This window comes from Xiphophorus couchianus, chromosome 19 (assembly GCF_001444195.1).
Source record: "Xiphophorus couchianus chromosome 19, X_couchianus-1.0, whole genome shotgun sequence".
Classification (NCBI taxonomy): Eukaryota; Metazoa; Chordata; class Actinopteri; order Cyprinodontiformes; family Poeciliidae; genus Xiphophorus; species Xiphophorus couchianus.
This window is the reverse complement of record NC_040246.1, coordinates 21,255,462-21,308,836: the sequence shown is the minus strand read 5'-3', so window position 1 is coordinate 21,308,836 and position 53,375 is coordinate 21,255,462. Positions and strand designations below refer to the sequence as shown.

The 53,375-nt window shown below is 36.6% G+C and overlaps 2 protein-coding genes and 1 pseudogene across 7 annotated transcripts in view; 1 reads left to right on the top strand and 2 right to left on the bottom strand.

Annotated features, from left to right (window-relative positions):
* tonsl (tonsoku-like, DNA repair protein) overlaps positions 1–6,686 on the top strand; it is an 18,021-nt gene extending 11,335 nt beyond the window's left edge. The window contains exons 20-29 of one of the 2 annotated variants that reach the window (XM_028001409.1): positions 180–388; positions 816–922; positions 1,009–1,165; positions 2,002–2,080; positions 2,165–2,472; positions 2,699–2,870; positions 4,048–4,223; positions 4,300–4,373; positions 5,693–5,826; positions 6,344–6,686. In XM_028001409.1, the coding sequence (XP_027857210.1) occupies positions 180–388; positions 816–922; positions 1,009–1,165; positions 2,002–2,080; positions 2,165–2,472; positions 2,699–2,870; positions 4,048–4,223; positions 4,300–4,373; positions 5,693–5,826; positions 6,344–6,537 (1,610 nt within the window). In that variant the 3' untranslated portion in view covers positions 6,538–6,686. The remainder of the gene's footprint in view (positions 1–179; positions 389–815; positions 923–1,008; positions 1,166–2,001; positions 2,081–2,164; positions 2,473–2,698; positions 2,871–4,047; positions 4,224–4,299; positions 4,374–5,692; positions 5,827–6,343) is intronic. The other variant, XM_028001410.1, reaches the window with a different exon arrangement.
* Positions 6,687–7,677: 991 nt separating this feature from the next.
* On the bottom strand, positions 7,678–12,180 carry LOC114134703 (prosaposin-like; annotated as a pseudogene).
* A 6,093-nt stretch (positions 12,181–18,273) lies between these two features.
* Positions 18,274–52,497, bottom strand: stac (SH3 and cysteine rich domain). Of its 5 annotated transcripts, XM_028001445.1 has the most exons (13): positions 52,072–52,497; positions 48,589–48,621; positions 44,203–44,536; positions 39,559–39,692; positions 34,014–34,095; positions 33,410–33,516; positions 30,173–30,254; positions 30,008–30,075; positions 26,455–26,552; positions 22,745–22,796; positions 22,256–22,393; positions 21,521–21,612; positions 18,274–20,468 (listed from the first exon to the last, which is right to left on the bottom strand). In XM_028001445.1, exons 1-12 carry the CDS (start codon positions 52,183–52,185, stop codon positions 21,556–21,558), a joined length of 1,299 nt encoding a protein of 432 aa, XP_027857246.1. In that variant the 5' UTR covers positions 52,186–52,497; the 3' UTR covers positions 18,274–20,468; positions 21,521–21,555. The 5 variants fall into 5 exon arrangements, with proteins under 5 accessions (XP_027857246.1, XP_027857244.1, XP_027857245.1 ...); XM_028001443.1 differs by lacking the exon at positions 21,521–21,612 and having other exon boundaries at positions 52,072–52,490; XM_028001446.1 differs by lacking the exon at positions 18,274–20,468 and having other exon boundaries at positions 21,599–21,727.
* Positions 52,498–53,375: the final 878 nt, after the last annotated feature.

Below are 53,375 nucleotides of genomic sequence, written 5' to 3'. Positions count from 1 at the left end.
AGACTTTTCATTTAAGTCTTGTTTATATGAGATTAGAATTACATTAACAACATGCAAATAAACAATTTAATTGCTTTTTAAATAAATCTATAAGAAAGTGCAACTAAAGTGCAAAAAATAAATTTTTCAGTAATCAATTTTTTGTGATGAATCACGATTAATTGTTTGATCCCTATCAGGCTCTCTTCCTCTAGGCGCTGTATCGAGCTCGTCCAGCAGGGGGCTCTCTCAGAGGAAGAACGGCTTGCTGAAGCCTCACCAGGTCAAGATGACTCAGATGCCAGGGATGGTGAGGCTGGGCACACGAGAGGTCAGCAGGTCAAACAGCCCCTCAGTTACAGACGACGAAGACGTGAGGCCCGAAGCTCCTCCACTGGTGACCTTTCAGGTGAGACGCCAGACACTAACTTCAGCTAAATGCTGTTTATTTATACAGCACTGATGCTTAAACTTAAATTTTAAGTTTCTTCCTTAGTGAGGTGTCCAGTCAACTGTTGCTTTTCTCCCCCCAAAAAACTGCCATAAAGAAGTTTAACTGTATTATTTCTTGTGGATTTTTTTCTTTTTAGTGGATTAAAACATGATTCAAGATGGTGGCTTTGGTGCTTCACTGAAGTCAGTTTTTTTGGCGAATGAAACTTTTTCTGACTTTATATTCTGGGTTGGAAAGTCTCTATGTTTGATTCATTTGTGTTTTCAAAGTGTCTTTAAAATGACATTTGCTGTGAACTAATGCAAAGACTGTAAATAAATCGTTCCTGATGTCACATTGAAGGTAAATTTCAGTCTCTTCCTGGTTTCTTTGTATATTTTAGCCTCCAGCTCCTTGTTCTGCTGCTCCCATGCCAGCATCACTGCCTCCACCAATCAGGATGAGGGTCAAAGTGCAAGAAGATGTCTTCCTCATCCCAGTTCCACAGAGGTTCGTGTTGCAGAAGCCCTGGTTTCAGATCGGGAGGGTTTTGGGTGATTTTTCCCAGTTAAACCATCATGCTGGGTTTTTTGCAGCGAGGCGGACTCCTGCACCGTGTCGTGGCTTTGTGAGCAGGCGGCTCAGCGCTACTACCAGAAATGTGGCCTCCTGCCACGCCTCTCGCTGCAGAAGGAAGGAGCGCTGCTCTCTCCACAGGACCTGCTGCTGGCTCTGCTGCAAACCAACGAGGAGGTGAGGGATAAATAAAGGAGATTAATCGATCAACTCTAGATAAACTGATTAATCGATAACTTGCATCCATAATCCTTTCTCCAGCTGAACAAAAACAAAACTGAAGTCATAATCTTTGGACCTAAACAGGAATGATCTAGAGTCAATGCACAGCTACAGTTATTACAACTAAAAACCAGAGGTCAGACCCGGAGGTGATGGACTGTGACCTGAACCTTCAGAGCCACATAAAGACAGTCACAAAGTCGGCCTTCTGTCAGCTGAAGAACATTTCCAGAGTTAGAGGACTAATGTCTCAGCCAGATCTAGAGAAGTTCATCCATGCCTTTATCTTCAGTCGTATCGATTATTGCAGCAGCGTCTTCACAGCCTGCCTAAAAAAAATCAGTCATTCAGCTGCAGCTGATCCAGAAAGCTGCTGCTGGAGTTCTGACTAAAACCAGGAAGATAGAGCCACCACTGAGTTCTACAGTCCTTCCACTGACTTAGCACCACAGTACATTAAAGATCTGCTGTTGTTGCATCCAGAACCAGAGGACCTCTCAGGTTCTCTGGTTCTGGTTCAGGTCCGTATCCCCAGAACCAAACATGGAGAAGCAGCATTCAGCTGCTATGCACCACAAATCTGCACCACTTCCTGAAAACTGCAAAACAGCCGAAACACGGAGTGTCTTTAAATCTAGACTATAACTCAGCTGTTCAGAGTTGCTTTTGAGACAATAAATGAAACGACGGCAAAATGTAACATTCAGTTGTCGACTGTGTGTTTGTTTGATTGATTGATTGATTGATTGATTGATTGATTGATTGATTGATTGATTGATTGATTGATGCAGGTTTTGGCTAAAGTTTGCTCCTGGGATCTCCCTCCTCTTCCTGATCGCTATAAGAAGGCTTGTCAGAGTCTGGCAGTGGGTGAGCAACATGGACCGTAACGCAACGAGTTTTCTGGTTCTTATTTCCTTTATTTGCTGTAACCAAGCGTGTCTCCGCCTCCAGACGAGGACAGACGCGTCTCCCAGCTGTGCGAGGTCCAGGACGGCGGCCAGTCCGTGTCGCTGTGCGGCCTCAGTTTGGCCCCCGCCTCCCTCAACCCTCTGCTGCGCGCCCTCAAGCTCCAGGCCAGCCTCACCGAGCTCCGCCTCCCTGGGAACCGTCTCCATGACAACCTCCTTCCGGAACTGGTCGCCACGACGATCACCATGCCCCACCTCCGGGTGCTGGACGTTTCGGCCAATGGCATAACGAGGGAGGGGCTGGAGAAGGTTGTGGAGGCGCTGAAGGGACAGAGTCACCCTGCATACGCGGTAAACCGCTTCCAGTTTCACACTCCTCCCACTTTTCTCATTTCTAGTCGCATTATAACCACAACTTTTAGAGTGAAGCACCAAGTACACTGCAAAAACTAAATCTTACCAAGTATTGTTGGTCTAGTTTCTGCTGCAAATATCTCACTGCACCTAACAGTTCTGTGAGGCTTATTTCTGTTAATTTGACATTTCTGTCATGATTTTGTCTGGTTTGACTCTGTAGAACCTGGAGGAGCTCGATCTGAGCCTCAACCCGCTTGGAGACGGTGTGTCCGAGTCTCTGTCCTGCCTGCTGTCCAGCTGTCCTCTGCTGTCCAGGTTGTCTCTGCAGGCCTGTCGGCTCACGGCCCGCTTCCTTCAGCAGCACCGCCTGCTGCTGGCCGCCGCGCTGACGGGTAGGCTGATGTAGTTCTGCACTGCTAGGAGCCACTTTAGTGTCTAAAAGTCGACATTTCAGGCCATTCTGCCGACACAAAGCTGTAAAACAGCTGCATTGTCTTCTTTATAACATAAACATCCCCTTTAAAAGACCAATATTACAGTGAACCCACATTTTTTGCTACGGTTACGTTTCAAAAAGAACCCGTCATAGGCGAAATCCGCGAAGTAATAACCTTTATTTTTTTACAATTATTATACAATGAAATACTCCATAACACATTGAAACCAAAGAACAAAACCTTTTTAAAGGCCCAAACATTTGTTTAACAAATAAAAGTACTGTATAAACTTTTTTTTTTTTTACAAATAACTACTGTACTGTAAAATAATAATTTTAATCATCAATACGAACTGAAGGCTTCAAATTGCGGAGATCAGTGCCGCCCCACCGCGACCCGAGTTATTGGATTAGAACGGGAGAAAATAAAAAATGATTATGAAAAAAAAAAAAACAAAGTACAGTAGGACAAATAGTGACTCTCGTGTATTTCACTGCTCTTCTGACTGAGCCGCTGCAGCCTGACTGCGCTCTGTAGCGGTTTTTCTTCTAAAGCCCGCGGTGCAGGTGGGTTTCTTAGAGAGAAGAACATAGTTATCGGTAGATGTTGTCGCTCTTTTTTCTTCTGGGCAAAAAGATTCTTGAAATTGGCAAGCTGTTTTACGTACGTGTACATATTAAACCGCAACGTTATTGACACACAGGTAGAGAAGAAGCTGAGAGACTGTTTAGCCAATCAGAATGCAGAACACAATGCACGATGAAATCCGTGAAGCAGCGAGACCGAGAAAGGTGAAACGCGATATAGCGAGGGTTCACTGTACTGTTAAATCAACTTTTATTGATTTTATAGAATTTTTGGTTTTTGTTGTCATAGTTGGAACATTTAGATTTTTGCACTCATTGGGTTTCCGTAGTTCAGAGTGATGTCATCATGCCCAGGTCAGCCATCTTGTTTTACAGTTTTTATTTGAATTCAGATCAACTCTACGACAAAGTATTAGCAAACAGCTAATGCAACAGTCATGATTTATAAAGATGTAATAATATAACTTTTTTATTTTATTTGGAAAGAAAGTGAGGGGAAAAAATTATCAAAATGGCTGTTTAACTAAAATCCCTTCATGCCCCAGGACTGGGCCACCTGAAATCAGTGTCTCTGTCCCACAATGCACTGGGCTCCACTGGCTTTGAGCTGGTTCTGAAGACTCTGCCCCTGCAGACGCTCACTCATCTGGACCTGGCCGCCATCCGCAGGGGTCCAGCTGATCACCTGGCTCTGGAACACCTGGCCAAACTCCTGTCCCAGGTACGAACACACTCAGGTTGGGACGTTATGGCCGTTTCTGTACTATGAAACCAGTAAAACCAGTATGTTTTTACAGGGCGAGTGTCCTTTGATCCACCTGAGTCTGGCAGGAAATGGACTGATGGACGGCAGCGTCGCCATCTTGGCCAGGTTTGTGAGTGAATGAAGCTCTCCCATGTAGGGCTGGATGATAAATCAGTATCGCAGTAGAGATCGATATCAGTCGGTAATACATCTGATGGAAACTGAACTCCGATCCGGAACCGCACAGCATTCTGGGAAATGAAGGCAGAGGAAAGGCTAGAGCTGCTAAACGTCTCACAGCTAGCTTAGCAAAGCTACTGGAATCAACTAACTCACTTGGTCTATGGTTACCTAGCAACAACCTGCTGAGTAACTGGAGCAGAAGCAGTTTCAAGTTTTCCCACAATGCCTCATAACTGCTTAAAATGAAAACAGGAATAAATGTAAGGTTGCATGAGATCCGATTTATTCTCTCCTAAATTACAATTCATCTTATTTTATTTTTCCCTTTTTATCACATTTATTAACCCAGAAATGTCTATAATTATGGTGTGAATTAAAAATAAAAGGGAACAAATCTAGAGTCCAACCTTACTGTTGTTCTGCTTCACAAAAAAGTGTTTCCAACTCATTTCTTTGAAGAACTTGAACATTATGTGCAAAACTAAGAATCTCGTTTTTGACATAAAAGGAAATTTAAAAAGCTTTAGAGTTTAATTCAACATCAAAATGTTCCACATAAAATAACAGCAAAAAGTAAAAGTTTGGTACACTTCCATCATAATGAGGACCTTTGGTTACTTTTATTTCCTTCCTCTGTTACAGGCAACTCTATGGAACAACATTAGAGCCACTGAAAGAATTCTGACTTTTTTTCTTAGAATTGTGACATTTTCAGAATTCTCAGGGTTTTTCTTCCTGGATTTATGTTTTTTAATTTTGTTTCTTATAATTCAGACTTTTTTTATTAGAATTTTGTTTTTTTTTCTCAAAATTTTGACCTTTTACTTTATTTCATTCTATATTTTCTTAGAACTCACTTTTTTCTTAAATTCTGACTCTTTTTTTATTCTGACTTTAATCTTTTGAGATTACAATTCCTAACTGTTTTTGTTCTTCAGCGGCGCTGATCCTTTTCCATTTAACTCGATTGCAGTAAATAGTGTTTTTGTGCTTACTTTAATTTTCTCGCAGCACCTTTAACTCTCGATTCTGCTGATTTATGGAAACTTTAAGAAGTTAGCACATGTGGCTAGCTGCAACTAGCTAGCTTCCTAACAGCGGGTATGGGAGCTGCACAGGCCAAAACACGACAGACTCCTGTTTATCCTTTTCTTATCGCAGATATCAGCTAATTCTGTGAAATTCTGCGTTTCCTTTTTGTTTATTAAATTCAGTTTGCATATAAATGTGACATCATCGGCTCTGTTTCTGTTTTCCGTCAGGTGTCTGCCTTCATGTCCAACCCTGAGGAGTCTGGACCTGTCAGGAAACCCGTCCGTTTCCTGGTCGGGCCTCCACAGCATCCTGACATCCGTCCGAGAGGCTTCTCGACCTCTGACCCTTCTCAACCTGCAAGGTAGACATCAGCCTGTAGTTCTTTTTACACATATTAGTAAATATCCAATTAATCGTCAGAATAATTGATTAGTAGATTAATAATAAGCTGCAGCCTCACTGCTGTGTGCAGTTTTAGTTTCTGGAGCTGGTTGTGGTCGAAGCTCTGCAGCTGCATGTCACATAATCACACAAATTACACAAACCAGACGCACATAAAGGGTTTAAAGAGCAGCTGATGAGCAATAAAGTGTTTTTCTGGCAGATAAAACCTTTGGTTCTTGTGGCAACGTTGAACTGATTTATTGCAGCTTTAGTGACTGAAACATCAGTTGACTTGTTCATATTCTGTTCAAATTTATTTCATTTGTATTGTTTTATCTCCGAAATATGGTGCTGGGAAAGTTTGAAAAGTGATTTGAAAGAGGCGACTCCATTCCTCTACGTTTATTAACATTTTGATATTTTTGTTATATAATATTTGGGTTTAATTGTATATTTTGTTAATTCTGTGATTAATTAATCATACTGTCCATCAGGTTGTCAGGTTTCTGGTCCTTGGAGCAGCGAAGAGCTGGACGGTTTGTCCGAACTGGTGCAGGATCTCCGGCTTTGCTCCCAAGGTTTGAACAAGCTGGACAGAGACGCGCTGAGGCACAGCTGGGGACTCCAAGATGGAGGCTGTGTGAACCGAAACGCCCAGTTTCTGCTTTCTGCAGCAGCGTCATCATGAGGAGGCGCGTTTCACTGAAAACGGACGATCCTTAGAGCCAGCTGTGGTGTCGACTGTAAATATTTGTGTTAAGTATTGTTTTGTTTGTTCCTTATACACTAAATAATGGAAACTTAAATTAAAAAGCAATAAAAATCCATTTATTTCCAGTTGTCTGCATTTTTAATTCCGTGAGTATTTATGGGTCTGTATTTTTGTATGTATGTGATATCAAATTTTTTATGAAATAGAACAGCCAAAGCCTATTTTAAGGATAATGTTGGAGAAAATATTTAAAACTGTCTTAGCTAATCATCTCCGATCAAATGAAACAGTTATAAATATTGAGTCTGGTGGAGAGGATTCTTAAGGTTGACCGAAATGTTCTCGATTTTAAAATATTATTTGTACAATCATATTACATACACATATTACACAGTCAACTCTAGAACAGAACCAGCAACAGTGGGCATTACTAACTAAAACCTCGCTAACCCGAAGCTCTAATCACGGACATTATTTTTGCTTACAAGAGCTTCATTTAAAAAAATGGTTTCGCTAACACTGACGTTCTACGCCAACACAATATAGTGAAAGCTAATGCTAATGTGCTAACTTAAAATCATATCAGCACCGATTTAATTTTTACATAATTTGCCTGCGCTACAATACAGATGCTGTAATGTTTATATCTCTTTCTCTACTGTACGTCTTTTTCTCTTTGAAATGTTTCTTTGAAAGTTTTTGAGGAAAAGCGAGAACGTGAGGAGAGGAAACGGAAGTGCTTCGTAAACAATTTTCACCACCTTCAAAATAAAAGCATGCACATAAATCGCTAACTGCTTGAAGAATTCATAACGGTCTATAACCAAAACTTCAACACAGATGTCAAACTTTATTCAACTTATTAAAGTTTATATAACACCCATCTGTATTAGCTCCTTATTTTGGGAGAAGCCGAGTGGGCTAAGTGTTTTCAAAGTTAGCAAGGTGTTATGCTAAACATTAGCTCTGCTATTAGCGCATTATTAGTGGAAGCCTTTTTCAGGTTGAGCTTCTTTAACTTGCTGGTTCTGAACAGATCTGCAGAATAAGTTCTAGACTGAATATTTCTCTTTGTTGACTCAGTGAGAAATGGACACAATGTCAAACTGTCAACTTTATTTGCTCAAGGAAAAAAGTTTTTAGCGGAAGATATGCTTTAGTTAAAGGAAGCTAAGAAAAGCTAATTATTTCAGTTGCATCAAGATACATCATGTTTCTCTGGTCGTCAGTTGACTTCACTGATCTTGATGCGTCGCGATTCTTGTTTGTTTGGATAGAAGATAATTTCCAGATCCTTTGGCCTGAAGAGAAAAAACAAACAAAAATGAACAGATTAAAGTGATGCAGTGAAAAAACTGTAATCTGCTAATCTGCGGCGACTCACTTGCAAACTTTTTTTTTTTATTTTTTTTTTTACTTTATTTATTGTAATAAACAACAATACAAATGTACTGTGAACAAATCTCAGGAAGATAATAACAATAATTTACCAGGGGAGCATAACATAAAGCAAGAAGATAAGAAAACGACAATAAATATAAATATGTATAAAGGAAATAGCACAAATTGTGATATGTTTGCCAGATGTCACAGTGCATTAATATAAAAGATAATCCAAAATTCCAAGTTGATTACAAGCCCGTATTGTTGATTCTGCTTTTTGATTAGTGGAGGAATGAATTGTTGATAAATAATGTTTAAGTTCGATCAAAAAAACTAAAAAATTTGGTTTTTTCTTCAAAAATTTGCATTTATGTAGGTGAAATTTAGCCTTAATAATTAGTAAATTGATAAGGAGACTCTTTACATTCATTCCTCCATTTTGTTGAAATCCAAATAAGACATTTTCCCAATATAAGTGAAAACCTGCTGAAATTTTGGAATCAACAAAGTTACAAAAATATTGCCAAAATAATTTAGAATGAGGCACAACCAGAACCGATGAGTGACCGATTCTGGGCAAACGACACAGAAGGAACAGTTCACATCAATGTTAGAACTGAATTTCTTTAAATAGACTAACGGGGTAGATTCGCTGAATGAGTTTAAAAGAAACTTCCTTTATCTTGTTAGAGAGAAGGAAGTGATCAGGGAGCAGCCAGATAAATTTCCAAGACACAGTAATATGAAAGCGATTCCAATAATGAACAACCACATCAGTAGATCAGATCAGGGATCTGATCGACTTATTATTGTTACAAGGAAAAGGATTCAAACAAATTTTGCCAACAGGAGAATGTATGGGAGATAAAAAGGGAGAGTAATCAAGGATTCTCGGCTTCTGCCGAAATAACATACAGATCTTTGTAGAAACGGCACCAAAAACATTGGCATATTCTCCAGGAGAGACAGGAAAACTGAACTTACAGAGAAATTCTTCATAAGTCAACAACAGACCATCACTGTTGAACAATTGGTCAACCAAAACAATGTTATTATTAAACCAAGAATCAAAAAATATAGTTTTCCTCTTATATAGAATGTCCTTATTATTCCAAATAAAGTATCGGTGAGGAGAGAAGTTATGCTTGTAGATGAGTAACCATGATAAAAGAGCCTGCCGATGAAAGTTAGAGAGTTTAATTGGTAGTTTCGTTATATCAAAATTACAAATTAGAAAGAACTTTAGACCACCAAATTTGGAAAAAATATGAAAAGGTATAATATTCCAGAAAGATGCTGGAGAATTAAAAAAATTATGGATCCAATTTATTTTAAAAATATTATTTAAGATAGAGAAAGATAAGCAGTTAAGCCCTCAGTTTTCATATGAATTTATTAGAGTAGATTTTTTTATATAGTGAGTCTTATTTTTCCATATGAAGTTGAATAGCAGTTTGTCAATTTCCTTCTCATTTTTATTGTCCATGTCTAATGACTGTGCAGCATAAATTAGTCTGGAGAGGCCTTCAGCCTTTGTAAGCAGAATACGGCCACGCAAAGAAAGATCTCTAACTAACCATTGATTAAGTCTTTTTTTAGTCTTTTGAATTAGCGGGTCGAAGTTTAGGGAGCTTCTTTTTATTTGATCCTTCGTGATGTTTATACCTAAATAAATAACCTCATTCTTAACTGGTATAGCTTCAATTGAGGCTATAGAACAGTCCTTAATGGCCATTATCTCACATTTTTTAAGGTTAAGAGAAAGACCTGAAGCTTTGGAGAAAGTACCAATCTCCTTAATAGCTAAAGAGATTTGGCTCTGGTCTTTTAAAAATAAAGTAGTGTCATCTGCCAGTTGTGTTAAAGTAACCACTCTATCAGCAACAGTGATCCCTTTTACAGGACCAGTTTTAATATGATCGGCCAGAAGTTGAGCCACTAAAAGGAACTAATATGGGGAGACGGGACAGCCTTGTCTGATTCCTCTGCAGAGGTTGAATCTAGGAGAGGAGCCGTTTCTTAATTTGATGGAGCTGTTGCTGTTTTGATATAAGGTTTTAACAACAGAAGTAAAGAATTTCCCAAACCCAAATTTATTTAGACTCTGAAAAATAAACTCATGTTCGACGTATCAAAAGCCTTATAAAAGTCTAGAAATAAAATTAAACCATTATCACAAACAAGATCAGGATAATCTAAAATATCCAAAACAAACCTTATATTATTTGTGATATGCCTATTTTTCATAAAACCGGATTGAGTTTCATCGATAATTGAATGAAGGACAGATTTTGACTCACTTGCAAACTCCAACGTTGACGCAAATCGTTCTGACATCATCAGTCGTCGTCAGCTCCTCAATCAGGACTGCAAGGTTTGCGTCCACAAATTTACGGCACTGTGATTTTAGTAATCCAATGCCATCGCAGACAGATCTCAGTTTTGCTTTAATGGCCTGGAAAAACACAAATAGATGAGTTTTTTTTTCTCTCCATGCGTCTCTGATGGGACTTTTTGCTGCATGCAGCCATTTTGAACTTTTACCTCCGCAGTGGAGTTTGATCCAAGTTTTTTTTTTCAACTTGTTCAAAGCCCATTTGCATCCCCAGCACATCCCTGGAAGCTAAAAGCAAGAGTTTGAAAAATAAAAGTTTAGAAAAAAATCTACATTTATTTCACCTCACGCAGAATTAATCCAAGTTTTCATTTGAATTGAATTAAACCAATGTAAATGTATAACTAAACGAGGCTGGGTAGTAACTAGTCACATTAACTCACATTTACTTGAGTAACTTTTTGGAAAAGTTACTCTTAGAGTAAAATGTCTGGGTACTCTACCCACTGTGAGTAACTTCACTGAATCAAGAAGAAGTTTGTTTTAATCAAAATTCACCAGAAACACAGACCTGCAGTTTTAGCTAAAGTTTCATATTAAAAATAATTTGATTTTTTTTTTTTTGTCTGATTTTATCTTTTTGGAATTATATTATTCATATAAAATTATTTTCAGTTAGTTATTAAAATACCAAAAAATCCATAAACTAAAATTTATATTTTAGTTCATATGATGATCTAACTTTTAAATAATATAAAGTTTTTGACTTTTGAAATTCATAAAATTTCTACGTGGACAATTTTTGACTTTTTTTCTTGAAATGTCTGATATGAAAGTAAAACAGTTTTTTTTTTCCAAGAAAGTTTTAGAGATTAATCTAAAAATTGTCTTGTTTTATTTTTAGAAGATTTCTTAAATAAATTAAAAAAATTTTTTTTTTAATTTCCAGCAAATTTTTAACTTTTGAAACTAAAATATTTCCTTGTTTTTTTCTAGATAATTTCTGAGATTATTCTCAAATTTCCTGAGTTTATTCTAGCAATATGCTCAACTTTTCAAACCTAAAAAAATTCTTGTTTTTTCTATTAAATTTCCAAGATTAATCTAAAAAAATTGAGTGTTTTCAAGCAAATTTCTGACTTTTCTGACTCAATAATTTTCCTCTTTTTTATAGTATTTTGGCAGAAATTTGCTCATTTCTTTCTATCTGCCCTGAGACGCCGTTGTAAATATGACATATTTGCTTAGATTGTGGTGGAAAAATGTTAACAGATTAGCAAAGTCATAATATGTTACATGGTAATAAAAATATCCACTAAAATGGAACTAAAATCAGAAAGTATTTTGCAGCGTTTATGTTAAACAAAAGTAATAATTATTGAAGAGTAAATAAACGTGAGAAAAAAAATGCTTACATATTTTTGTAGCATTCTGTGGCGTTTTTAGCCAGAAATTTTCACTATTTATCTTATTATTAACTTTTTTTCTGGTTTAACAAAAAATTGCCTGTTTCAGTTGCATATATATTTTTAAATCCTTTATTATAGATACAATGGAAATTGGGAAAAATAACTACCAGAATAATTTTAACCAATTTTTAAAAATCATTACCCCTTGTACGTCTACATCAGGTTCTCCCAGCTCAACATCATCGATCCTGATCTTTAGGCTTCTTCCCTGGACCATCCAGACTGTGGAGAGATTAAACAGTTTCATTAATCCAAACCTAATTTAATGCAAAATTTGAAAGAAAATGCGTACTTGAACATGCCAGAACGATGCACAGGAGGAATGAGCGGTTCTCCATTGCTGACCGTCAGCTGAAACCTCTGGAGCAAAGTCTCTCCCCAGTATTTATGTCTGATGAAGGTGAAGGAGGTGGATGTGAAATGCAAACCGTCATTAGCAGCAGACATCCACCATGCTAACACCTCCTCCCTCTTCTTTAGAGGTGTTAGGCTGGTGGTCTTCTTTATTGTTTTAGTCACTGCTGTGAAAGGAAATGAGGGCGTTGGTCTAACCGTCATTTTTTATTCACTTATTATTACTCACTATATTCATTTCTAAGCTCAATAAGTCATTTAATAGACAAATATTTAAAATAAACTCTGTAAAATAACATTACTGTTGGAAAATGTATCCTCGGTACACAAAGGAGCATTAACACAGATCCTTCCTATCTGGCCACAAACAGTTTTACTCCATTCAAATAACATTTCTGCTGGTATTTAAACATCTCTGTTACACAGTTTTTCTTTTACATATATTGTAACTATGCTATTGTTAATTAACATATTTACACTGCAAAAACACAAAATCTTACCAAATATTTTCAGTCTAGTTTCTATTACAAATATTTTATTACGCTTGAAATGAGACAAAACTAACTTACTAGTAACATTTTAGCAAAATATAGGAGTTTGTTTAAAGTGAATAATTCCTGAATATTAATGAAAAAGTACTGGTTCTATTGGCAGATTATTTAACTTATAACATGAGAAAAATGTCTTGTTATGAATTAAATAATGTGCCAATAGAACTAGCACTTTATTATCAACATTAAGGAATTGTATACTTAAAACAAGCCTCTATATCTTGTTGAAAAGATGGATGGTTGTAAGTTAATTTTGTCTTATTTCAAGTGTACTAAGATATTTGTACTAGAAACTACAGAACAAATATTTGGCAAGATGTCGTGATTTTGCAGAAAGATTAAAAGAAGAAAACAATGGAATTTCAATATTAATTGAAGAAGCTTTGTTGGAGACTCGCTGTATGAAAAGAAGCAAAATGTGAAGTTTCCAAATAGACAAAATTTTGGTGAGAATGTTGGTTAACATCCAGTTGGGTGAATGAGTCATCTCAGACATTTTATGGTGTCTGATGAAGGTGAAGGAAGGAATGTGTCCTTTCCTCTTTTTATGTTATTTTGTTAGAAACTGTGGAGTACTCACTTTTAATGTGTCCTTTCCTCTTTTTATGTTATTTTGTTAGAAACTGTGGAGTACTCACTTTTAATGTGTCCTTTCCTCTTTTTATTTTATTTTGTTAGAAACTGTGGAGTACTCACTTTTAATGTGTCCTTTCCTCTTTTTATGTTATTTTGTTAGAAACTGTGGAGTACTCACTTTTAATGTGTCCTTTCCTCTTTTTATGTTATTTTGTTAGAAACTGTGGAGTACTCACTTTTAATGTGTCCTTTCCTCTTTTTATTTTATTTTGTTAGAAACTGTGGAGTACTCACTTTTAATGTGTCCTTTCCTCTTTTTATGTTATTTTGTTAGAAACTGTGGAGTACTCACTTTTAATGTGTCCTTTCCTCTTTTTATTTTATTTTGTTAGAAACTGTAGAGTATTCACTATTAGAGCAATATTAGATTAAGTTTTAGATGCTGTGCCGTGGTGGTGTAGCGGTTAGCGCAACCCATATTTGGAGGCCTTGAGTCCTCGACGTGGCGGTCAGGGGTTCGACTCCTGGACCCTGCGACATTTGCCTCATATCTGCCCCCCTGTCCTGCCCCCTTCTTGTCAGCCTACTTTTGTATAAGGGACACTAGAGCCCACAAAAAAAACCCCTGGAGGGGTAAAAAAAAATAAGTTTCTCCTTGTTGTATTTTTGGTCTTCATGATGTCATTTGTTCTCTAACAGTCAGTGATAAACGTCTTACTCATTACCAGAACAGCAGTGCAGAGTAAATGACACCTATTGCAACACTTCATCATAAAGTACAAGAAGACTTGAATTTATATTTCCCTCTAATGGCAGATGCAATATTGCGTGTGTGGAATAATATTTCTGTTGAAAGGAAATGAAACTAAATCAGCAGAATCTATATTTTTTATCACAGTTGTTTAAAATCTTTATTTATGACTTAAATGAACCATGATTAAAATAATTTGTGGCCTTTTGCACACAATCTGCAAAAATCACCGTTTGAATATGAGAAATAATTACTTTGCTCAGGCAGATATGAACCAGCAACAAAGGCAGAAAATTCCACCTGTTAAGAATTTTTATAAAACAAAAAGAATAAAAAAGTAAAAGCATTGGTTGTGATGTATTTAAATTATTTAAAAGTTGGTTAGGAACGAGGCAAGGGATAGTTCTATTGTTGTCATAGTAACTCCATAGCAACTGCCATGGCAGTTAGTTACGGATACCTACCAAGATGGCTGCCAGTTACAAAGGTTGCAGAAGTGTGACGTTTGCGGCATTATCAAAAATTGATAATTTTTTACTTTTGGAAAGTTTCTGAGTTTCAAAAGATGAAACTTTTGAAAGTCACAAAATTCCTTATCTTCTGTAATTCTGTGATGAATCTTAAAATCTCTTCAGAAATTTACTTTTTTTCCATCTACAATATCCCTAATGTCCAGAGAGAAGAAACGTCTTAAAATGGGCAAACTAAGACGGTGGCATCGTATTCAGACTTCAGGCAGGAATTGCTGCTAAAGGTGGATCAACAAAGTATTTGGCAGAGAATGTAACATTTTCTACACTCAAAAAATGTTTCCACATTGTCATAGTGTATAGAATAATACAAGAGATTAATTTAACTCAGTTTAAAACAACATGTTTTAACATGAAATGTGTAAAAAGTGAAGCGCTGTGAATATTCTCCTGATGCTCCCTACATTCGATGTTGCTAAGCGATTGAGTAAATCCATAAACAAGTAGCTTAACAAAGAGCTTTTCTATTTTCAGCGTTTTGAACATGTTGCCAGCAACTTGCTTAAAATAGTTGGGAAGGGGAATTGTACTTCATCACCTGCTCTTTTCTCAACTTTCTGTAAATACTCAGTGGCCTTTGTGCTGCCATTCACACAACACAAACTCACACTATCAGTGTGTGAAAACATCAAGCAACAATGTGGTTTCACTATATGAATATGTGTTATGTGGGTTAACTCTACCACTATTAAAGGTGACCTCCTATGTTTCCCTGAACAGGTTAGGATAGTTCTATGTTCATTACACTTTGTGCACAAAATCATTCTTAGATAATGAGATTTTAATCTTGAGCTGTTTCCAGAATGAGTTGTTTTAAAGCTTCTTATCACTTTAAATCCAAATAAGCTGCTCAATATTTATACTCGTATGTGAAAATGGCTGCTAACAGATGCACAATTATGCAGCAGTTCATCTTTGAAAAGCAGAAGTAAACCAAACCAGCTGACCAAACGTTTCAGTGCTATTTGAATGTGACTCAACAATCAGGTTTTTTTTGAAACAGCTCATTTTCCACACACCTAAACATTAAACTACTGCCAAAAAATGGTTGGGTGTTGTTTTTTAAGCATTTGGGGTGTTTTTAGAAGCAGTGGAGACTAAACTTGAAGTACACAAATGTGCAAAATGTGAGTTTTGTATAATAATAATGCTTTTAAGGGGTAATTTTATGTATCACCCAGGGAAATGGTGCCATTTTATAAGACAATCAGGTAACTATGTTATCTTCAGTTGTTATAAAAGTGTTACATATATCAAATATGACTTAAAAGGAATCTGACTTCTTGATTTAATGCATTAAAAATGGGCCTATCTCTCTTTAAAACCGCTGCTTTTTCTGAAACTCCGCCTCCAGAGCTCTGAAGCTTGGAAACTGCAGCTCTGAGGAGGAGCTGAGGCTTGAAAGCGGGGCTAGGTCTATCCAGGCGTTTGAACAGCTGAATGGTTGCCATGGCAATTAAAGGGTTTCTCAAACATGCATGAAGGAATCAGGCAACACTTCAGATGTGTTTCTGATGAGGGATTAACATTATTACATGATGTAAAACTCAAAAAAGTAAATTTTGCACAATACTGCCCCTTTAATACTGACCAAATCTCAGATGAAGTTCACCCACATGGTCAGCTAATGTCCAGAAAATGCAGTGAACATGTTTTGCATCACTCGTATATCTTATCTATCCTAACCTGTTCAAGGAAACAGGTTCCCTTTAAGCCAAACCTCAGACTAAAACTTCAATTCAAACCAGAAATCAGACCCAACCAGGTTCCCATAAATATTGGTAATGCATTGTACAATACTTGAGGCTAAACTTATTTTGTGCGAATTTCGTGCAAAGAATTTGATCTCAGAGTGGCCTAATTAAGGCCTGGACTCAAAAATGATTAGGGTGCTCTGGTATACCTTTAAAAAACTCAACATACTGCAAAACTTATGATATACTTGCTAGCATAAGTTCTGTTTTAAACTCAACTTCGGTTGTGGCTTTTGTTGTGTTGTGAAGTCAAAAGAGTTTAATTTGGACTCATTTTAAATGAAACTGTGAGCTGTTGACGAGTCAAGCTGCCGGATTATTGTAGTTTATGAGTTTTTGTGGTCTGTTTCGTCCTCTGATGACACATTCGTGGTCCTGTGTCAGTGTTTCTTGAGCCAGTGTTGAATTATTTCTGTTAGCTGGTTGCAGCTTTAACTTTATAATAAAATGTATTGTTTATGAACAAAAATGCCCCATATTTTATCAACATCGTGATATTTTCCAATCAATCACTTAATTGTGGATTTTATATATATTTTTGCTTTACTTTTTGTTGGTTCTAGAGCAAGAATTCACTGCTTTTGTTCCCACATGATGCTATAAGCACTTTCTACAAAGTTCACGGGCTGCTCTTTATTCCAGGTGAGAAATTAAACATGTACAAATGTCATACAATCCAACCTAAAAAATAAAACTTCTCCCACTCAAGCATCTAGCTAGAAATTTATTGTTTTCTTACATGTTCACAAGTCATAACCAGCAAACCGAATATCAGTCTTTAGAAAAGTTTTTGTTCGAGTTATGATGCTGTGAAAAGTATTCGCTCCCTTTCACAGATACATTTGAACGTCACACAAAGATAACGCGAATACAAACAAATTATAATTTAATTGGTGAAAGAAGTTATCCAAACCAACTTGACCTTGTGGAAAAGTTTTGCCCCATAAACATTGCGGAAATCCCGAAGGGAAAACCAGACCCAGGATGAAATGTCGATCATTTTACTTTTGTTGTTTTTAATATTGCTGGCCTGTGACAGCCTGGCGACCTGTCCGGGTGACCCCGCCTCTGGTCCGGAACGTTAGCTGGAGAGGCACCAGCAGCTCCCGACCCCACTAGGGACGAGGGTGTAAGAAAATGGATAAATGGATGGATGAATATCGCTGGCTTACTTCTCTGTCATCGGATTTTAATTTATTTTTTCAGTTTCACCAGCCAGCAGTTGTAACCGATTGTACAAGGTGATTTATTACGCACTAAGATATAATAACGGCAGGCTAGTCCGCCATTAGCGGCATCTCCATGACTTCTCTTCCCGCCTCTCTTAACCGAACATCCGGTTGCATTTCAAAATAAGAGCACCAACATAGCACTGTTTTAAAAACTAACGGCAGCGATTTGTCAGACATAAGGCTAAATGTCAGTGTTACTATGGCAGCGTATTGAGGCCATTGTAAATAGAAAAAATGGAATACATTTCCGCCAAAAAAAATCTCAGGAATTTCATAGAAAACACTTGGAAATTTCTGTTTGAAAAGCAAAAAATTTGCTAGAAAAAATAAATTTTGAGATTAATCTCAGAAATGTTCTACAGAAAACAAGGAAATTTCTGAGTTTCAAAAATAATGAATTTTCGACTTTTGAAATGTCCAAAAGTCACATTTATTTTTACTTCTGAAACTCAGAAATTTCAAGTTGTTTTTTTTTAAATTTGTGATTAATCTCAAAATTTAAGTTTACTAGAAAATTTTCAGCTTTTCAAATGTCAAAATCATGCATCTCCAACCACTCCCTGTCATCTTCCTCTTCGTTGTTTCCACCAGTAGTAACATTCAGTTTTTGATCATGCGTCTTGTGTGACGCAGAAAAGGTGTGTCCATTGCAATTTTGCAAAATAAAACAATTACGATACGGCCAAAAACAAAACAAACAAAAAACCCCCAAAGAAACAAAACACCTAATCCTGGCTCCAAAACTTTTTATTAAAAAATTATAGTTTTTTTTTTTTTAATTGCAGTGTTTCCATTAAGCAAATTTATTTTTGAAATGTCGAATTGTGCAGTTATATTGTCAGGAGATTTATTTAGCACATCTTTTGTCTCGTTACTAAATCGTGACCATTATATTTTCAGGCTACATTTGGGATATCTTGATTCTACTGGTCTGTCAGTAATTATTGCATAATGTTTATTTTGGTTTGGATAGGATTTTTCCCTCAAATGAAGTCTTTGTTTAAAGCATATTTTGCTTGTATTTAATCAGGCTAGCTTAGATGATGTTTTTTTATTTACTTGATGATAATAAAAAATTGAAAGACAAAATGAGAAATAAAGGCTGTAAGAGGCAATAACTTTTCACAGCTTTATAGTTTAGATAACTTAAATTTTTGAGGAAAAATAACAAAAAAACCACAATAAACTGCAACTTGAAATTAAAAATGAGTCATGTAGAAAATGTTTACAACCTACCAAATAAAGTGGCAGATGATAGGATAAAGATACTGGAAGACATTACACTGGATATTTACTTTAGGTTACAGTTTTTTACTTTCATAATAGAGACTGGAGGTCTTGAACATCTTGTATTCTTGGATTTTGGTTGTTTTATGTTAAATCTTTATTTCTTCTAGCAGTCTAGATGCAGTCTTTAAATATGTAGATAAATCCTTCATTTTTGGTCTTTTACAAGGTCATACTGAGAGCATGTAAAACTACATTTTGATTTCTGTCAATAGGCTACGTAAAAATGCCCTGCAGGGTACTGCGTTGTTTACGTTAAAATCCATGGGTTGTTGCAGATTCATGCAAAGACCGAATCAGTTTTCTTGCTTGTCATTTTGCCTCCAATCATCCTAAATTATTGACAAAATGCCAGAAGACTGGCAGTAGTTTATGTCTCAATAAAATCTGTAGTTTAGCTAACATGCAGTAATTAAATTTAGAATGAGTTTCACTGTTTGAGTTGTGTTACTATTAGTGAAATGCAATTATTTACCAGTTTACATTGGCTGAATTAACCTGGATGTCTGTGTACAACTTCTTTATTTTAATTATTACTAGCTACCTGCTACCAGGTTCTGGACCAGTTAGCTCTGTTCATTTGACTCTTATTTGATCTAATTAGGCAGTATTTAAGTCTGTTCTTCATACTTTATGATAAAAATGCCTTTGTATATTAAATTAAATACTCAAAATTAGGTAAGCTAAGGGTTTCTATGTGAAAAGGGAATTTTGGCGTAATAATTTTGGGGGCTCGTCCGGGATCTCACTGAATCTATTACAATGTGAAAAATGTAACAATGTAACTGTTTCTGATTAATTTGAACACAGTGAGGGTCACTTCATAAAATACGTTTTGGATTTAAGGACTCATTCTCATCTTTATCTTTCAGTTTTACTGTTTCAGAGTCATTATAGAATAAAAATAAGGTTTTGTTTGATGTTAAGAAGAGAGCTCAAATGAGTAGAAACATAAATAAATAAGAAACAAATTCATAAACCTTTAGGACAAATCAAAGCATAAATGCTCATATTCTCTTATTGTAAAGAGACATGTTTGCTTTTGTACTGCCTTGTGGGGTCAGTAACTCTGTCATAGAAAACTACACTTACCATTCTTTACATCCGTACAAATGCAACATTTATGTGGAAAATCCTGTAGTATAAAAGCATTGGGAACTAAACTATGTAAAAGGGGAATTCTGTTTATGTAATAAAAACTGTAAAAAATAATTTCAATAAGCAATTGTCTATGTTTTTACACTTTATGCTGTTTTCTTTTACATGAGCAACAGCTTATATTTAAATAAACTACAGAAAAACAAAACAAAAGCCACAGGCTCTATAAATTAAAAGTAAAAAACAGTGACACAGTGATTTCCTGTCTCCTTGCAGTTTGTTGTCACAGCGTCTTCTTGAGCAGGATCGTCTGAGGTGGAGTTTTTTCTGAGTTTCTGGTGCCAAACCCATCAGTGCTTGATTAAACTCCATTTTGTGACGATGTGAACGACTCTCTTCCTGCTCCTTCGGTTCCTCCACCTCTTACGTCCCAGTGGCTGATCCAGTCCGACTTTTTATCCCTGTCATGCTTCCGCAGAGTCTTTGTCTCAGATGATTTCCAGGATGTCACAGGGAACGTAGCCTCTCTTCTTCCCAAACGCCACTCTGATGAAGCCGCCACGCTCGCCCTCACTGCTCACACAGATCTACAGCAGAGGAGAAATCATCATCAATTAATGGATGAAAAACATCTTAGGAGTACAGCAGCTGCTCTATTCTCTTACTACAATATGCCAAATTTACCTTTTCTATCCCAGATTTAAAATGAGTGACAGTTGTCTGCTTTCAGACTGCAACAAACAATTATTTTAGTAAACGATCAATCGCTAGTTTGACGATTAAAAGAATTCACTTAACCACGTAAGAATTTTTTTATACAATATTACAAATACATTAAAGAAATAATTACATTTTTTTTCATAAAGAAATAAACATTTAATTGCCTAAAATGCAACAACATAATTTTCATTTAGTGGACGCTTGATCATTTATAGCAAACGATGCATCAAACATGAGAAGCTCTATCAATACATTGTAGGGGCAATCTGTTGATTATCTTTTGAATTAACCAATTAATAATTATATAGCACACTTAATTGGACATTTTTAAGAAACTTTGAATCAGATGAATCTAAAACTGCCACTATAGAGGGTTCATGTTTACAGATGAATGCCTTTTTGTTTTGGTTTTTTATCTTAAAGGTGAAATGTATTTTTCTGCGCAGTTTTGGTTTAGTTCCTGCTCTGTGCTCTTTATTCAGTAATTGGCCTTTTTTTGAGTCTATGTACTCCAGTTAGCCATTAATCGATTACTAAATTATTATTTTAATATTTGATTCGTCACCATTAATCTATCTTAATTAAATATTATTACAGAAGCAGAGGAAATGTGTAACATGATAATAAAACATGTAATTGCTCATCAGTTCATTTTTGGTTTGCTGTTTTGGTTTAAAATTCCTGTCAAAAATAGCCTGTCATCATTTTTGCTGCCAGGCTGTTTTTAACAAAAATCAGTTTCCCACAAGCTCATGAAAAAACAATTTTACTTTTTTTTCTGCATTTATTAACTTCTATATCTTATTTTATTTCAATCAGATCATTCACTCCTTTACAGCTGTCACTTTAAACGTACTACAAATGGATTTGTCTTTAGTCGTGAAGCTTTTCTGTTCCTCGAAACACACCGAGTGTTTACCTTTTTGGAAGGGCCTCGTTTAAACTTCGACCCTGTTAATGGGACAGGACACATGAATGTGCATGTCTGCTCTGAGCATTTCTCCCCTGGGTCTGAGTGAATGGAAAAGAGAGTCAGAGGGTCACAGATTCATCTTGCCGAGTTGGTTTTATCCCCACTGGGGCGCGTTTACTTTAAGCGTACTCAGAGTCTTCAACACAACGGGTCCTGGGAAGCAAACAGAGGCTGGTCTGAGATCTGCTAACAGCTGAGATGCTAATTTGATTAGATTAGATTCCTGAGAGGAAAGTCTGTTGACTCCAGATTAACTTTTCTGTGAACAAGTGTGTGCCAGAATAATTTAACTGAAGAGTTGTCGGATAATTTGAAGCTCAGGTTCTTAAACGTTGAGCTGTGACTTTGCATTCATGTGTAATGTATGAAATTAGAGGCGAGTTATGTCTGAATATTTACACTTGAGATTATATTACCAAATGCGTCTTTGTTCCACTGGTAGATTAATTCTCATATTTAGAACTTTTTCAACAGTATTAAGGAATTATTGATTAAAAACAAGCTAAAACGTTACTCAGTTAGTTTTGCCTTATTTTAAGATGTTTACATCAGAAATTAGACCAAATATACTTTGTATGATTTGTGTTTTTGCTGCTAAAACAAGAACAAAAGAAGAAACTCCAGTAGACTATGTTTGTGAATACCCCACTGGATGGTTGTGGGATAAATTAGCTGCAGTACCTGCCCCTCCTTCAGAGTGAGCTGCCCTTGCTCTTTGCAGCCGATGAACGTCCTGTTGCACCTGAACACCTGATCTCCCTCCTGCAGCTCATGAGCAAAGGCTGCTGGGAAATAACCGATCCTGTCCTTAATCACCCCCTAAAAAACAAAAGACAGACATCCATCAAGCTAAAGCCAGCGAGTCTAAGACGGCCACGCCGAACAAAACACATCAGGAAGGTGTGCAGAGCTCTTGAACTGGGACAGATGTGCTTTTTAATCTGCGCCTGCAAGACGATGTTAAAATGCATAATGAGTTTCCGTACGCTCTGCTGGAAACAGGCCGGCTCGGCCATTTTGTTCATCTCTGATGAGTTTAATGAGTCCTGGAGAATTTTCAGCTCAATTTCCCTGATTTATTATAAAGTTGATCTGTATTTATCTTTGTTATGAACAAAAAAATAAAAAAGAGCGACAGTTTGGAAAATGAAGCATTGATTTCCTACCTACCTTCCACCAGTCGTCGTTGGAATCATCTGCCAGCAATATTCTGTCTCCTGCTCTGTAAGGAGAAATACGGAGGAAGATTAGGGCCAACGTAAAAGAAAATAATCTCACTTTAATCTCAGTACTCGTTTTTTTCTCAGAATTATTGTTCTTTTCTGACAACTTTGTTTTCTTTGAGAATTCTAACTTTTCTTTGCAGAATTCAGATTTTTTTTTTCTCAGAATTTTTATTTTTTGATCTCGGAATTCTGATAATTTTTCATCATAATTCTGACTTTTCTTCTCAGAATCAGAATTGTTTAAATCTAGTCTTAAAACTTAAATCTACTAAGTTAATCTGGTAACATGTTAAAGTGCAAGTTTACAAATCAAGGGTTAAACAGTTATGTTATTATTTTAATATACTAACAACATAACTGACACATAACTAGGATGTTTGGTTATTTATTTGAATTTTGACATGGAATCAGAATTCTGAAATTAAAGTCAGAAATGTATTTATTTATTTGTTTGTTTTAGGACCATAATCTTCTTCTGTAGAAAACAAAGAGATATTTGTAAATAAGAAAACTCTTAAATGCACATAAACATATTAAACCACTAGAGGGTCCTGTTTCAGCATTTATCCCCAATAAACAGTGTCTGTATGATTTTGATCTCTAGTAAAAGAAAAATCTCAGTTTTTACAGTAAAAGGTGTCCAAAGTGTAACCACTACTTCCTGTAATCCTCTGAGGAAGAAATTTTTTGCTCCACTGAGCAAAAATATTAAATATTACGACCAGATTAATTCTGATTCCAGTATATAATTTCCTTTGTTGAACAATTTTTTTATTGTAAAATTTAGAAAATAATTTTCCTTCCACTATGCTGGTGTGTAAAAAATAAAATGATTGGCTGAAGATGTGAAAAGCTGAAGTTAGTTACAGTCTAAAAGGGAATTAAGTATAAAATATTAAAACCTGAAGATAAAATGGAAGAACTTCTTCCAGGATTTTGCTCTCATTTAAAAGTGTGTCATCATCACATGTTGAAAAAAAGACAATAATGTAATTAGAGTCTGTGTTGGCAGCTAAAACTAATCAACAAACTAATTTTCTTACTTTAAATCAGGATGAAAATGAACCCTTTTGATTGGGGATACTCTTTAGTTTGTCATTTAAAGCATTGATTTATTTCTGAGCTAAACGGGAGGAAAAACTTGGAAAAAACGAGGAACAGAGAAGTGCATCTTATCCGAGTTTCCTCAGGAGATTTCTGTGAGAACCGGAAACAAATTGATACTTCGGCTCAAGGACTCATCTTTCCCGAAAGCCTATTTTAAAGTATCCTGCAGATCAGGAGCAAAGAGCCAAAGCTTGGACAGAGCACAACATCTGGACTCCATAGGAAGTCCTTTAAGATGAACTCCAGTAATGAAACAAAAAATGTTTCTGAAAAATACAAATAATTCACTAATACTCAGGTTTTTACACGCTGTTTTAGGGCGTCTGTCACTTTAAATCCAAATCATCTCCTGCTGGCCACACCCCCAGCTCAATGTTTACAATCGCACATACAAATGGCTGCAAACAGATGTCCAATTATACAACCACATATCTCCGAAAAGCAGAAGTGGAGCCTCCTGCACAACCAACAAAAATAAACACCATAAAAACACAAAATCTTACCAAATAAATTTGGTATTAAAATAAGTAAGAAATGCATATTAATAAATCAATTTCATTCATTTATTGCTTAAAATGCAGCTACATAACACTCCTTCAGTGTATGCTTGATAATCTGTAGCAAAGTATGCATGTACAGCTAAAAACAAATACTAAAAAATACTTTAACAATCCTTTTTCGCTTCACTTAACATCAGTGCAATGTATGGCTAATTAATCTGTTCGTGCATTTTTTCAATTAACTAATTAATGACTGGATAACAAAAGGTGCTTAATATGAGACTTTCTTTAGAAAAGCCAAACCAGGTGAAGCTAAATTTATCCCTTGAAGAGTTCTGGGTAAAAAATAATTACTGATAAAAAAGATCTTTCATCTAAAATATAAAAATGTTTAAATTTTTGTTCAGTTGTGGCTTAATCACTGCTCTGACTGTGTTGGTTTTTGAGTATGTATAGTCCAGTTAACGATTAGTCGGTTACTAAATTAGTTGAAGATTATTTCAATGACCGATTAATCGTGATTAATCGTTCTGACCTCCGTCAGTACAGTTACAGGGAATGTTTCTACCAACTTGTCACATCTAGATGCTGAAGCTTTTGACTATTTTTATTTGCAAAACAACTCAAGCTCAGTCAGATTTGATGGAGAGGAAACTGAAGACAAATAAATTAAAAACCTATTAAAAATTATTTTCTTCATAATTATGTCTGATTTTGTTCTAATAGAAAATCTAAATGCTATTCACATTACATAAGAATTACTTTAGAAAGCTCATTTTCCTCTGATTTATCTTTCATTCGTCTTTCTTTCACATCCTAAATTATAGCAGCATCTACTTCTGTTCTGGCCTGAAATATGCAACACTTTGTCAGTTTAATGGCAATAAATCATCTTTGTATTAGGTTTCAAACACGGTGCAGTCCATCTTAGTGAAACACCCTGATGGGAGCTCTTAATGGAAGATCCTGGCATCATTCATCTCATTCAGGTTAGATATAAAAAAGACTGATTGGATATTAATACTTAATACCATTTCTCCATCAGGTATCGCTAATGAGTTCACTCTGCACATCTGAGGATCATTTGCCTCATTTATAAATATAAACATTTTACTGCTGTAAGTTATGTTACAAATCAGGGTTAAAAAATAATAGAGTGCAAGAACAGAGGGAAATGCAGAAGTAATATAGGGCTGAAACAATTAATGGTGATTAATTGATTATTGAAATAATCATCAACTAATTTTGTAATCGATTAATCATTAACTGGAGTATACGGACTCAAAAAAGGTCATTTACTCAAAAAACAGAGAAGTATTTAAGCTAAAATTTTACAAAAATCACAGTTTTAGCTTCACCTGGTTCAAATTATTTGTAAAAAATCCCTACAGTTTATTGATAAATTAAGAAAGTGATGAACTTTTCAAATGTATGTTTGTATTTTTTTAGCAGCAGATGAATCCTTTGCAATAAATGATAAAGCAAACACTAAAGGAACGATAAGTTATTGTATTTTAGGCAATGAAATGTTTATTTTCTTATACGAGAAAAGAATTTAAAAGGAGGTATTAGCTTTAATACACATAAAGAAGAGGGAAAAAATCAGATTTTTTAGGATTTTACCAGCTACTGAGAGCCATTCATGAAAAAAAAGATCAGATTTTGAGCTCTAATTGATGGAAAAATGTCTTCCCCTGATTAATCGAGTAATTCTCCAAACTGAAACTACAATATGTGAGAAGGAGAACAGATGAAAACTTAAATCTGGTTTCTTTGCCAAGTTGAATTGTTGGATCTGGAGAGGTGAGACCGCTGTGCACAGCGGGCCTCAGCCTTTTTCTTTATTTCACATTTTCAACAACAAAGAAAATCAATGAGGAGACGTCAGAGTCAATCAGTCAGCAGCGTTTCACCCGCAGGCCTGGAAAGGTGCTGTTCTGGTGGATGCTGAGCTGTTTGCCATAACTCTGTCTCTCTGCATGTGTGTGTGTGTGTGTGTAGGCGTGTGTATGTGCATGTGTGTGTGTGTGTGTGTGTGCAAGCGGACCTCATCTCCAGGTCATGGCTCTCCTGGGTGCTGAAATCGTACAAGGCCACCAACATGTTGAGCTTGAGCGGATCGTTCTGCAGCTGGATCTGATCCATCTAAACAGAACAGAAACACGGCTGAAGCCAAATATTTACATACACCATATTAAAAAACACAACATCAGTGACCTTTGTCAGAAAGACAATATATGGAGGTCTGGTAGTGCCTAAAAAGCATATATTTTGGTGGTTTTATTTTCTTTTCCAATAAATTGTGCTTAAATTTGTTTTACATAAAAATATATTTTTCAAATATAGCCATTTTTTGTTTTATGATGGAATATATATATATATTTAATTTCGAATGAAACAGCTTTCCATATTGGAGTGGCCATTATAAATATCTTATTCTTCACATTTATGAAATATAAATAATTTTAGTAACAGTAACTGACCCCAAAATAGGAAATATTTAGTCCGATTTAATGTCAGAAAGTGAGAACAAACAACTTTTTCTATTCAATGTGTATAAATTATGGTTATTATAGGTAACTAAAACTAATGAAATAACTAAAACTAAAGAAACAACATTAGTTTTAGTTACCTCGCTGAAAGCGAGAAAACATTATCGTTAACTGAAATATATAAAAAAGGTGATTAATAGGGAAAAACTATAACTTAAACTTCATTGTGCATTTATAAAACATATTGAAATTATATATTTCTTCAATTTTGTGTTTATTAATTTATTAGCCTTTTGGATGGATGTGAATTGTTTTTTTCCACCCAAACAAGCCGTTCACATCAGCTGTCGGCAAATTACGGCTCTCCATACACGAATGCTAGTCCGTAAGATGGCGTCAGCAAACGTCTGAAGAAAACACCAGTCATTTGGTTGAAAACATTTCTTAAATGGTATCTTCTGTCGAGTATTCATTACCCAATCTATGTAAACATAACCACAATACAATACTTTTTGAATTCTCCACTTAAAAATTTACCAAAATAGAAAAGACGTGTAGAATACTTAAGTTACTCTTGCAGGTTTGGGAAAGTAATTTGTTTCTGCTCAGTTTCTCTTCAAATCATTGATAAAAGTAAAAAGAGGAAGAATCGGGTTTTCAGAGGGTTGCCGTGTTTCCGCAACTCATCAACATGGAAACTCAATCTGCATAGCAACAGCAGGAAAAAAATAATTTAAAAAATGACAGCTTTTAGGGAATTTCATTGTCTTTTTCTCCTGCTGGACAGCAAGAGACGGTTATAATAAAGTGAAATGGCTCCACAGGTGTGTCGAGTTGAAGGTGGCAGGTAAACGGCCTCGACGGCCTCGGGGTCCAAACCTTGATACGGGCATCCATTACAGAGCCGCCAAGACCACAACACCACTTCTGTGGTACAATTAAAATCAGATTAACTGTTCTGGAGCGAATCAAATACAGAAATCCAGCTAAAGTCAGAGTATTTTTAAATATACAGTTGAAACAAAAAGTTTATATTCAGCACAAAAAAGAAAATGTACATTTTTTCATTGTTTGACATGAAATCACACTAAATGTTTGCTGTTTTGGGTCAATTAGGATTACTAAAATATTTATTTTTGCTAAATAATAAAAATAATCAGAGGGGGAAAACTCAAAATATGCACAGAAACATGAGGAGCAGTATGTAACTTTTATAAAGAATATTTTTATATATATTTGTTGAAACTGTCACCATGTTGTGACAGTATATGAAACAGATAATCTGGGAAAAAATGTAGCTACTCCGCCTTCTCCCATTGCTAACTACAAACAACCAATCAGAGCCAGGAGGCGGGTCTTGGCGCTGTCAATCATCTCATAATAAACTGACATGGTGACAGTTTTAATAAATATGTAAAAATACTTTGTTTTTAGAGTAAAAGTTATATACTGCATTTTTAATGTTCCATTTAGACAATTTATCTGAAAAAAAGGTTGATTTGAGGTTTAGTTGCTCTGTACGAACATTTTAATCTCAGTTTAAATGTCTTTTAATAAAAAATTAAACTACATGCAAATTATTATTACTATGTCATAATGGAGTGTCATTATCTTCCAAAAGATACTTTATTTTTGCTAAATAATAAAATCCTTCTCAAGTTGCCATGACAGTGAAGAGTCTTTGTAGGTGAAAGGTCAATGGCTGTTTAGCCTTACACTTATCTGAAATCTGATTTTTGATTATGGATTTGTCTATTATCACCATAATTACTAATGATTATGCATTTTGTTTACCTTTTTAGGGGAAATATAAACTGTACTGGTTGCTAACCTGATAATAAATCGGCTTGATAATAAAATGCAGCTGACGTTGCCATGACAGCAAAGAGTTTTTGTAGGTCAAAGATCAAAATCTAATGACTGGTTAGTGCTACACTTTATGAAATTATATTTTTGGTTCTGGATTTGAATGCTACCACCTTAACTACCAATGTTTACGTATTTATTTACCTTTTTCAGTGGAAATATGTGTAATATTTGCTAAGAAAAGCTGATTTCAGCAAAATCCACCATTGATGAAGAGAAAACCAATCCTGCATGGACGGCTCTCCTCTGGTGAAGAATGGGTTTTCCAGACGTTTTCTGGGCTCGTTACCCTGCAGAGCCTCCATCTGTCGGTCCGCCAGCCTGAGCTAATGGACCTGTCAGCTGACAAACCGCCCGCTGCCATCTGGCCCGCTCCAGTCTGATGGGCCCGCTCCAGTCTGATGGGCCCGCTCTGAACTTCCAGCCACCTCCGGTAACGGACGACCGCTGGAGCGGCGCATTGCACAACACGGAGCTCCAACCAAAACCTTTTCACATTTTATCACCTTAAAACCACAACTTTCAGTGTTTTAATTGGGACTTCATGTGAAAGACCAAGCAGTGTTTATAGGTCAACTATGACAATACAAGGTATATAAAGTTAATTTTTACAAATAAAAATGTGATTAGTATTTCTATTCAACCCGGCAGAAGTGGCAAAATTTATAGATAGCTCTAATTGGTTGTTTCTAGACAGCACTGGAAAAAGGCAGAGCAGCTCGATTTTTTCACAAATTATCTGTGACTTTTCAACAAAAATCATGAAAAAGTATTTTTCATAAAAGTTACATACTTTAAAACTGTAACAGAATTTCCTCCTGAAGAAGATGATAGAGAGGATGAAGGCTAATGAAACCGCTCCATGAAATATTCATCGCTGAGCTGCAGGAGGTGATTCGCAGAGGTTTAACCTTTTTCCTTTCTGCAGCATGAATTTCGCAACATCAGCACTGAATCCAAGCACAGCAGCAGCAGCAGCAGCACAGAAAATGGCAGCAGATCGAAGGTTTAAAGGTCAAGGTTTGTCTGCACTGCCACAGGGAAACAGTCACATCAGTTTGGGTTTGATTTGTTATACGTAGACGGATGAAAACTGAATTTTCCCGGGGAAATTGAGCAGAGAATTACAGCTGGGGGAGGAAAGATTATTGGCCAAGTGTAAATTCTCATAAAACCATAAAGTAGATGAAGAGGTTTTCAGATAAAGAGCTGAAAAATATTTTTTAGGCAGTAATTTCTCACCGGTAAGTCATCGGCCTTTCTCTCTGGCAGGTACAAACACTCAGCTCCGTTCTGCATAACTGTGAAAACTAAGAAAACAAACAGAAAAGTGACTCTCTGCAGAAATCTGAACTTTCAGCAGAGTGGAAAACTGCAAGAAAACAAGTTCCTGGAACAGGTACTCACCGTCATCGCTGTGTTTTCTCGACAACTCCTGCCTACTGTTGTGAGCCACGACCTCCTCTGGGACGTTATCCAGATCGCTGGCCTACAAGCAATTAATCAATACAGAAACTGATCAGCTAGCAGTCAACAATCATTGGTTGGGATTTATTTGTAACATTTCTGACAAGTAAAGCTCAGATATTTAAAGCATACATTGGTACTGACATGATGACATTCTTAAGTGCTGCCACAGATTCTTGATTTAGTTCTGGACTTTGACTGGGCCACTCTAACATACCAATGAGTTTAAATTGTGGCCAATTCATGGATTTGTTTTATAGAGAATAATTAAATAAGCTTGATGCAAAAAGCATTAAATTAATCAAAATATTAATTAAAAGGCTCTAGATAATTTCTATTCTGATTATCGATTTTTTTTTAAGATAATAAATTATTTACGGATTCTGATTTCACGACAGCATATAACGCCGTTCGTAGGTATAACAGAAAAAAAAGTTAATTTTTGCCAAAAAACTAAAATTTTGAGATCAATCTCAGAAATTTTATAGGTAAAAAATTATACATTTCTGAGCTCCAAAATTTGAAAATTTATGAGAAAATTTTTTTTTTCCAGAATTCTTTAGAGTAATTTCAGAAATTTTCTAGAAAGGTTCCTAAAAGTCAAAAGTTTTCCTAAAATATTTCTGAGTTTTTACTAGTAAATTTCCATCTTTTCAAGCTCAGAAATTTCTATAAAATTTTAGGTAAATCTCAAAATTTCAGAGATTTTTGGTAGAAATTTACTGCTACTTTTTATTTTATTTTCTATCTAAAACAACCTAAACAACAGCAGAGCCTTATTTTCGCTACATTTGCCATTAAATATGGATAAAATACGTGCCAGTTAGTTCACCAAAGTCAGTGGTGGCCACATTTATGCTAGTATGCTAATCTGCGACTTTGCTAATTCAGAGCTAATTTTTAGCTTAACGCTTTAGCATTTTTGCTAACTTTGAACACAATTAGTGCACCCAACTTCACCTAAGTAAATTTTTCCAGATAAATTTTAAAGCTCTAATTTACTTGACTGTTTTGTAAAATAAAATTAGACATCTGTGTTTAAGTTTTGGTTCTTGACTCTTAGAAATTCAAGCACTTATAATGTTTATTTTCATGCACTAACAAATATGACACTGTAGATGGCGACAAAGCAACACATGTTAACAAATAGTATCAACATGGTTGAATTTAGCGCGCTAGCATTAGCTTCTTCTAAATACTCTTTTAGTGCACTGATTTAGCGTTAGTGCAGTTAGCATTTTAGTTAGCGACTGCCTAATTTATAACAAAAAGTGCCAGAAAGCTGTTAAGCACTAAATACACGTTGTTTAACAAACACTTTTCAATTACTTGACATGCAAGAATGGCTGGAAAGTCACCATGAGAGAACTTAAAAATATTCACAACTTCAATCAAAAGCTGTGACAAAAAAGTAATTGAAGACAGACGTAAAACCGGTCGCCAAAATCCTGACATTAGGCAACTTCTGAAGGCAGTTAGATGGACTAGATTATACTTAAGTGAATCAGTATAATTACACCACACTTTTCAGATATTTAATTGTGCAAAACTAACAAAAAAATTACCTTTCTTCAATGTTACAATTATGTCTGCTGGGTGTTCTACTGAATGCAATCTATCAAAATAATTGAAGGGTTTTTAGTTGCGATGTAACAAAACATAAAATAAGCAAAGGGGTGTGAATACTTTAACAAAGCACAATAACTAAACAAGTTAAGTTTCAGAGCACTAAGTTTGCTAAAATGAATCTATTTTCTGTGCTGAACTGCAGATGGGAGTAAACGTGCCGTTTCCTAGTCTGCATTTGGAAGCTATTATCAGGCTCCTGCTGAGAACACATTGTCTCTAAAGTCTCCACACGCGCACCCACACACACACACACACACACACACACACACACACACACACACCCCCGCATCTCTAACAGCTGCACAGGACAGCAGATGACGGCTGAAACCCAGCAGCATTCAGATGTCATCATCCAGAGGCACGCGTCCAGATTCGGTTCTCCTTACATTACGATGTATACGGCATGAGAGCAGATTCTGCATGCAGCTGCAAATCAGTCTGATTCATCTTGGGAGCGGTGACACCGCTGTTCGCAGTGACATCTTCCAGCAAGCCCGCCTGGGCCACACTGCCTTTATTGGTAGTGTTTGCAGCTCTGCAGCATACAGATCTATCTAAACTATCATGTCTGCAAAATTTACATGAAGCCCAAACAAAAGTAATGGTTCATTCACACCAGCTCTGTTTAGTCCACTACAAACTAACTCCAGTTTGTTTGTCTAGAAAGTTTGGTTCGTTTGTGGAGGTGTGAATGCGTAATGGAACTTCAAAAAAAGCGAACTCTGAGTCTGGGTTTGGTTGAAGTGAATCTGGTGTGGTTTGAATGCATAAGCAGACTGGAGACCGCTCCAAAAGCAGAAAGTGGACAACAACGCAGGGCATTCTGGGTAAATACTACGAAAACAAACGCGCTAGCCTAGCGCTTGCAGGAGAAATTGTTTGTGGTCTTTGGCCAAACTCAAAAAAAAAAAATCCTCCCGCCGCTAAAATCTGACACTCCATTTTTGTTCACGTTTTGTGAAACAGGAAGTTGGGCTCAGTGGCTTCTGCAGAGGTTTTTGTATTGTTTCCTTCAGTGTTTCTTGGTGCAGCGCCCCCTCAGGCGAGGACAAACGCAAATTGAACCTCCTGCACAACCAACAAGAATGCAGCAAGTGGTTTCTGGATGGTAAGTCAACAACAAAACACTGTTTCTCTTTCCCAGCAGCCATTGTACAGCACATACAGTGGTAAAACCAACTGACCAAATGTTCTGAAACTTAGCTTGGGTTGCTAGGTAACGGGGTCTGCTGATTTGTGACGTTACATTTTGGTGGTTTTTGGAACAGCTCATTTTCCAGACACCAAAAAACATTAACTTATTGCCAAAAACCAGCTGCGTGTTGGTTTGTTTTAAGCAGTTGGACTGTTTAAAGAAGTGTTTTTGTACTTCCAAACGGAAGCAAAAATTTTTATTTTTCATAATTTGTCCCCTTTAAAGGGCTTGATTTGATTCAGCAAACCGCAGAAGCTGAAAAATTTGACAAATGTTGCAATTCTGGTCCCAAATCGAACTGACAACAACCTAAAGCTCAAGATGTCACATAAAGCCAAGTATTGGGTTCTTACTGAGTTTCTGTGTGGAGAATCTGAGCCGCTTGCCCTCTTGGCCTTTTGTGCCAGCGACGTCCCAAACCTCAGGGCTTCATACACTGGGTCCACCTTATTCCCACAGGCTTTGGAGCAAAACACAAGATAAGTTGACGACCAAATAAATATGAAGCTTTCATCTCAGCCAAGTGGTTTTTCCATAAAGCCATAAACATTAAACAGCAGATAAGCTCTATAATCTGTGTGATTAGATATACAGCAAAGTTTAAACACATAGAAGCAGAGGTGGGTAGAGTATTCAAAACTTGTACTAAAGTAACATTAGCACTACTTCAACATATTTTCACTCAAGTAGAAAAGTAGCCTTTTTATGAGTAAAAGGGTATTTGGTAAAAAGTCTACTCACATACCTAGCAGTAGGTAGATAGTTATCTAGCTAGCAAGATAGCCAGACAGATTATTAATCCCAGGTGGGAGATTGTTTTGCTACAGCAGGGACAACTAGAAAGTAAAAATTCTCCTAAAAGTATTTTTTTTCTTCAAAAAGTTAGTCAAGTACATGTAACTGAGTAAATGTAACTAGTTACTTCCCAGCTCTGTGTATTAGATGTTTGAATCTCACCGATGGGCATGACTTCTTTAATGCAGCCGTACTGTTCCTGGTTCAGCAACGGAGAGCTGTAGTATCGGCGAAAACCTTTTGGCTGCAGAAGAGGAAAACAGTGAGTCAAAATATGTCTATATGACAAATCATAACCATTAAAAATAAAAAATAAAAAATTACTGAAGCCTTGAAATCTTTGGATTTTTGATAAAGTTGTGGAGAGAGGCGTTTTTATCCATAAAAAGCCGTGCATCTGTGCAGCAAATGCGACCCATTTTCTCACTTGAGAAAAGAAAAAAAAAAGCAGACTGAACTCATCAAATCTTTTAGTCACCGTTTATCAGCCTATAAAAATGCACAAATTAATAGAAATGTTGTGACAGCCACAAATAAAAGGCAGTTCAAGGGCAAAGTGGGTAACAGATGCCGGAGGGTGTGGCGCTCTTAACAAAACGATGTCAGACTCGGACGTCATGCTCAGCACAGGGCCGCCCTGAGGCTAACCCACATCGTCATTTCTACAAACTCTCAGATTTACCACAATATTAAACGGAAAAATATCAGTGGTTATAGTTTAAAAAGGAAAATCTATTTAGTCATTCCTAAGGTTGAAATGTTGACGTGTATCCAGCTAGAAAAATGCCCAGAAAGTTTTCTAAATATTCCTAGAAATAGTTTAAAATGAAATATTCTTTAAAAAGAATTCAAGCACTGGTGGTTTTTCTAGAAAAAACAACATTTTTGAAGATGTTGGTTTTATGCATGCATTTTGTTATCATGCAAATCACATGTCAGAGCCAGAAACACCTAAAACCATTGATAGTATATAAACAAACATGTATAAATCACATTTTTATTGCTATAATAAGCAGATTAGTAATTCTAAAAACTCTTGTCATACGAAAGAGAACTGCTGTAAAACAGGAAGAGACATGGACGTAGAAATTTATCACAATATTTTATGGTAACATTGTGATAACAATAAAAAAATATAAAAATCTATTTATAGCTTTTTAAAAATTTTTAGATGTGACCGTATATAGCAAAAATAAACACAAATATTGCTGTTGAAAAACATTCCCATTTTGTATAGCCTTCTTCAGGAAGCAGTTTACTTAAAAAAAGATTGTATATCACTAAACTTCAAAAAGTAACTAAATTTAAACATATTTTTTAATTTTCTTTATTTCTAATAATACAGTCAGTTATTTTTAAACATCGTTAATTGGAATTTTTCTCATTACCTAGCAACCCAGCAGAGTTCTGCCTGTTACTTAGCAACCCCAGCAGAGTTCCGCCTGTTACTTAGCAACCCCAGCAGAGTTCTGCCTGTTACCTAGTAACCCCAGCAGAGTTCCGGCTGTTACCTAGCAACCTCAGCAGAGTTCTGCCTGTTACCTAGCAACCCCAGCAGAGTTCCGCCTGTTACCTAGCAATGCCAGCAGAGTTCCGCCTGTTACTTAGCAACCCCAGCAGAGTTACTGCCTGTTCCGCTTGACAATCAAGCTAAAAGAATGTCAGTAAAGAACATGCTTTGTTTTGCTGATAGACGAATCCTAACCCGTTCAGAGAATCCTAGCAGCCAACATATCGTATGTTTAAAAGCTTCTTTTTAGAGAAATTATTCAGGTTTAAAAAACACTTTCCAACAGGAAGTCACTTTTCATTGTTTGGAGGAAACCTGAAGGAAGCTGTGAAGATGAGCAGGAGGTGTTGCGGCCTCTCTTTATGTTTGTGACAAAACATTCCTCACAAAACAAAAAAAAACTGAAGAATGAATCACTGATTTTCATCATGAGCAGTGCTGTGAATTAATTTGATTCCTTTTCAAATCATGACGCTGCAGATATTGTCCAACATGTGAGCGGCTGTCAGGATCCGAGTTTGAAGCAGTGACTCACAGATCAACTGACACATGTTGGCTTATGTTAACAGGAAATACAACATTTAACAGTCAGAGAAAAAAAAAGTCTTCAAAGTATGAAACAAATATTTCCCCGGTAGACTGTTTATTGTTTTTCAAAGTAAATCATTTTAAAACCAAAAAACAAGCATTTGAGTCACAGTTCAGAGATGCATTTTCATGTATGGATCCTGTCCTGACAAATTGCGTTATTTTCTAAGAAATAACAATTTTCACATCAAAATTAATTACTCTTCCAAACTCAAGTTCTTAGTGATTTTAAATGTAAAATATATGTACACACATATATATGCATATAGTAAATATATAGTAGAAAGAAAGAAGCAAACTATCAAGGTCTTTCTGAATTATGTGAAAATTTCATTGATTCTAAGAGTTTTTGTCAAGAGCCACATTTCTGCAGGTAATCCGCCACAGAGAGCTTTTAAATTCCACGATAGGGTGCCAGTCTGCTAGGTCTCTATGATAATGTTGCTTTATCTTTGTCATCTTTAGATAAATATTTTCATTTTATGAATTCAGGTTGAAGCCGGAGGCTTTTCTCTGCGTTTTTGTTACTTCACACATCGATACCTTATACCCAAGCCTGTCGCAATAAGCAATAAATCAATTAATTACATGATAAATTTAGACAAAATTGACTATTTCTATTTGGACAAGAAACGTTAAATTGAATCCCATTTTAATACAGTTCAAAATTGCTGCAAAAATCCCACCTAGCCCTTTTGAGTGTGTTTCCTGTCTAAGCTGAATGATTAATATATTTTCAAATGCAATTTTGCTTACAGAGATTTTAAAATCCATTTTAGATATTTTAGTTTTGGTTCGTTGTTTATTTATGTGGGATATTTGAAATGTTTTCCATTTCCAGTGTTGAATGTTCTTTTGGAAATTAAATTTTTGTCTGTTTCTTTTCAACTCTTAAGTTGAAAAGTGTCTCGAAATGACAATATTATTGTTTATCGCAATCATTTCTGGGACAATTTATCGTCCTGCAGTTGTTGAGTTTTGAAAACTACACCCTGCTCTCCAAAGCTGTCAGTTTTAGTTTTTTGGGGGGTTTTTGTAAAGCTTATTGGCAAAAATAAGTTTCAGCTTTAATGCAGCTTTGGAGCATGAAGTCACTTGCTTTCTACTGGCTGCATTCAGTTAGCCAAGAGAAACAAGCATGGCAGCAAACGCATCCAAGTTTAGAGTTTGCTGAATTTAGAGCTGCACTCCTCTGGGGAAACTTCTCTTTATATGCTTGACCTTTCAACCTGATTTTCCACTCCTGAGAGCTGGTCATATCTGCGAGCCTCATCCCAGGGAAAAATATAGCAAGAGGGGAAAAAGGAGAAAGCAAAGGCTGTGTTGTTGATTTTACAGCTACATCGTTTCCATATGACATTTATTCCCTTTTATCTTGTTTGACACCAACTCAGCGTACTCCAAATGTTCCTAACTGGTTCCAGTTATTGTTGCATAATGGAGACAACAGAGGAGCATTAAAGGGGGGGAGGTAACCATAAATTGTACGACTTTAAAGGCCTGCAGAGGCTGAGGTGCAGTGTGCAGGATGACAATAAAAAATGCTTCTCTGTCTTTATGAAAACACCAGGACCACCCTGACAGACGCATCCCTTAGCCAGAAGACCTTATTTTAATTCAGGTTATAAATGATCCAAAGAGATAAAAGTTGTGACACATTTTTTCCAGATCTTTGTTTTTAGCTCTTAAGAAAATGGCCTACAAGTTGAATCACTTCATGGTCTACAAAAACAGTGACAAAGACTTTCCTGGGAGTAAGATTCCTAAGCGAAGTGTTTTAAGGTTACACACTCACAGCTACCAAGGTGTTTAGAATCAGAGGACAAGAAAACGCTGATTTACTGACTCAGCTGCGAAGAATCTACACATTTGCAGAAATAATGGATGGAAAATTTAGCAAAATTGTCAATTGTTTGCATCATGAAGGAGCTTCCCTGAAGGCAGTTTAAGTATGTTATTAATAAATCAGTCAACAAAAGCAGAAATTAAGTTTTGCCTTGTAAGTATTTATGCTGCTCAAAGTTTTTCACGGTTTGTCAAGTTTGAGCCACAAACTTTAATATGTTTATTGGAATTTTATGAGACAAAGCGACATGAAAAACGGCATAATTATGAAGGAAGAAGAGAATGTGAATTCTTTTATAGGTAAAAATGTGAAAAGTAACGTTCATATTCAATAATTAATAAGAATAGAAGTTTATGATTCTACAGAGATGAATCTCAGGTGCAACAGCAGCCTTAAAGATGACCTGTTATACTTCCTTAAACAGGTTAGGGTAGATCAGGGGGAACAAAAAAACCTGTTCATTACATTTTTTAAATAATGAGATTTTCATTCTGCCCACTGACCTCCTTCCAGAATGTGCCGTTTTAGGGCCTCTGTCACTTTAAATCCAGATAAGTTGCTAAATAAGTTGCTCCTCAACCAGATCACTGAGAGCTAATCGTTTAACACAGCACTGGCCACGCCCCCAACTGACCAAACCTGCTGGAACTATCCTGGCGTTGCTCAGTAACGGGTTGGGTCTTAGCTGGGGTTGCTAGGTAACGGGGCAGTGTCAGTTGAACGAGGCTCAACATTCTGGAGGTTTTTCATTTCAGTTACTATTTTATACATATTTTTGCTATAAATAAGCAACATATATTTTTCACACAATCAAGTCGTTTCAGAAACAAACCACCTGCTGCCACCAGAGGACTTTTAATGGGTTGGAAAGCAGCGACGACACTGAAGTTTGTGCTTCTTTATTATTATTATTATTATTATCTATTTATTTTATTTGGGGTCAATAAGGGAGCCATAACTTTTATTTAAAAAAATTTTAAAAGTCTTTTTTTTTCTCCATGTTTGTTCAAATTATCATGCCGTAACGGTATAAGACAGGTAATCTGTGAAAAAAAAAAGTATGGTATGAGACCGATAATCTGGGAAAAAATTAGCACATAAACCAGGCATACATGAGCTTGATTGACAGCGCTAAGACCCTCCTCCTGGCTCTGCTTGGTTGGGAAAAGGTGGAGGTTGTCAGTTTTTTCACAGGTTATCTGTCTCATATTATACTGGATATGAATAAACATTTCTTTGTAAAAGTTGCAGCTTTAAAGGGTGTGAATACTTTTTATTTAGCTGAATGTTTTCCATCTACATTTTAATCCAATCTGTGGACAAACTTCAATATTTCAGGAATCCAAACCATTTGACTTCCTGTTAAAGTCATGCACATTAAACTGCCTCATGATCTTTGATAAGTAGCCGGAGGGCCGTCGCGTTTGTCTTTATTTACGGTTTATGCTGATGCAGGCTGGAAATGATGAGGATGAAGGGGAGCTCAGTGTTTTTAGACGGGGAGCTGCGCTGCTCTTATCTAACACGGATGATATAACGATGATGAGGAGGATGACGACGGTGGTCACAGATGCGCTTGCACACTGACACATAAAGTGTGATTTCTGAATAAGCACATTCTGGTGGGAAAGAGCCACGTTTCATATTTAAATGTGTCTGTTTTGGTTGCTGTCGCTGTGACACTGTGTTGACTGACTTCCCGGGGCTCAGAGACGCCCAAACTGGTAAAAGTGCATGCATGCGCCATGCGGTCTGCGTCTCACCAGTTTCCCCATGCAACGCTGCTGGCCGACTCCGTTCTCACATTTGTGGTGCAGGCTCATCTTGCAGGCTTTACAGCGCAGGCCATGCTTCGCCGTGTTTCCTGCCAGGAACACCACGTGCTTGGCTGTTGTTCCTGATGCAAACAAAATGGAGGGAAAACGGTTGAGAAGTAAACCAAAAATCCACTTAAAGACAGAGAACCTGAAAAAGATTTTTCCAGATGCCCTCAGTGTTCATGTCTGGGTGTGAAAATGTAGTTATGCAGTTGTGAGCACTGGGAGAGCAGAGAGGACTGAAGATGATCTATTCTAATGTTTAACAATGTAAGATTAGCTGCTTTCCCATTACAAATGTGTGAAAAACTTTGTCAATATTCTGCTAATGTCGAAAAAACACATTTTCACAATTGCAGTGACTCCGTTAAATAAGAAACGCAATTTAAAATCACACCTGAATAAGTTTGTTTTTGCAATAAGTCGTTAAAAAACATGCAGCTCCATCATCTTAAAACTACTTCCTGTCGTCTTCTTCGTCATTTCCACCAGTAGAAACATCTGGTTGTTGATCATGTGACTCGTGATGTGAAAAAGGTTTTTCTATTCTAAGTTTGCAACCACCTCATCCCAGCGCCAAATGTTATTATAAAAAAAAATAGAGTTTGTTTTTTATTTGGTGCATTTCCATTTTAAAATTAACTTTCAAAATGTCAAATTGCACAATTATATGATCACTGGAAACACAGCTAGTCTCTGGTTCTGCAGAACTGTTTGCCAGGATTACAGGACTTGCAATTCTGTATCATAAATAGCAAACAATAAAAAAATAGACAAAAAATAGCAAAATAACTTACGTTTTTTTGCTTACTTTTATTTGAAATCCCTGTTAAAACTCTATAAAGGTTCAGTAGATTGCTAAAATGTTTAAATCTGAAACAATTGGATTAATTGTGATTAATCAATTATTGACAGAATTGTCAACAAATATAGCAATCAAACAATCGTTAAGTGGAATGTACAGACTTTAAAAAACATCATTTAGATGAAAGGAGAACATACTCACCCAGGTAATTAAGCCAAAACTGTACAAAAATATATACATTTTGCATTTAAAATATAAAAAGTCTTTGTCTGCATGAATGTTTTAAGAAGAACTAAAGTAGCATAACTCTAGCTTCACCTGCTTTTTGGTTTTAATCGACATCCACGGTTTAAGAAAACTAAAGAAAGTAAAAATCTCCATTGGTTTGCAGATGTTTTAGTGGGAGATGGAGCTTCACAGATCACCACAACAACATCAGCAGCAGTGGAAGCTATGCACAAAACCCGCAGCATTTTTCACTTAAAATTAGATCAAGTAATTATGTCCTTTTACGAGCACCTCGTGTTTCACACCCCAGGTCAGCGGATCTTTAATAAAGGAGACCTTTTAGGATTAAGCTGTTAGTCTGTCTCTGAGGAAACTCAGGAACAGGAAGTCAAATATTTTCTCGTTAGGAAACTTTGATGCTGACCTGAGAGAATAAACACCAGAAATGTTCCTTTCTTTGAGGATAAATTCCTCTAGTCTGAGCATTTCAAACTTTAAATATGAGCCATAAAATGTGTTTGGATTGGATTAGGGCAGGGGTCTCAAAGTCCAATCCTCGAGGGCCGCAGTCCTGCAACGTTTAGATGTGCCTCTGCTGCACCACCTGAACAGAATAATTAGGTCATTAAGGCTCTGGAAAACTGATCTACACAAGGAGGAGGTAATTAAGTCATTTTATTCCAGTGTTTTGTACCTGTGGCACATCTAAAAACTGCAGGACAGAGGCCCTCGAGGCCTGGAGTTTGAGACCCCTGGTTTAGGGTAAATGAACTGAACTATAGCGCTTTTCCAGTCATTTTTGACCACTCAAAGCTTTAAACTAGTCACATTCACCCAGTCACACTCACAAACACATTTATAACACCGATACGCAGATCAGTAGGCAATTTTTGGGGTTAAGTGCCTTGCCCAGAGGCACATCGACATGTGGCAGGAGGAAGCTGGAATCGAACCTACGACCTTCCGATCGCAAGACGACTACTCTACCAAAGAGCCACAGTCGCCCCAGGCTTAAGGGCAGGGCACCTGTCAGGTCTAAATACCTATTAAACAAACACAGGAAAGACAAGAGAGTTAGATTCTTTGTTTCTCGCGAGGAGAGCAGAAAGAGATGTGCTTTCAGTTACAAATCTCCAACCTGCTCTGAAACACACATCTGTCTGTTCCTCTCTTTTATTGCTCTTAGGAACCCTCTCACACTGAGCACTGCAACTCTAAAGGGTGGGGTCAAAGCATTTTAGTTGCAGTGCTAAAAGACAATCACTAAACTAAACACATGTTATCTACAATCTAAATCCTTCTTGCTCCAGGCACGGCGTCGAATAGGACACGTTGTATAGCTTCAAAGCAACGGCTTTGTAGCACAGAGCAGAGTTTATTGCAGGACTGTAAAACTCTGCTGGGAGCAACTAACACCTCTGTCTTGTAGGAAGTCCTGCAGGGCAACAGCTGCTGAGAGTAGCTGTCACCTCTATTTCCCAGGGAAGCCTCAGGATGGAATCAAAGTTATTTAACACACAGAAACATTATCTAAATGTAACTACAAGGCTACATGATACAACGAATATTTGATAATACTAATAATACAATTTACCCAACAGCACCCTTAAGCCTTTTGAACTGGAAGTGCACAGGTGAAGACGATTGTGAAGAAACTGCAATCTTTAGGGCTGAAACGAGAAATCAATTAATCAGGATTAATCAGATTATCTAAATTAATCATGATTAATTAATTACTAATTGTCTGTTTTATTTGTTTCAGTGTACAGCCCTTTGGCCAATAGTGTTGTTTTAAAGTAAATTGCAAATAAATTTGTATTGTCCTGAAAGAAACATCAACTAAATTCGAATTTATTAGTTAATTGGATCATATAGACTCAAACAGAATCTATTCAGAGCAGTAATTAAGCTAAAGTTGTACAAAATAAACACATATATGTTGCATATGTGGAAGCCGGAGTGCCCGGGGAGAACCCACCATGCACAGGGAGAACACGCAAACTCCGTGCAGAAAGACCCTGGGCTGGGAACCGAACCCAGGCCCTTCTTGCTGCAAGGCAACAGTGCTACCACTGTGCAGCCTAATTTGGTTAATATGATAATTAATTCCACAAATGAAATATAAAACATTGAAAACTTTCTATTTAAAGGCTCATTGAAGGCTGTTTTCAGAGTGGTTTACATGTTGATTAAAGGGCCACATTTACATGTCTCTCTACCTTTTCAGTGCTTGTATTATGCAGTCATGTGTTCCTGACATAAGGCCCATCAATATTCATGGATTACAAGGATATCTGCTGCCAGAGAGCTTGGACTATCTGGCGAGGGAAGGACAGATGGAGGGACTGGACTCAGTGAACACAGACGGACTTTGCTCAGGTTGGGCTGAATAATCTGTGTCAGATTGAGCTGCAGTTCTCTCATGTATTTATCAAATATCTTCTGTTGAAAGCAAATATAAAGCTGAGAGAAAAAAACACTCAGCTGTTTTTGGCAATAGGTTAATGTTTTCTGGTGTTTGGAAAATGAGCAAACCTCCGGAATGTAACGTCACAAATCCGCAGGCACCGTTACCTAGCAACCCAAGCAGAGTTCCAGAACATTTGGTCAGGTGGTTTTATCACTGTATAATGGCTGCTGGAAAAAACTAGTGTTTTGTTGACTTAACATCTGGAAACCACTTGCTGTATTCTTGTTGGTTTTGCAGAAGGCTCCACTTCTGCTTTTCAAAGACGTACTGTTGTATAATTGTGCATCTTCTTGGAGCCATTTTCATGTGCGTAGGTCTGTCACAATAACAAATTTTGCTGGATAATAAATTGTACCATAAGTTATTGCGATATTATTATTGTTGTTTTGAGTCCATTTGCAAGCAATATAATGGTAATAATGGCATAGTAATGCAAGAACACATTCTCAAAGATCAATGAATTTTAAGTTCTAATGAACATTTAACACTAGAACTGAAAGACATTTTAATATCCATCATAAATAACAGAAACAACAAATAAAATGAATTATAAAGTCTCCTTAAACAAAATTGTCCTTCAAAAAAGGGCTAGTTTGTCCTCCAGTTTTTGGTAGAAAGAAAGAGAAAAACGATAAATCATACAAATAGAAATCATTGAATTAGTTTTAATTATCATGCGATTAATTTTGCTAGTTCGGCAATAAGTACTACAGTAAATATCACTGATATTTATCTTAGTATTGCACAGAGGTGGGTAGAGTACTCAAAAATCATAATCGTGTAATATTTGCAATGTACTTATATTGTTTAAGTTAGGAACGAGGCGAGAGGTCGCTCTAAGCTTGTGGCTTGTTTATTGTTGTCATAGCAACTCCTTAACAACATGGCTGTCAGTCACAAAGTTCATGGATGTAAAGGCAGAAGACTAAAATCACAACTTTGTCCAAAAAATGTAATGAAAATGTTTTGTTGTTGCCTATTAACCTATGCTAACCTGTTTAAGAAGCATAATAGTTTTCCTTCATCCGCTGCTCTCAGTTCTCTGAAACATGGATCACGTCAGCAGAGGGCGGCGTTCGAACCATACCTACTATCATGTGGTTGCAGACGTCGCAGAACGTGGGCTTCTTGAAGATGTGCTCCATGAAGCAGTGTCCCGCCGAGTCCACCTGCAGCGGGTTGCGCGCCTGCGAGCGCGACGTTGGCGGTGGGGCGCAGGGGATGGCGGGCGGGACCGGAGGGATGGGCAGGCTGGTGGTGTGCGGCGGGGCCATCCCGATGTTGCAGAGATGGCCCGTGCTGCTGCTCACATCCGAGAGGAGCTCCGTCTTGTTCTCGCTGCTGTTCCGGAAGAAGTTGTCGGCGCTCTTGCTGCGGATGCTCTTCGTCTTGAAGGAAAGCGAGCGTTTGAGTCTCTGCAGCTGGAAGACGAGAGAAGATGAAAATGTAGTTTATGTTTATAGTTTATGTAGATTATGAATTCTGTTCAATGACAATAAATGCTATCTATTCTATTCTATTCTATTCTAGAGCAGGTTTGTTTTAATAAACGACCCCAATATGGACTGCATTTCCAGTAACCAGATAATGGTCATGCTTGTTACTGGTTTTCTTATTTGTTGACTTTATGGTCTTTTCTGACTACATAGTTTTGTGTTTTTATGAAGTAAAGCACTTTGAACTGCCTTGCTGCTGAAATGTGCTAAACAAATAAACTCCCCTTATTGATAATTGCTCAATTTGACATTTTGAAAATAAATTTGCTTATTTACACTGCAAAAACACTAAATGTTATCAAATAATTTTGGTCTAGTTTCTAGAGCAATCATCTTATTCCTGCTCTTTCTGTAAAGCTGTCTTCAGGAAGTTATTATAACATGGCTCATTTATTAACCCTTTCACCAAGATTTTATCAGCATTTCACTGAGAAGTAAGAATAATGACCTCAGCAGGTGTGTGGTTCAGCCAGGTGTTTGCTAATTGCTGCTGGCTAGTCTAAAGGAGCTGCTCTACGAGGCAGGAGCTGCAGCACTGAGGAGCAGCTTTGCCATGGAAGGCAGGGCTACGTCCACCCAGACGTAGCCCTGCCTTTTGCCTTTAAATTTCCATGGCAGCCATAGGAATGGTTGCCATGGAACCATAGAAATGCATGAAAAAATCAAATCTACACTCCAGACTTGTTTCTGATGGGGGAATAAAATTCTAACATGATGTTAAGCTAAAAAAAAAAAGTCTATTTTACACAATACTACCCCTTTTAGACATTTTAAGGTCTGAATTTAAAACAACTGCAGTTATTTTAATTGTATTTTTTTAGACTTTATAGTTGGTGTTTAGGTATTGTTAAAAATGTCTTCCAATGGCAAATAATTAGCAAGGCATATATTAAATTTCCTGTCAACTTTAAACATTTTTTAACTAAAAAACAGTTTGTGGACATTTACGGGATGGTTTATAAGCAGATTTATTTTGTTAATGTCCATCTGAGAATCTGTGGCAAGACTTGAAAAATAAAGTTCCCAGATGCTCCACTTGAGCTTCAGCTGCTTCAAAAAGAAAAATTGGCAATTTTTTGTTCTCTAGATTTGCAAATCTGGTGGAGATGCCCCAAAAGTCTCTAATCACAGTGAAAGACTGTTGGAAAACAAATGCAAAAAGCACTGTGGTTTCACTGCAACAAAATGGGCAGAAGTTCCAGGGTGTGAACACCTTTGCAGGGCACTGTGCGCGTTGTCTTCTGCGTACAGATGCAGTTTATCCAAAACACGAAGGCTGAAACTGCGGAGCTGAATTAACACATTGTGCACACGCTGGTTTTGCTTGTCATTTTTCCTGAACACGGCTGTGCAAATCGTTCTGAGTCACTGCAGATGGGCCATAGTGAATCAATTCTCTGGGTCACTCTGGAAACAATCAATTTACAGCCTTTCTCTACCATTACCACCCACACACACACTTTCACAAACAAACATAAATCTACAACAGAAATACCTCCATGTTACATTAAATTACTTCAAAAAATAAACCTCATTTACAGAAAAGCTGGGAAGTTTTCTGAAATCCTTCAAAATCTTAAAGCGGTTTCAGTCCAGCTAGCATTGCTGTCGTATTTATAAAATAAATATAAATAAATGTAGAATTTGGTGCCAGTAAGGACAGGCAAATGTCACATTTGAGCATGAAAAGAAGCTCATCATTTTGCATATCAGCTGATAAAAACTGTAAATAATATTTCTGTGTCAGTCCACAGACCAAAGCAACAAGCTAACATTGTATTAGTGTTACCTTTGAGAAGCTAAGAAATGACGCAAGATTACAAAATCTTACCAAGTATTTATGGTCTAATTTCTAGATAAAATATCTTAGTACACTTGAATTGAGACAAAACCAAATTAAAAGTAAGTTTTAGAAAATTATAGGAGTTTGTTTTAAGTCAGTAATTCTTTAACACTGATGAAAAACTTCTAGCTTCATTGGCAGATTATGTCCATATTTTTAAATTGTTAAAAGTTAAATAATCTGCCAATGAAACTTGTACTTTTTCATCAATATTAAAGAATTATCAACTTAACACAAACTCCAAAATCTTGCTGACAACTTACTTTGTCTTAATTCAAGTGCATAAGATATTTTCACTAGAAACTGGATCAAAAATATTTGGTAAGATCTTCTTCTTTTTTTGCAGTGAACTGATGTTTGCTTGAATAAATCTGCATTTATTTTTGATTTTCAAACTTTTCTATGTTCCAGAAGTGACAAAAGAAATACAGGCAAGTGAAAAAGCCAAGCATTAGGGTTTGTTTGTGGCTGTTGAGCTGATGCAGAAGCAAATGTTGCGGTTTTTGAGCGTTTTATGCCACCAGCTGTCAGAAATGTAGGGTTGGACAATAAATTAATAACAATAAATATTGTGATAGACACATGATCAATATTAACAGATAATAAATCTGATAGAATATTCAACATATATTCACTGAACTCTCTTATAGAACTAAACAGCCAAAATGGTGGGGTCAACTAACTCTCTCATTCTTTGGTTACCTAGCAACATCATGTTGCTAGGTAACCAAAGAATGAGAGAGTTAGCAGTTTCAGTAGCAGTTTCATGTTTCGCTACAGTGCCTCATAACTGCTTAAAAATAAAAAACTACTTTGTAGAGTGAAAACTGCTGCTAAAACAGTAAAAGTTAGGCTATCATTTTTTCAGTATTTTGGATATTTAAAAACAAAAAACGGACAAGATTAAAAAATATTGACTGATATGAAACGCTTGTGATGCGATACCAGCTCTAGAGATTCAGTTTCAGTGATTTCCAATCAAATATTTAATTTAATATCATTATTATAAATGCATTAAGATATGTACAGTTAAAAATGTAATCATAAGCATGATGCTGCCACCACCGTGTTTCACTCAGGAAAGGGTGAGTTCAAGGTGATTAGTGTTAGTTTTTAGCCAAACGTTTAATGCACAACTAAGAGATCATTTTTACAACTTTCTCCCTGCCAGACACAATAAATAAATATGAAAGTTTGTGGTTTTGTTGGGACAAAATATGAAAAATGTGAAGAATTTTTTGTGACTGTCACCTGGGCAACACGGCTTAAAAATAAATCTCAGATTTTTTCTATACCACAGCCTTTTTTTTTTTTTAACGCTTTCTTTACTAAAAAAATAAATGACAAATATTGAAAAAATATTTTTAAAAAGTCAATTTTATTTCCATCAATCCTTCTGGAAATCTTATGCTAACGTATTATTATTATTGTTTTATTACAAAAATATAGTCGTAACATTAGCAAAAAAAACACACACACACACAATTTTACCAGATAAACATTATAAAATTACAAGAAGTTGTTTGAATGAGAATAAAACTTTAATAGTTATCTTGATCTGATTCAGTTCATGTGTTTCTTCTAAATAAACACATTTCAAATTGATGCAACCAGAGCTAAAAAACAAAATCCTTAAAAAAAAAAACAGCGTTTTGCGACGCCCTTCTTGTGCATATTTAGATTTTTTATTCAATTTAAATGCTTATTTTCTTTCATTTTGAAAACTTCCCGACCTTTCTGGTGATGCAGTTGGTAGAGTAATCATTATCTGTGTAATTTTATCAGCCATCTTCTTTTTGCTGCTGCAACGACTACAGAGCGGTGAGGGAAATGCGTGCATGCAGCTCATGCATCAGGTTTATGGGACCCATCATAAAGCAGGAAGGCTTAAACAAACCGCAGCTACTACTCACTGCTAAAGATTAAAATCTTAATCACATGCAGAAGAAGAAGAAGTGCCAGCTATAAGTATGGGTGATGATGGATTTAACTGGATTCCTTAAAGTGATTTTACTTTGAAAGCACTAAAAGTTAATAATGTGAAAAAGGTTTTATCTATATATGTGCATGCAGGTATGCTTTTATATAATGAAGGCCTAAAATCAGCTGAGTTTACACAGGAGTGGTGGCTCACCTTGCGCTTCTGATGCTCAGGTCTCACAGTATTCTTAAAAGGAGGAATGAAAACAGACACAGCTTTACTACTAGGGAAGTTTTCTACTTTTTCTATCAAGAAAACATCCGGTGTGGCCCTGCAGCTCGTTTTAACTCAGATTTAAACTGACTGTCAGCACAGGTGAAGATAAACTAGACCAGCTTTACTGACATTTAGAGCGAGAGCAGGCCTGCTGGGTCCTGTGTGGGAGTTTTTGGGATAGGAGAGGAGAAGAGAAGAGCGGACGACTACAGTCCAATAATGTGCTGCTAATTGTAGGAGGCTGGCCAACATGTGACCCACATAGACAACGCCAGAGGCAGCTATAAATCTCTGCTGCTCAGCTTCCATCAGGAACAAGCAGAAAGTGCAAAACTACTTTAGGTTGGGCACAATTATCAGAGCCAAAATTAACCACCTTTTACTCTAATTTAATCAGGAAACTCCTTATAACTTGTTGATTCAATAAAACATAATGCAAAAAACACTAATTATATAAAGTAAGATCATAAAACACAAAGTTATAGGATTTAAAATGAGTTTTGTAATTTATCTGGCTCACTCTTACAGTGTAAAAAAACCCAAGTATTTACGTCTAGTCTCTAGTGTAAATATCTAAGAACACTTGAAATAAGAAAAATTTACTTATAAGTAACTTTTCAGACTTAAAGTCCATATGATTCCTCAATATTGATGAAAATGTTCTTGTTCCACTGGGAAATTATTTCACTTATAGCAAAACATTTTTCCACGCGTCATAAGTGAAATAATTTGCAGTTTTTCCATCAATATTAAGAAATGATTTAGTCAAAATAAGCTCCTATATCTTGCTGAAAGGTCATCTACAAGTCAGTTTTGTCTTATTCCAAGTGTATTAAGATATTTCCACTTGAAACTAGACTAAAAATACTTGGTAAGATTTTGTGATTTTGCAGTGTAGAGATGCAAGTTATAAATTAATCAGTTAATCTAAAGTTGATTGATCTTAGATTGATTGATAAGCAGCCATTTTCTCTTGTATCTAAAGGACCGACCGTCTTCTAACATAAGGAGATACATTTTTAATAATATGCTGAATTTAACAAAACATCATTAAATTTTAGCATTATTTTGTCAGCTGTATAAGAAAACTGACTGACTAAACAGAATAATAAAAATTATAAAATATAACTAAATGGAAACTTCTTAAGTTGCTGAATAAAAAAATAAAAAGTGAAAATAATAAAATATGTGAAACACAAATAATTACTGTTTGTGGTGTTGAAGCTTTTCTCCATGGCGCTGAGCTTCGTAGCAACCCGGTATTTTTTAAATAAAAAGTTGAAACCGCTCCGACACGCAGCTCGGCTGGATGAACTGCGACTTCAGGTGAAATTTGAGGAGCTTGTCGAGTGTTTATATTTTTAAACAGAATTGCATAATGTGCATTTTGAGCGCCAAACCGGACTGTGTTTGGACCGTTACTCTTCAGCCCTAGTATGGCCGTCCGCCATTTCTGTTTTTCAATCGCTGGCTCCGCTTAAAGGTGACCAGCGGCGCCCCCTGCTGGATGGCGGCCAAACTACAACGCTAAATGAAGGTCAAAGTTGCCGTTATCAATTAATGAGAAGTTCCCGCTGCTCCATCAACTTCTCAGCTGAATGAAACTTCAGGTGAAACTTAAGGAACTTGTGAGTGTTTACATTTCAAAACTGAACCGCAGGAAGTGCATTTTGCCTCCCAAACCGGATTCTGTTTGGACCGTTTCTCCTTTCCGTTCTGGTTTAGCCGCCAACTTTGCTCTTGTTTCAACGGCTCCGTTTAAGGATGACCAGCCCAAACACTGGAAGAAGGTCTAACGTTATTAGTTAATCTATTGGAACTAATTTTAACCTAATAAACCATTAATTGACCATTACTAGAACTATGAAGGGGGTTCTTTTTGAAACGAATCAGTGTTTTTCTAACCTCTAACCTCAAGCATGCACACACCCACACTGTCATGATTTATTAAAAAGAGATGAAGTTCATTAACGTCCACCCTGCTGCTTTCTCAAAAGTGAAACAAGCAGGTGCTGCTATTTAAAAGCACCGACCAGCAGATCATTAATAGGTCTGTCACATAACACATTTTACTAGTTGATAAATTGTCCAAGAAATTATTTGATTGTTCTAACAATTAATTGATTAATTAGAAAAATGGCGCATTCTGCAGATTTTTCATTTAACACCTTAAGCTTATTTTATACAATATTTAAAAACATGTTTAAAAGTGCTAATAAACAATTACATTTTATTTTCTAAAACAAAAAAAAAAGTCTAAATGCAATAACATTAATGTTAATAACGTAATGCTAATTCCCTTAGGGTATACGTGCAAATGTGTCGGATGCATCTACAGCTAAAGAAAAAACAAAATAAATGCTTACTTACACCTTTTCTGTATTACTTAACATCAGTGCAGTGAAGAGCTAATCTATTAAATACGTTTTCAATTAACAAATTAATAATTGCATAGGAGAATTCTATATAATTTGAACCAGGTGAAGCTAAAACTATGTCACTTGAGGACTTCTGGGTGGAACACATTTACATACAAATAATTTATTTATTTATTTTATCTTAAATGCAAAGCGTGCAAGTTATTTTTGTACAGTTTTAGCTTAATTACTGGTTGTTCTTTCAGCAAATTGTCGTTTTGTCTGTTTAATAGTCAATGATTAATCATTACTAAGTTAGTTGACGATTATTTCAGTAATAAATTAATCGCGAATAATCCAATTAATCTTTTCATCCCTACATTTTAGAGATAAATTCCTCTGACGGGTGAAGCTTGACCCAAACTGGGGCATCAACAGGACAATGACAACAAACACAGGAATCTATAACAGAACAGCTGCAAAGAAACAACCAAAATGCTGCAACAGTCAAATTAAAGTTTAGACTTTAAGCTGATGGAAACTTAAAAGTCCATCATCTTGGACTTTAATGTTGGAATAAAGGGTCATTCACATTTCTGTGATATGAGCAATCCAAACAGAGAACTGCTAAAGAGAGATTTTACTTCTAAAAGTGCAGTTATACTCTCCATTTCGGCTCCATATGTGGTTAATAAACAAAATCAGCGCGGAATCGGTTGTTTGCTCTCTTAAATTCAGATTTAAATAAAAATAAGCCGATTTAAAACCATTTTTGCTGATTCCTAAAACCGCCAGGTTGATGCATTTTCATCTGGTTCTCTAGTAAATAATAACATTTCTGATTATTATTCACCGATATGTAAGTTATTATGTCTCTGTCAGGGTGAAACTGTAAATATCCTAACATAATCACTCTGATTGGTTTTAAAACTAGTTTGAAACTACTGTTGCTGTTTAGTTGATCGCAGCTGAACTGATTTGACAGAAGTTTCTTGTTTCTAAGACTTGCATCCTGTTAAAACTCGAGTGTTGGTCAGGAAATAGTGTGATTTCCAGGGCAGACCTTGGTTTCCTGCTGGCTGGCGCTCATCGTCGGGGATTTTGGAGCTTCATCCTGGTCCTGCTCGTCCTCTTTGCCTCCGCTGTCGTCCTGAACTGCGTTCGCCGGTGGGATCATCCTCTCTTTCTGTGTGCTCTGTTTGAAAAAACGCTGCTGCCCTTCAGAGTGGAAAGCTCGTTTCCACTCCCCCAACCCGAAACAGTCACAGCGAAGTCACCCAGAACCGAGTGACACAGGAGGAGGAAGAAAGAAACATCCGAGAGGAAATAAGCAGATGCGGACGGAAAGAGGAGGTTTCCGAACTAAACTGCGTCCCGCTTCGGCTCCAGCTGCGTGGCGTGGCGTCGTGCGTAAACCTCCCAAGACGTTTCCAAGAACACGCTGCGCGCTTTGCGCCTCGCAGCGCCCGAACCGGCGGCTTTAAGGGAAGATCCTGACGGGGAAGGAGGAGAAACGCGACGTCGTCACTGCGTGTTGTCAAAATTTAGACTTCCAGAACACGGAGGCAACACGCCCACTAGTATAAACGTGGGCAGCCCACTGCACGCGTGGCTCTTGTTTCTGGAGCAAGCTCGTTACTTAATACACTTTAACTTTCACAGGTTTTCACCATGACTTTAGTTCTGGTTACATTAACTTCCCCACAGATCATGTTTTCCTTCATGGCAGGAGAATCTTTAAGATGATTTATCTTTATGGTCAAAACGTCTTTGTTTTTTTAGGTCTGCAGCTTCTTCTCAGTGTTGGAGGTGGCTAATGTGCACACAGTTTAAAACAAATAAATAACTTGACAGTCATGTTTTTGTACTAGAAGGCAGAGTACCCAGAAAAAAACAATCCTTTCACAAGGAGAACATGCAAACTGAAACGATTAATCGGGTTAATCATGAATCAATTATGGAAATAACCATCAACTAATTAAGTGCCATTTTAAAGCTTAATCAAGTAACCATGTTACCTTCAGTTGTTATAAAAATGCAATATATACGTATCTTTTACTTCCTGATTTAATGCCAAGAAATTGAGCCTCTGTCTCTTTAAAAACTTCGCCTTCAGGAAGTCATCACAACATGACAACAACAATTTTACCAGCATTTCACTGAGAAGTAGCTCCTATAGTGATCTCAGTAGATGCTGCAGTGCCACCAGGTGTTCGCTAACTGCTGCTGACTAGTCTGAAGGAGTTGAGTGGGCAAGGGCTGCTCTGTGCGGTGGAAGTGGACTTCAGCGCAGGGCATTCTGGGTAAATACAACCAAAACAAGCACGCTATCTTAGCGCTAGCAGGAAAAAAATCAGACGCTACCTT

What these genes read in the sequence shown, in the direction of transcription:
- stac (XM_028001443.1), bottom strand. Translation starts at nt 52,185, where the DNA reads ATGATCCCACCGGCGAACGCAGTTCAGGACGACAGCGGAGGCAAAGAG. An exon ending in GAGAAAACACAGCGATGACG is followed by an intron (nt 30,076 to 30,172) that starts GTGAGTACCTGT and finishes TTGTTTTCTTAG; the next exon opens with TTTTCACAGTTATGCAGAAC. An exon ending in CCAACGACGACTGGTGGAAG is followed by an intron (nt 22,394 to 22,744) that starts GTAGGTAGGAAA and finishes TTTGTTTTTTAG; the next exon opens with GGGGTGATTAAGGACAGGAT.